This window comes from Schistocerca piceifrons, chromosome 1 (assembly GCF_021461385.2).
Source record: "Schistocerca piceifrons isolate TAMUIC-IGC-003096 chromosome 1, iqSchPice1.1, whole genome shotgun sequence".
Lineage (NCBI taxonomy): Eukaryota > Metazoa > Arthropoda > Insecta > Orthoptera > Acrididae > Schistocerca > Schistocerca piceifrons.
The window spans coordinates 1,003,581,952-1,003,654,040 of record NC_060138.1 but is presented as its reverse complement, the minus strand read 5'-3'; the positions used below and the strand labels follow the sequence as shown (position 1 = coordinate 1,003,654,040).

General features: G+C 43.6%; 1 protein-coding gene across 2 annotated transcripts; it reads right to left on the bottom strand.

The window, feature by feature from the left end:
- Positions 1-47,188: 47,188 nt before the first annotated feature.
- LOC124795707 (mucin-19-like) lies at positions 47,189-58,084 on the bottom strand. 2 transcript variants are annotated; one of them, XM_047259820.1, is made up of 2 exons: positions 57,925-58,084; positions 47,189-48,200 (listed from the first exon to the last, which is right to left on the bottom strand). In XM_047259820.1, exons 1-2 carry the CDS (start codon positions 57,967-57,969, stop codon positions 47,322-47,324), a joined length of 924 nt encoding a protein of 307 aa, XP_047115776.1. In that variant the 5' UTR covers positions 57,970-58,084; the 3' UTR covers positions 47,189-47,321. The 2 variants fall into 2 exon arrangements, with proteins under 2 accessions (XP_047115776.1, XP_047115842.1); XM_047259886.1 differs by having other exon boundaries at positions 47,189-48,152; positions 57,925-58,081.
- Positions 58,085-72,089: the final 14,005 nt, after the last annotated feature.

Here is a 72,089-nt window from a genome sequence, read left to right as displayed (position 1 = left end):
ATAAAATAATAATGTGTTAAGTTTCAGTATAGTACCTTTAACAGTTTTCGAAATTTGGATGTTTTACGAAAAATCATCAGCGTAACAGGTAGGAGCTAGAAACTTCAAAATTTATATTCGGATTCCTTTTTTATTGTAATTTAATGGAAACAGCATGCTGGATCTTAAAAAATGTAATATTTTGGTTGAAATTCATGATTTTCAGTTTTTGTGTCCTAAAAGTACAGAAGCAAGATAGAGTAAGTAAGTGATTAGATAAAGCTAGGGTGTTTAGATTTAGGTAGAATGGAGATACGCTATAATAACAAAGATGTGAGAAGTTTCCAAAAAGTAGCTATAAAACTATAGCTGTAGCGTCTCTCCAAAGGGCAAGTTCCAAGCTCATCTATTGCGTGCAGTGCAACTAAAATAATTCTCTCGCCAAAAGTATTTAACCTAGCCACATCAGAATTTTATTACAGATACTTACCTGTGTGCTGATTGCACAGTTAAATTGAGAGCTTCATTGGCCTTCAGCGAATGAAGCAATTAATTATTTAGTAACTTGAAGTGGAGTTCTGCTAGCCCCAGCAGCTAGTCAGGGAGGCAAATGTCGGCTGCGCCTTAGGCGGTCCGCACCGCAGCTATATAAATAAGAGCACTGCGAGCGAAGTCAGGCCCCAGTTCTCTTCTAGATTTGTATCAGTGCGCACTCCGTGTCGGAAGCCGCATCGCGTCTGTGCAGTTGCAAGGAACAGCCTTGAATGCCATATTATGTAACTCCGTATACACGTAACAATGAGTTCGCATTGTGGTAAAGAGTTAATTGCGGAATGACTTCAGTGATTTATTCTCAGTTTGCGTATGTCATATTTTCAAGTGTCGCCGCAGGACAGACCTTTTACCATTAGTAGCGCGGCGTTTTATGAGTGTTAACATCAAATTTTGGCGAGCATTCACTTTAAACATTTACATGGATAACGATTATTGAACTGTTTCGTTATCTGGGGGTAATAGGATCCGCGCGATAGACTCTGAACAGCTCTGATAGTACAATTGCTGATAGTAGCATTTCTTGGGTAAAAATTTTGTCTGAAACTTTACACTTTATCGTTTTCAGAATATAGTGAAAATTATTATAGTAAATTGCATTTTCTATGAATCCCAGACATCATCCTAAATCCTCAGCATAATGAACTTCAATGATTAATAACTTTGAAACTTCCTGGCAGATTAAAACTGTGTGCCCGACCGAGACTCGAAATCGGGACCTTTGCCTTTCGCGGGCAAGTGCTCTACCAACTGAGCTACCGAAGCACGACTCACGCCCGGTACCCACAGCTTTACTTCTGCCAGTATCTTGTCTCCTACCTTCCAAACTTTACAGAAGCTCTCCTGCTCTTCGCAGATACCATAGGTGCAATCACAACGGAGGGGTATCTGTTGAGAGGCCAATGGTTCCTGAAGAGGGCCAGCAGCCTTTTCAGTAGTTGCAGGGGAAACAGTCTGTATAAATGTCTGATCTGGCCTTGTAACATTAACCAAAATGACCTTGCTATGCTGGTACTGCGAACGGTTGAAAACAATGGGAAACTACAGCTGTAATTTTTCTCGAGGGCATGCAACTTTAGTGTATGGATAATGGTGATAGCATCCTCTACGGTAAGATATTCCGAAGGTAAAATAGTTCCACATTCATATCTCTGGGTGGAGAATACTCTGGAGGACGTCGTTATCAGGACAAAGAAAACTGGTCTTCTATGGATCGGAGTGTGGAATGTCCGATTCCTTAATCGGGCAGGTAGGTTAGAAAATTTAAGAAAGGAAATGGATAATTAAAATTATATATAGGGGGAATAACTGAAGTTCGGTGGCAGGATGAGCAAGACTTCTGGTCGGGTGAATACAGGGCTATAAATACACAATCAAATAGGATTAATGCAGGAGTTGGTTTAATAATTAATAAAAAATAGGAGTGCGGGTAAGCTACTAAAAGCCGCATAGTGAACGAATTTTTACATGCGAACTAGCTCTGCAGGTGACGAAGGGATTGAAGAAATACATAGTGCGATAAAAGAAATTATTCGGATAGTTAAGTGAGACGAAAATTTAATAGTCATGGGGGACTGGAATTCTATAGCAGGAAAAGGAAGAGAAGGAAAAGTAGTAGATGAATATGGACTGGGAGTAAGGAGTGAAAGAGGAGGCCGCCTGGAAAAATTTTGCGCAGAGCATAACCTAATGATAGCTAACAATTGGTTTACGAATCATGAACGAAGGTTGTATACGTGGAAGAGGCCTGGAGACACTGGAAGGTTTCAGATAGATCATATAATGGTTAGAAAGAGACTTAGGAACCAGCTTTCAAATTGCAAGACATTTCCAGAGGCAGATGTGAGATGTGGATTCTGACCATAATTTATTGGTTACGAAGTGTAGGTTGGAACTGAAGGAACTGCAAAAAAGTTGTAATTTAAGGATATGACACCTGGATAAGCTGAAAGAACCAGAGGCTGTACCGAGCGAGATGGCGCAGTGGTTAGCACACTGGACTCGCATTCGGGAGGACGACGGTTCAATCCCGTCTCCAGCCATCCTGATTTAGGTTTTCCGTGATTTCCCTAAATCGTTTCAGGCAAATGCCAGGATGGTTCCTTTGAAAGGGCACGGCCGATTTCCTTCCCAATCCTTCCCTAACCCGAGCTTGCCCTCCGTCTCTAATGACCTCGTTGTCGACGGGACGTTAAACACTAACCACCACCACCACCAGAGGCTGTAGAGAGTTTCAGAGAGAGCGTTAGGGAACGATTGAGGAGAACACAAGAAAGAAATACAGTAGAAAAAGAATGGGTAGCTCTGAGAGACGAAATAGTGAAGGCAGTAGGGGATCACGTAGGTAAGAAACGAGGGCTAGAAGAAATCCCTGGGAAACACAAGAGATATTGAAATTAATTGATGAAAGGAGAAAATACAAAAATGCAGTAAAGGAAGCAGGCATAAAGGAATACAAACGTCTCAAAAATGAAATCGATAGGAAATGCAAAATGGCTAAACAGGAATAGCCAGAGGAAAAATGTACGGTTTTAGAGACATATATCAGTAGGAGAGAATAGATACTGCCTACAGGAAAATGAAAGAGACCTTTGAAGAAAAGAGGACCACCTTTAGGAACATCAAGAGCTCAGGTAGAAAACCTGTCCTAAGCAAAGAAGGGAAAGAAGAAAGATGGAAAGAATATATAGAGGGTCTATACAAGGGTGATGTACTTGAAAGCAATGCTATTGAAATGAAAGAGGACACAGATGAAGATGAAATGGGAGATACGATACTGCTAGAAGAATTTTACGAAAGACCTTAATCGAAACAAGGCTCTGGGAGTAGACAACATTCCATTAGAACTACTGATAGCCTGAATAGAAACAGCAATTACAAAACTGTACCATCTGGTGAGGAAGATGAATGAAACAGGTGAAATACCCTTAGACTTCAAGAAAAATATAATGATTCCAATCCCAAAGAAAGCACGTGTTGACAGGTGTGAAAATTCCCAAAATATTAGTTTATGAACTTACGGCTATAAAATACTAACACGAATTCTGTACAGACGAATGAAAAAAATTGGTAGAAGCCGACCTCGGAGAAGATCAGTTTGGATTCCGTAGAAATGTTGGAACTCACGAGGTAATACTGACCTTACGACTTGTCTTAGAAGTTAGAAGGCAAACCTACATTTTTAGCATTTGTGGGCTTGGAGATGACTTTTGACAGTGTTGACTGGAATACACTCTTTCAAATTCTGAAGGTGGCAGGGGTAAAATGAGGGGGTGGAAGGCTGTTTTCAATTTGTACAAAACCCAGATGGCAGTTATAAGGGCCGAGGGCATTAAAGGGGTGCAGTGGTTGAGAAGGCAGTGAGAAGTGTTGTAGCCTATATTTTTCAGTCTGTATACTGAGCAACCAGTAAAGGAAACCAAAGAAGAATTTGGAATAAGAATTAAATTCCATGGAGAAGAAATAAAACCTTTGAGGTTTGCCGATGACGTTGTAATTTTGTCAGAAATAGCAAAGGACCAGGAAAAGCAGTTGAATGCAATGGACAGTGTCTTGAAAGGACATTATAAGATGAACATCAACAAAAGTAAAACGATGGTAATGGAATGTAGTCGAAGTACACTCCTGGAAATGGAAAAAAGAACACATTGATACCGGTGTGTCAGACCCACCATACTTGCTCCGGACACTGCGAGAGGGCTGTACAAGCAATGATCACACGCACGGCACAGCGGACACACCAGGAACCGCGGTGTTGGCCGTCGAATGGCGCTACCTGCGCAGCATTTGTGCACCGCCGCCGTCAGTGTCAGCCAGTTTGCCGTGGCATACGGAGCTCCATCGCAGTCTTTAACACTGGTAGCATGCCGCGACAGCGTGGACGTGAACCGTATGTGCAGTTGACGGACTTCGAGCGAGGGCGTATAGTGGGCATGCGGGAGGCCGGGTGGACGTACCGCCGAATTGCTCAACACGTGGGGCGTGAGGTCTCCACAGTACATCGATGTTGTCGCCAGTGGTCGGCGGAAGGTGCACGTGCCCGTCGACCTGGGACCGGACCGCAGCGACGCACGGATGCACGCCAAGACCGTAGGATCCTACGCAGTGCCGTAGGGGACCGCACTGCCACTTCCCAGGAAATTAGGGACACTGTTGCTCCTGGGGTATCGGCGAGCACCATTCGCAACCGTCTCCATGAAGCTGGGCTACGGTCCCGCACACCGTTAGGCCGTCTTCCACTCACGCCCCAACATCGTGCAGCCCGCCTCCAGTGGTGTCGCGACAGGCGTGAATGGAGGGACGAATGGAGACGTGTCGTCTTCAGCGATGAGAGTCGCTTCTGCCTTGGTGCCAATGATGGTCGTATGCGTGTTTGGCGCCGTGCAGGTGAGCGCCACAATCAAGACTGCATACGACCGAGGCACACAGGGCCAACACCCGGCATCATGGTGTGGGGAGCGATCTCCTACACTGGCCGTACACCACTGGTGATTGTCGAGGGGACACTGAATAGTGCACGGTACATCCAAACCGTCATCGAACCCATCGTTCTACCATTCCTAGACCGGCAAGGGAACTTGCTGTTCCAACAGGACAATGCACGTCCGCATGTATCCCGTGCCACCCAACGTGCTCTAGAAGGTGTAAGTCAACTACCCTGGCCAGCAAGATCTCCGGATCTGTCCCCCATTGAGCATCTTTGGGACTGGATGAAGCGTCGTCTCACGCGGTCTGCACGTCCAGCACGAACGCTGGTCCAACTGAGGCGCCAGGTGGAAATGGCATGGCAAGCCGTTCCACAGGACTACATCCAGCATCTCTACGATCGTCTCCATGGGAGAATAGCAGCCTGCATTGCTGCGAAAGGTGGATATACACTGTACTAGTGCCGACATTGTGCATGCTCTGTTGCCTGTGTCTATGTGCCTGTGGTTCTGTCAGTGTGATCATGTGATGTATCTGACCCCAGGAATGTGTCAATAAAGTTTCCCCTTCCTGGGACAATGAATTCATGGTGTTCTTATTTCAATTTCCAGGAGTGTAAATTAGGTGATGCTGAGGGAATTAGGTTAGGAAGTGAGCCACTCGAAGTAGTAGATGGGTTTTGCTATTCGGGGAGCAAAATAACTGATGATGGTCGAAGCAGAGAGTATATAAAATGTAGACTGGCTATGGCAAGGAAAGCGTTTCTAAAGAAGAGAACTTTGTTAACATCGAGTATAGTTTTAAGTGTCAGGAAGTTTTTTCTGAAAGTATATGCATTCAGTGTAGCCATGAATGGAAGTGAAACGTGGACGATACATAATTTAGAGAAGAAGAGAACAGATGCTTTCTAAATGTGGTCCTACAAAAGAATGTTAAACATTAGATAGTTAGATCACGTAACTAATGAGGATGTACTGAATAGAATTGGGGAAAAGAGGAATGTGTGGCACAACTTGACTAGAAGTAGGGACTGGTTGGTAGGACACTTTCTGAGGCATCAAAGGATCACCAGATTAGTATTGCAAGGAAGCGTGGAGGGCAAAAATCGTAGAGGGAGACCAAGACATGAATACACTAAAACGATTCAGAAGAATGTAGGTTGCAGTAATTACTCGGAGATGAAGAAGCTTGCACAGGATAGAGTAGCATGGAGAGTTCCATCAACTAGTCCCTGAACTGAAGACCATAACAGCAACAGTATAATAATGAGTTTTTTGTGTCATCAGTTCTGACTCGTAAATTTAGACAACATTCTCTATGGAGCGCAGTGACCTGGTGCTATATTTAGGTTAAAATCAATGGTGGAGATCGCAATGATATTTGTTTGTTTACCGGTTTCGGGTTATGTTAAAGCCATCCTCAAGAATCTTTGGCCTTAACGGCTGCTGCAGGCAGCCTCTCGGTTTTCTTGTGATACCACCATCGTACCTACAGTATGCAATCGTGGCATTATTAGTTAACTGAAGAGCCGCCAGCACCAGTTACAATTTCAGTAGTACCAAATTGAGGAGCAAATCTCCAAGGTCATGTAACGTATCAATACAAGAAATTAGAACATAAAAGTAATAACAGATAAAAATAAAATGTTTATGAGCGCAAAAAAAGTCAAGCCATAAGACTAAGTAAACCCAATCAACAATATAACATAAGAATCAGCTTAATTTTTCGAGGAACTCCTTAACGGAATAGAAGGAGTGACCCATGAGGAAGCTCATCAGTTTCGATTTGAAAGCGCTTGGATTGCTGCTAAGATTTTTTAATTCTTGTGGTAGCTTGTTCAAAAAGGATACAGTAGTATACTGCATACCTTTCTGCACAGGAGTTAAGGAAGTACGATCCAAATGCAGGTTGGATTTCTGCCGATTATTAACTGAGTGAAAGCTGCTTATTCTTGGAAATAAGCTGATATTGTCAACAAGAAACGACAGTAAAGAATATATACATTGAGAGGCCAATGTCAAAATACCCAAACTCGTTACTACAGGTTGACAAGAGGTTTGTGAACTTGCACAACTTACTGCCATAACCACCAGTTTCTGAGCCAAAAATATCCTTTTACAATGGGTAGAATTACCCCAAAATATAATACCATACGGCATAAGCGAATGAAAATAAGCAAAGTAGACTAATTTTCGTGTCGAACAATCACATATTTCAGACACCGTTCGAATAGTAAAAATGGCAGTATTAAGTCCTTGAACAAGACGCTGAACGTGGGCTTTCCACGACAGTTTACTATCTATCTGAACACCTAGAAATTTGAACTGTTCAGTTTCGCTAAACACATGCCCATTCTGTGAAATTAAATCGTCGGGTTTTGTTGAATTGTGTGTCAGAAACTCTAAAAACTGAGTCTTACTATGATATAGCGTTACTTTATTTTCTACAAACCATGAACTTATGTCGTGAACTGCAGGTTTTGTAACCAAGCCAATGTTGGACACAATATCCTTTACTACCAAGTTAATGGTATATAACGTCCCCTTAGAAAAATTATACATGACTGTGCTTAAATTGACACACAATATTTTTTAGCGCAACGCAATCTGACTTTCAATCATCCCTACCAAAGAATGGCCCTGACTAACATTAACCTATACCTTTCACAAATCACTTACCTCACAAAAATCTTCGTTACTCGAACTACTGCAATACAGCGAGCGCCACTACTGCCAGCTAAATAAAAGATTCAAACTACTGAAGGCACCAACTACTGATACGCATAGTTAGCAAATGAAAGATTTTGATAGAGAACAAACAATCTATTTACCTTAAAAGTGTTCAAAAGTCATGATATATATAGCAGTTCATGACATCCATTCTTACAAATTTACTGTTTGTGATGGACACACGTCCAGATCATCCGCTCTCAAAATTCCACCATCTCACTTCCCCACATCCACCACTGCTGGCGGCTCACCTCCAACTGCACAACGCAACGTGCTGTTAACATCCAGCTGCCCAACACTACAATGGCAGACAACAATGCAACCTAGCCACAGACTGCACACAGCACAGCCGGTGATTTTCATACAGAGCGCTACATGGCGTTACCAATAAAAAACCTGTACAGCCTACTTACATAGCCCCCATGCTCCCCAGAAAAAATGTTGCAAATTGTCAATACATATTTGTTAAAAATTTTTTCACAGTTACAATAACAAAGAAATCAAATACACACACTTATTGATACAATGTTGGTCAAAAGCTAAAATTTTCTCACAGTCCATAAAGACAGTCCTGATCGTTCATCACAGTAAAATAGCAGTGTTTTTCTCAAAGTCTGAACAGTAAAAGAAAATGCACACGGAAGTAGTGGATTTCCATACAGTCTTGAAGAAGTAGTGTTGTCCTTCCAACTGAAAGACAGTGCTGACTCTTGACATGCAGGGGGATAACACAAGGGGAAAGGGCAGGGTTTGTTTTCAGTGTAACATTTGGTACTGCAGTCCAACCCAAAACTTCATTCCATAGATTTTTCGTCTTAGTTCAACATTTGTTTCCACCAAACAAATCCAATCCAAGCATGCTCTCTGTATTTATATGTTCACATATTTCTTACCTCATTATTTATTTTCCATTATCTTACCTCATCATTTATTTCCAAGAAAATCCTTCCTAAACCTGTTGTCCCTAAACCCTACATTTTTGTTCATATCCTCTTTCAAAATACTTTTTTGGCCAAACCATTTTCTTATAACTTCTCAATGCATTTCTTCCAATTCATCACAACTCGTTCTCTTATATAGTCTACCCCCTCTTAAGCTAACTTAAATCTACTGAGCTCAGATGCTAAACTAAGGGACGAGGCAATGCAGCAGCACAAAACAATTAATACAAACAGCAATGAAAAAAATGGAAATTGTAAAAGCAAGCAGCAGTAAATGTAATAACTTATATCTAAACATGACAAAGCTCAAGCAGAAAAATAGTACACTCCAGACAATAATGCAGATAAGGGAAATGTATATTCACATCTTAATGTCTATGTAGATACGGTGGTGCACCACAACTTATTCTACGAGAAACATTACCAAGTAGTTGAAAAGAAAATTCTGTATGCAATTCCTGTGAAGGGAAATGTCGTTTTGTGCTCCTTCGTTATTTTTTAAGTACATCATAAAGTTATTATTTACTGGATCTGTAGGCATAAAATATTTATATTAGTACATCTATAAAATTTTATTTTAACCAATGCCACAGTGCAGCTAGAAACTAGATATTAAACAAAATGAACGATCTCTCAATTAGAAAGACAATACATGTAAAATGTTTCTCATCATTTCATTAGGCATTTTAGTAAATATCATAAATTAAGAGCCCCACAGTGTAATCATATATTTTCAAGTTTGAGCGTGTCATATTTGCGATGCTTTCTACAAAGGAATGTCAATAGTGAGGATAATGGCCTCTTGTTTTTATCCACCTAATGGCTCTCTTTTATCAGATGACTATCTCTGAGCTGGGTGCCCAAAACGCATTACGTAAAAGTGACCTACCTTCCTTACCAAAATATTTACGACATCAGTTTCCGCTACAGTGACAGTCTCATATAAAAAATTTCACAGGTCAAGAATTTGCGTTACAAATGTGTAGAAACAAAATCCTATTAATATAACAGAGTCCAAAAAATTTTCGTCGGCATTGTAATACATTCACACATTTACATACATTACATAACTCTTAAAGTACGATTATTGGTTTCCAGCAACCTTTTTCACAAGCCAGAGTCCCTAACCACTACTCATTATTTCTTACCTTATTACACATATACATATTCGTCGACACTTCTTCAATATTTCATCGTAACTGATATGTAGCATAATCAAATTCCCCATATAGCATCAGCTTATTGATCATAAACATACCTGCCAGGAAGCTTCATATCAGCGCACACTCCGCTGCAGAGTGAAAATCTCATTCTGGAAACATCCCCCAGGCTGTGGCTAAGCCATGTCTCCGCAATATCCTTTCTTTCAGGAGTGCTAGTTCTGCAAGGTTCGCAGGAGAGCTTCAGTAAAGTTTGGAAGGTAGGAGACGAGGTACTGGCAGAAGTAAAGCTGTGAGTACCGGGCGTGAGTCGTGCTTCGGTAGCTCAGATGGTAGAGCACTTGTCCGCGAAAGGCAAAGGTCCCGAGTTCGAGTCTCGGTCGGGCACACAGTTTTAACCTGCCAGGAAGTTTCATACCAGCGCACACTCCGCTGCAGAGTGAAAATCTCATTCTGGAAACATCCCCCAGGCTGTGGCTAAGCCATGTCTCCGCAATATCCTTTCTTTCAGGAGTGCTAGTTCTGCAAGATTCGCAGGAGAGTTTTTGTAAAATTTGGAAGGTAGGAGACGAGGTACTGGCAGAAGTAAAGCTGTGGGTACCGGGCGTGAGTCGTGCTTCGGTAGCTCAGATGGTAGAGCACTTGCCCGCGAAAGGCAAAGCTCCTGAGTTCGAGTCTCGGTCGGGCACACAGTTTTAATCTGCCAGGAAGTTTCATATCAGCGCACACTCCGCTGCAGAGTGAAAATCTCATTCTGGAAACATCCCCCAGGCTGTGGCTAAGCCATGTCTCCACAATATCCTTTCTTTCAGGAGTGCTAGTTCTGCAAGGTTCGCAGAAGAGCTTCAGTAAAGTTTGGAAGGTAGGAGACGAGGTACCGACAGAAGTAAAGCTGTGAGTACCGGGCGTTGAGTCGTGCTTCGGTAGCTCAGATGGTAGAGCACTTGCCCGCGAAAGGCAAAGGTCCCGAGTTCGAGTCTCGGTCGGACACACAGTTTTAATCTGCCAGGAAGTTTCAACGTTTGTTTTATTTAAAAACTGCTTTATCTAATCGTACTGGTGATGTTGCTATTTAGATTTAAATTGCTTGAATGTTAAATTTTGGTGTTTGAAATTATATTTATTATTACGATTTTATCTCAAATGCGGACGCATTTGTTTTCAGAACGCCCTCGTATAATTCTTTTTTTTTTTTTTCATATTACATTCTCCTCACCTAACTTAACATACACTCATGTTTAGAGAAAACAGAAGACTTTAAACGACTAGAGATAGGACATCCATATTCACAGGAGATACACATTAGTATGCTCTACAGAAATGACTAGAATTTCAGTCACCTTGATTCCGCATGTGACCTTTTGCCTCGGAGGCACAGGATCCGCCATGAGCCCTGATAACTTGTTCCATGAATGACGGCATCGACGCTCATATGGTGCGATTGGAGTCCTGTGGTACAGCCATCCATGCTGCATTCGTCTGTTTCCAAAGTTCATCTATAGTGGTTGGCACTGGGTCACAGCGCTGCGCCGTCGTTTCACCATATCCCAGACATTTTCGACTGGTGACAAGTCTGGCGCTCTGGGGGGGCCAGGGCTAAAGACTGACATCCTGTGAGTCCAAGAGGTCACATGACCGTGCAGCAACATGTGGTCGTGCACTATCTTGGCCAGCCAGTGTGGCCGTGCGGTTCTAGGCGCTTCAGTCTGGAACCGCGTGACCGCTACGGTTGCGGGTTCGAGTCCTGCCTCGGGCATGGATGTGTGTGATGTCCTTAGGTTAGTTAGGTTTAATTAGTTCTAAGTTCTAGGCGACTGACGACCTCAGAAGTTAAGTCGCATAGTGCTCAGAGCCATTTGAACCTTTTTTTGCACTATCTTGCTGAAAAATGGCTTCTGGGATGTTGTGAAGGCCTATACTTGGCGCTGTATGTGTTGTGCAAATGCAGTCCCTGTCATGTCGCTCCCACCTGACTGTAGTGAACCAAAATGCGGCCATCATTTTCAAACAAACAGAAAATGGATTGTGATTCTTGAGTTTCTCCCGGCGTATTTGATAATCAAAATATCCACGGGTGTGCTGCCGGTCTATAGTGTCCAACGGGCACAATATTCCGGCGATCATACATGTCGCCATCATCAGGTGAACTGACGGACTGAGCTCCTGTGAACGTGCCGGCACGGAGATCCGTACGCTATGGCTGCTCAGAGGGAACTGGGTTCGGTCGCGGCGGCGGCCGATTTAAATACCCTCCGCCCGCGGCGCGCTCCCTCCGCCGTCCGCGCCCCGCGCCATGGTCGTGTAAGGATCCTTACACATCTAAACTCCATACACCCCAACATCAAATTCACTATGGAGACTGAAACGGAGGGTAAATTACCTTTCCTTGACGTCTTGGTCAATAGAAGGGCTGATGGCACCCTAGGTCATGGGGTGTATCGGAAGACAACGCACACTGATCTGTATTTGCACGCAGACAGCTGCCACCACCCTTCACAGAGGAATGGGGTACTTAAAACTCTAGTACATAGGGCGCGCACTATCGCTGACGCAGAGAGTCTACTCCAGGAATTGGAACATCTGAGAACTGTATTTCGAAAAAATGGGTACTCAGAGTGGCAGATTCAACGTGCTCTCCGCCCAACCACTGCAGCACAACCTGTTGAGATGGATGAAGTCACGAGGGAGGAGGTAGGCACTGCATTTATTCCATACACAGGCGCACTCTCGGGGAAAATCGCCCGCATTCTGAAGAAACACCGGGTCGGAACTGTGTTTTGTCCTCCAAATAAAACTCGTGCACTGGTGGGGAGCGCCAAAGATGACCTCGGTTTGAGGAAGGCGGGCGTGTACCAGATTCCGTGTCAATGTGGCAAGTCGTATATTGGTCAGACGATGCGTACCGTCGAGGATCGATGCCGTGAACACCAGAGGCACACTCGACTGATGTATCCGAGCAAGTCGGCGGTCGCTGAACATTGTTTGTCGGAAAATCACCCCCATGGAGTATGACCGCACGAGGATTCTGGTACAGACGTCGAGATACTGGGACAGCGTTGTTAGAGAGGCCATCGAAATTCGCACCAATGACGACCTCATAAACCGTGACTGTGGCTATAATCTTAGCAAGGCTTGGGAACCAGCGATTGGGTTAATCAAGAGTAAATCGAGCAAACGTATAGTTGTGACGACCACGGCGGACAGAGCCATCACACCGACGTCATCTCAGACGCCGTCGCAATCTGTCCCACCGTGCGACCGTGGCGCGGGGCGCGGACGGCGGAAGGAGCGCGCCGCGGGCGGAGGGTATTTAAATCGGCCGCCGGCGCGATCGAACCCAGTTCCCTCTGAGCAGCCATAGCGTACGGATCTCCGTGCCGGCACGTTCACAGGAGCTCAGTCCGTCAGTTCACCTGATGATGGCGACATGTATGATCGCCGAAATATTGTGCCCGTTGGACACTATAGACCGGCAGCACACCCGTGGATATTTTGATTAGAAAATGGATTCGTCCGAAAACATTATCTGATGCCATTCCTGTCCACGGTAATGACTTTCCATACACCTTCGCCGCCTAGCAAGTATCTGTACATTCGTCAAAGGTAAGAGGGGAAGTGAACGTCGTGCTGTAATAAGCGGTGACGGACTGTCACCTCTGATAGTGTACGATGTGTTATAATTTTCCACTGTCGCTCCAGACCACAGGAGGGCGCAGATCTGTCTTTCAATGCCATTCGGATGAGCGCCTTCCTTGAACCATTCTGCACACACCCGTTGCACTGCAGAAACACTTCGGCTCTCACGAGCAGCAATTTCCCGGATGGATGCATCACTTTCTCTCATACCAATAATGCGCCCTCCTTGAAACTCACTGATTTGACAATGCGGTTCGCGCATACGTCTGCGAGGCATCCTGCACGTCTGCTCAAGTCACACTGATCCGTTACCTTCGGTTTATAGCGACAACGTTAGCCGCAGGCACATTTTGCTGGTAGGTAGTGATGCGCTGCAATATCGATGTTGATCTTGAAGCGGCGGGCCGAAATGGTTTAAATGCTAAACATTTCTCCAGAACCTACTAATGTGCATGTTCTGTGAATATGAACGTCTTATCTCTAGTCGTTCAAGGTTTTCTGTTTTTTCTGAACGTGAGGGTACAAGGCCTTTTACTTTTGTGATAAGCTTTCCAGTCAGTCCAGAAAAACAGTTGACAGTAATTTATTGTTGAAAAGGACGGTACCTCCTTGGCGTCATGGAGGCCCGGCAGGAGCAACAGCGGGCAGTTGATATAGCGCTGTGGACCACGCTGTGGACCACCTCAGCCGACCGCGGCGCTCTCACGCCTAACTCGAAATGAAACAATTTCAACAAGAATCAAATCATTGTAGATTAAATATGTGACATAGTAGTCGAATGAGACCATATTCGTAACTGCGCCAGCGACAGGAGAACGAATGCTAACGTCAACAATTTTGTGACATTACAAGGTTCCATTAAATTTCGGTTACACGATAAATCACAGTGATTTAAAGATTTTCGTTTCAAACAATTACCTATGGAGTACAATTTCGAATAACTAAAATTGTAGTCGTCGTACAAGAGTTGTTGTGAGGTAGACAAGTGAAAAACTGTGTTATATTGGCGGAAGACACAGAAGACGCAAGAAACGTACCACAGAGACTACCTATAGCAGGCTCGTCCAAACTGTGCCCCTGGGGCGCCAGTGCCCGCGATCGCCCGCGGCCAGCACCCCGGGCGAATTCGTATGTTGTCGCAGTGGCCGAACCGTGTTGCCTAGCTGGCCGTGCAGACCGACCGCCGAGCCTCGCCATGCCGCTATACGCTAATATTCCAATAGATAAAAATTTATCTTGCGACCACACATCGCTGACCTTTTCAGCGGAACTGGGGGAAAACGCATCTAAAATCAATCATTTTTGTTAGTTTTTTGAGTTTCAATGAATGAAACAATTAATTGTTAAAGTGATAAAAGTGTTTTAAAAACAGGATTGTACAAAATTAATTGTATGTTGCTTTTTGGCTTGGTACGAGCAGGAAACAGGTGGGCAAAGTTTGTGCGCAAGTTACAAATGATCGCTGAGAGCTGGGAAAGCAGGGAAACCCTTTGCTGCTGGGAATCTCATCATGGATTGCCTGGTTGACTCGACAGCTTGTATTTGTCCACCAGACTTCACGGAAAAATTTGAAAAAAATAGCTCTTTCGCCTCAAACTGTTGCTCACAGAGTCGAAGATATGGTCTCAGATATGGAGCAGCAATTAATGGAGAGAGCGGCAAACTTCATTTCACTTTCTATCGCTCTTGACGAATCCGCGGACGTTGTGGACGTATCTCAGCTCGTCATATTCATTCGAGGTGTCGGCGACAATCTGCGTGTCACCGAATAATTTCTCGATCTTATATCATTAAAAGACACAACCACGGGTTTAGATATTTTTCTAACAGTGGAAAACGTGTTAGAGTCAATGGGTTTAAAATGGGAACGCCTGACTAGTGTAACAAGGGTCGGAGCCCCTGCGCTACGAGGGATACGCACTAAATTTCTGAGTTACGTGAGGTCAAAAATGGACGAAGTTGGCTGTTCCTTATTCGCAGCAGCTCATTGTCTGATACACCAGGAGGCACTTTGTGCGAACATTGTCAACATAAAAAAATATTAGGGACACAGTTCTTCGAACGGTTAATTATCTTCGCTCGCATGGACTCACACATCGCCAATTTAAAGAATTTCTGGCTGAGATCGAAGAGGAATACCCGGACATCCCCTACCACACCGAAGTAAGATGGCTGAGCACAGGAAAGGTGCTTCATCGGTTTTTCTCCTTGAAAGGCGAAATAAATAACTTTTTGGAAATGAAAGGACGTCCAGAAGAATTACTTTGTGATCCTAAGCGGGTGGTGAATTTGCCTTTTTTGGGTGACCGTACTGGTCATTTAAATACTTTGAACATTTCACTCCAACGCGAAATTCGCTATGTCGTTGATTTAGTGCAGACAATTCAAGCATTTAAAAAAAAAAAAAAAACTTATTTTGTGGGAAAAACAATTGCGCGAAAGAATTGTGGACCATTTCCTACACTAGAAAGCGTTAAAGAAGATGTAAAGTTTTCAGATTATGTTGTAATCATTTGCGAATTACAAGAACGGTTTGAAAACAGATTTTTGGAGATACGTGAGCTTCAGTCGGGCTTAAATATATTTGTTCGCCCGTTTTCCCTTCGGCAAAGGACGTCTGACAAGTGCTTCAACTAGAGCTGATTGACCTGCAGTGCGATATCCGCCTGAAGGACCGCTTTCTCATGTGTAAAACTTTGGATTACTTTTACAGGTGTCTTCCGCGAGAGAAATATCCTCTTTTGCACAAGCACGCGTCCTAAGTTCTCTCAATGTTTGGTTACACGTATATGTGTGAGAGCTTTTTCTCTCTTTTAAAGCTTGCTAAAACTAAGAACCGTTCATTACTTGGCGATAAAAATTTGACTAATTTTTTCAGGTTATCAGTCTCAGGGAATATTGTACCAAACATTGACAAAACCGTTTCCTCGAAAAAGAAAAAAGTGTAAAATGTTAATTGTCTTCTTTAACGACGTTGACTGTAAGAATTAAAGAGCTTTATAATCTTAATTCTATTTTTTAATAAGTTTTCAAACTTGGTCGATTAAATTTTTTACGTACAAAACAGCAAACTAAGGATCAGATTTCTAAACTCTGAAAAGGGATACAAAGAGATGTAGCCCGAAGTATAACAAAACTATTTACTTGTAACTGCTAACAGTAAGAATGAGACTCTGTATCTCTTACATAAAGTTATTTCTAAAATAGAATATTTATGACTCTAGTTCATTTAAGAAACTGATATATTTTTCAGAAGACGTCTATTGTACATATGACGAGTGTGCGTGTGCAGTACTAATAGAATGAACCTGTGGGTCAGAAAACAACTAACATGTTCTTCGATTCTTGTTTTGGATATTGTTGTCTAAAGCTTTGCGTAGTAGTTCTGCCACACGAACACTAGTTGTTACCTAAACGGCAAATGGTTTGCTTGTTTTACCGCTCATCGGCTTCTTTTACAGAGGCGCGCTTCCTCTGTTATTTTGTTTGAGTTGGATGTGACCGCGGGACAGGCCACCGCAGAGCAGTGGTGTGCGGTCTCACTCGCTCCGCAGCTCTCTCTCTCTCTCTCTCGCTGCTATGGCGACACTAGCGACACACGGTCGTGGACGGGGCGCTGAACTACTCTGCCTGCAGCCCGCAGGTGCGGGCGCGCCCACCGGGCGCAGTTCTTGGCTGAGCCTTACCTATAGGATGCATGTTCGTCCTGCTTTGGAGTATTGCTGCACATTGTGAGATCCATACCAGATAAAACTGACAGAGGACATCGGTAAAACTGAAAGAGAGGCAGTTCGTTTACTTTTAGGGTGTTTCAAAGAGAATATACGTACTGATTTTAAGACTTTGTAGCATTTATTACACTGAACTTATAATTGTAAATAATATGTCAAATGAAAGAGAAACCCGATTTTTCATGTACGTGTTGAATTTGAGCACTGTTGACTAGTCGATAGGCGAATTCTCCCAAACCTTGACCACTGTGTCTGGAGTAATTGTTGCAACAATGTTGTTTTTATAGTCGGGTAAATCAGGTGGTAGCGAAGGCACATACACATGATCCTACATGAATCTACAACGGCAAAAACCGCATGACGTGAGATCATGCCTGAACATGGAGATCACCCAAAGGAAACTTTGTCATCCTGTAAGAGGTCCATGACTAAGGAATTTATTGCTAGCGCACTCGAGCAGATGTAATTTCGTTGGATTGCTCACGCGCTGCCTCCGATATGTAAGCTATAAGAGAATCTCAGACCAGAGAGCAGCGTAAGCTGCAGTAAAAGCAGTGTCAGTAGCAGTAGGAGTAAGTAGTAGCTAACAGTCTGGTGTACCGAGTTGCCTGGGCCAGTCGTGGGGAGCGATGGCGGTGGCTGAGCGATGTAGTATAGGGTAAAAGCAGCCTCGCGCATATGTACTATTGTTATATCAAGTCCCATGTAAATGTTTTTAAAAAAATCTCTTAATAATAATCTTTCTTATAAAAATTAACTTTTGACAATCATTCATCTCAGTTTAAAGAATTTACTAATTTCTCCAATCCATGGTCATCCCGATTATTGTAAAGAAAAATCAGTTGTTTCTTTTTATACATGACAAGTCTATCGGCCAGCATTGCACTGGGCTGTGCCAGAAAAAAAAATATTATAGGAGCAGATATATATATGCGTTATCCGGCGACTTCATTGAGGTAAGAATTTTCAGTTTATTCAGTATGATCTTTCAGGGCCATGACGCAGCACTGCTGACGTCCAAATTTACCGGTTTACATTCACAGTCAGTTAATTATTGAAAGGTTGTATATGAGTCTCAATTTTATTGAGAGATTAGTTACATTGTATTATTGATAGGTTACGGAATTTATTTGTGATAGGTTACGCTAAATTTGAATGTTATATATTTATTTTTTACTGTTGGGAGGTTATTATATTTTTTACTGTGGGGAGGTTACAATCCTGCCGCCTGCTGTCAGTCCTGTGGTATGATAAAATGTCGTGTAGCCATTTGCGTACTGAGTTACGCCAGTGAGGCGGCGACCGTCTTGCACCAAATAATGTTATTTGGTTCAGCTTCTCCCAATTGAGTTAACAGCCACAGTTCTAGCGCATCAAGATAAGAAACAGCAGTTTTAGTTGCTTCAGCTTTAAGAGAGGTCCTTGATCATTCCGCCGGGGTGTGGCACCAAAAAAAAAATCAGTTTAGGGGAATATTCTTGCAACTGTACCACCTCGTAGGGATCTGCTTACCACCAGATGTGTATTGACATTTCCACGGAGGTGAAATGTCGATTCATCAATGAAGACGACGCGATCCAGAAAATCTTCATCGTCATGTAGCAGCACTTCATTTGAAAAATTGGCACATACACCATAATCTGTAGGCTTTAGAGCTTGTAACAACTGCCAACGATAAGGACATTCTTGTAAGTGTCTCCTTAAGCTCCCGCATCGACGTCATTGAAATTGTAAATTCACAGCTAGCCTTCTGAAATGATATCATGGGGCTACAAGTGAAAGACTGTCACTTGTTTGCACGTTATTCAGTCACTCTCGTTCGTTCCTCATTTTTGCAATTGTGCACAGATACACAAACAAAACTGTCGGAGCTGCTCTTTGATTTGATCTATTACTTATAATTGAAAGTTGATGGTAATAAATGCTACAAAGCCGTATATTCACTTTTAAACATCCTGTATTATTGCGAAATAGGGCAGAGAATGTCACTGACATGGTCCGTTAGATGGAGTGTCAATCACTAAAAAAAATTGTTGTTAGTTGCGGTGAGTTCTTTTCACGAAATTCGCATCACCACTATTCTGCACGAATGCCAAAGTATTTTGAAGAGTCCCTCCTATACAGTCAGAAATGACCACCGCAATAAAATCAGAGAAATCCGAGCTCACACAGAAAAATTTAGGTGTTCATTTTTTTCCGCTTGTTACACTACAGGCCATTAAAATTGCTACACCAACAAGAAATGCAGATGATAAACGGATATTCATTGGACAAATATATACTAGAACTGACATGTGATTACATTTTCACGCAAACTGGGTACATAGATCCTGAGAAATCAGTACTCTGAACAAACACCTCTGGCCGTAATAACGGCCTTGATACACCTGGGCATCGAGTCAAACAGAGCTTGGATGGCGTGTACAGGTACAGCTGCCCATGCAGCTTCAACACGATACCACAGTTCATCAAGAGTAATCAGTGGCGTATTGTGAAGAGCCAGTTCCTCGGCCACCATTGACCAGACGTTTTCAATTGGTGAGAGATCTGGAGAATGTCGTCGTACTGTTCGTGCAGATGGTTGTTGTCTTGCAAACGTCCCCATGTGTTGACTCAGGGACCGAGACGTGGCTGCACGAGCCATTACAGCTATGCGGATAAGATGCCTGTTATCTCGACTGCTAGTGATACGAGGCCGTTGGGATCCAGCACGGCGTTCCGTATTTCCCTCCTGAACCCACCAATTCCACATTCTGCTAACAGTCATTAGATCTCGACCAACGCGAGCAGCAATGTCGCAATACGATAAACCGCAATAGCGATAGGCCACAATCCGACCACTATCAAAGTCGGGAAACGTGATAGTACGCATTTCTCCTCCTTACACGAGGCATCACAACACAACGTTTCACCAGGCAACGCCGGTCGACTGCTGTTTGTGTATGAGAAATCGGTTGGAAACTTTCCTCATGTCAGCACGTTGTAGGTGTCACCACCGGCGCCAACCTTGTGTGAATGCTCTGAAAAGCTAATCATTTGCATTTCACAGCATCTTCTTCATGTCCGTTTGATTTCGCGTCTGTAGCACTTCATCTTCGTGGTGTAGCAATTTTAATGGCCAGTAGTGTATCTGAGAGTGGAACGACAGAGAAAAACTGAAAGTCCTAATGTGGACCCCGTGCCAAACAAGTGTGAACTGCAGAGCAAGTCATGCAGATTTAGGAGTTGATCAAGATTTTTTTCCAGCATTTCCAAAGCCGAGAGAAGAAATTTGAAATGTGGGTTCATTCACGATTGAAGAGTATATGAAGCATAGGTTTTCCAACTTGCGCTCAGAATCAATAGCGTCCGCCTTGCTATACGGCCTTTACGCGCTGGCCAGCTGGATAGTATATGAGCTCGTTTCGTTAATATTAATACCTGGCAGGAATTTCCCGGTAATACCGTACAGTGCAGCGAAAATTTAATGATGCTACGTAGGAAGGATTTCTGCCAGATTTCGAGGCAAAAATAACCGTGTAGTATGTTGCGTCGGAATTACACATAAAACAAATTCTGAAAGAGCTGAGCGTGGGCCTGCAGTGCAACGACACACAACTCGGGCGTGTGAGAGTCCTCTGCAAATCTCCAGAGCTAAATCGGATCGGCGGAGGCGGCACAGCTGCCGGCCCTGCTCTGAATAAAAGATGCGTGGCTGCGGAGGTGCCCGCCCACGGCGCACGCTGCTGCTGACGAACGCAAAGCCTCCCCAGCATCGGCTCCGCCCCTATTGAAAGGCTGACGGCTTCCCCGGCAGCGCGCCTGCCGAGTGGGTTGCCGACTGCCCGGACGCTGCACTGTCCAAACACTCTGCAACACGTCAGAACGTACGGTGACCTCCAGCTACAGCTAAAGACTTTGATATTACCCGAGTAATACGTGTGTATTACACATATCTCATAAACATTCGAATTTCATAGCAACACAGAAATACAGATGAACTAAATCTTTACTCACTACCCGCTTCGAACACGTATCGTCATCAGATATCATAAAATTATTTTCGTCAGTTTGTAAGACAATGTTCTGACTATGGCGTCTGAACTAAAACAAAAATCCGGCCTGTCTCACTGAAACTGGATGTTGTTTTATTTTTGATGCGATGGCAAGAATGTTGCCCTACAGGCTAATATAAATAATTCTGATTAAATTACTTGATTAATTTACTTGACGTCCATAGGTTGTTTGAATCTTGTTGTTAAGGCTTACTTCATCAGCAGCTCTTGATGATTTTGTAACACGACGTTTTTCAAGTATTTATGAGTTGCACGAAAAGAACGTACAACAGTATTATTTCCAAAAAAGTAGATTATTTTAAATATATACGCAGCTATGCCTTCGTTTCTAATTTGAAATGGACCCTCCGGATAAGGACAGTGGTTGGGATTTAACTTTCCTCTCGTGATTTCCAGTTAATCTGAAAAGTTTTAGCACGATTCGTATAGAATACATATTCGGTAACCTTAATAAACAAAGTTAACGCTTGTCTTTTGGTCTGATTGTGATTACACTTCTTCTTGATTTGAGTTAATCCAGCCATTCTTACGACAAAACTAAGCACATATTCTGTTTCATTCACATACTTCTTCTGACACAAAAATGACTATTCCTCGTTACATTATCAAACGTTCCACCGTTTTTCCTAGTCTGTTGGTAAACTATGTTTTGATGAAAACCTCGTGGATTTCTAGGTAGTTTTGAAGAAAAAGGTTTCCACAATTGTTGGAGAGTGATAAGTATGATACAACTTGTATTGTATCGTATTTTATGGAACCGGAGACCTAGAAACGAAGGAGAGGCTTCGTCCCCGCCGTAGCCCGCAGTGGTACACAACCCCACAACAAGCCACAGCAGTCCACTCACCCCACCAACGCCCCACACCGAAACCAGGGTTACTGTGCAGTTCGCCCCCAGTGCCCCCCCCCCCCCCACCCCGGAAACGTCACACCACACCAGACGAGTGTAACAGGTAACCCAATGTTTGCGTTGTACTAGTTTTTACCATTTATAATGTGATACTTAAGTTCTTCTTTAAACTTCGCAAAAAATTCCTACTTTCAATGATCTACTTCCGTAGAGTTATGGGCTCCATCCGAAGTTTGGCAAAGTCTCTCTGAATTATATGGGAATATTTGATAATAACAGCCAAAGGCCTTGCCGCCGTGGTAACACCGGTTCCTATCAGACCACCCAAGCCATGCCGAACGCTGTTGGCAAGAGGGTTGCACTCAGCCTATGTGAGCCAATTGAGGAGCTACTTAACTGATGATTAGCAACTCCTATCACGAAAACACAATGGCCGGGAGAGCTGTGTGCTGACCACATCCGACTCCATATCCACATGCCGTGAAGCCTATCGGTTAAGGATGACACGACGGCCAATCGGCACCGTTAGGCCGTCCGAGGCCTGTTCGGACGGAATTTACTTCTTTTTGTTCTATCTGATAACAATGAAAACCCATTGTCGACATAGACTTTTCTCACTTATTTCAGTCTACTTCTGATACTTCTGTTATCTTAACTATCTCGTTTTTACCTATCATAGTGTTCTTACTTCTACTGGTTTGTGTAACAAGCAGTGATGTTTATCAAGTAATTGTTGCAAGTTACTGTTCTTACAGACTAACAACACAGGGGTGCGTAGTTGCAATTATTGTTTCCTGTTCTCGCGATTAAGCACTCACTAGTAACACTTTCTCATAAAAATGTATTGCAGATTAAGTCAATTTTTATCACCTAAAATCAGGTCATCCATGACCATACATTTTTATAATTTCAGTTACAACTTGGGTAACAGCAAATAAGGAGTTTAAAAAACATATTACACGTGCAACACTTGACAGTTACTGAGCATAGCTCATCACAGTGACCATACAACGGGTCTCTTGGCAAATTCCCAAGTACAGTTTCCATATACAGGTGTAGTATTTTATCCTGATCATTTCACCACAATCAAATGCTTCCAATGGCGTTTTAACTTTTCTAAATGATTTAAGAATGCTAAATAGGTCTGCCTTTACACCGCAGTTCGTATTCATAACAGTTAACAACTGGGTACGATTAGCGGACTGTTTCTCACTTTTTCAGAACAACTGGTTAGTATTACAGGGCTCTTTCTCACTTTTTCAGTACAGAGGTGCTCCCATGTGTCACGGAGTCTCGAAGCGACGTGGTGTTAAAGCGCAGTATTTTTGGAGTCCACAAACGATCAATAAATGAACATTTTCTCCCACTAATCATACCAGACATGCTACATTTGTCAGATTTGTAGCTGAAACATGGGAAAAATGAAGTTGGACTGCTGAGAAGCCGGATCCGTGGCCCCTATATGGAACACACAAGGCCCATGGCGCGTGTGCTGGAATCCGTCATGTGCACTTGCTGCTCCGCGGTGGTGGTGCTGGGAGGAGCTGGATGTCTCAACCGACACAGTTGTCACTAAGCTCTGCTGTCGTCTCCGTCTTTGAGCGGCGGTACACGTTAAAACAGGGTTCCACGTCCTGCTTAAGGGAAATCCATTGACTACTAATGACTACTAACCTCTGTTGCCTTCTTACAGACACAGCCCCCGTACCGAGATGTGGAAGCAACTGTCTGCAAATACTCATATTTCGTCTAGCACCCGTAGGTTAAACAGTACTCGGCGATCGTCCATTCCTCCGGTTGTTAAAGCCTTCCAGTGCTCACCACCAGTAGCGCTGCATGTGCACTCTGGTATATTGGAAGGGGGGAGGGATGAGGGGGGGGGGGATGAGAGGACCGATGTGGCTTCCCAGCAGTTCTGCTTCGCATCTGAAAATGGCAGCCAGATAAAGCGCCGAACTCTTAAGGAAACTGTTTTACTTTGCTCTACACAACATGTAGAACAATTAACCAATCACAGTCCGTATCGAAAACGCTGTGGCATCCCAAGCAGTGCTGTTAATGGGGGTGTTTCCCGTACCGCGCTGCGGTTGTATGGTAATAAATCAAACACTCAATGCGATCACTGATTAATGTCTTTGTCTCATCCTCTGCGTCATAGGAATGTTGGTAGCACTGGTCACACCGTGTATTAAATTTAAATTAATTTATAACGCATACACATATTCAGCATACAATGTCTGTTAGCTCGGGTAAATAAGTATGGCGTGTAAATGAGGATACCCAACGGCGAAATTAAATTTCATAAATTGTCACTTTGTATCAAGCCATTCCACATATCAAACAGTGGACTGCTGAAGACTTAATTGCTCTCGCTAATTAAACCTGTGTTTCGAGTGCATGCACTGGTTTCAGAAGCAGAATATACTTGAAAAGCATAGTAAATTCACATAAATCTAAAAAAAAATATTCAAAATAATTCTATATTCAAGTGTCAACCGATGCGAAATATTTTGTCTAGGACAACAATTTATTCAAGTGTGCAACATGAATAAATTAAGAAAGAAAACCGTCTAAATCAAATAGGTTCACAGACTAAATTGTACATATATCGACTAAATTCTATGTTGCAAGGACAAAAAGTGATTTGTGATTTGTTCCTGTGCATGTTACTGATTCCATTGAGACGGTACCACGGGGTCCCGAGTTCGAATCCCGGCCGAGTTGGGGATTTTCTCTTCCCTTGGACTGGGTGTTTCTGTTGTCCTCAACATTTCATCATCATTCGTGACAGTGGCTTGATTGCACAGTGTACAAATTGGATTGTGTAAAAGATGGGACCTAGTACGGGCGCTGATGACCGCCCAGTTGGGCGCCCCACAAACTAAACATCATCATCATAGGCATTAAGAGGGTACAGAGCGGTACAATCAGCGTTGATCCATCCCACATATCTCATATAGTTTTATTATTATTTTCCAGTACAAAGAATTATCAGCATTTGGAAATTGTAACGTATATTAGTCAGCGGTCTACAATGAACATGCAGTACAAATACCGAAATAGCAATCGATCGATCTGACAAGAATGGCTTGAAATATAAGGATCGATCAAAAAGATTTCTTCCGAAGGCCGTACAGTCCAGTATCGTTATGTCAATCATGCAATATCACCGTGAGCGTTGAGGCAATCATCCCAAGGACGTACAAGCTTGAAGATACCGGTTTAGTAAAACACCGTGTCCTGTTGCGTGAAGAAGTCTGTAATTGCCTGCTGCACGCCCTCGTCCGACAGAATAGTCGACTGTTCAAGGTTTTCTCAAGGGGAGCCGGAGGTGCCTATGCTACCCATGTTAAAATCACTAAGTTTGAGGAACATTTATGAGTAAACTACCAAATGGAAAAATTTGAATTTTTTTTACATGTAGAGTGGTTTAGTATTGCAGTTATGACAGAGGGATTTTGGAGTATCTTTTGAGGTTTCCTTCCAATTATTTTTTTTATTAATGACCCAATTTTTTTACAAATATTTGATTTATAATTAAACTGAAATGAAACTACTGAACGTATTGCCAAACGGTTGTGTTACAATGTAAGTTTGACCACTAGGAGTGCTGTATAAAAATTTCATCTCTCTAGCTTGAGTGGATTTTGAGAAAATGTTCCTTATATTCGAAAAATTCTAATTTACGGGAAATGGCTACCAAAGTTTCTCAATACATTCCTGCACTATAGGATGGGTTATCAGTGTCTTCATCCTCCAAAAGCTTCCTCTTCTGTCTTCTTTTCTGGCCTGTTGTTCCATCATACTTCATATGCCTTTCTCTTCTTTCTGCTCCTCTTATCCTTTCTCTGTCAATATTTCTTAGTGCTCGTACAGTGTTCACCCCAGCTGTAAATCCTAATGCCTTCAGAACTTTACACTTCACACTGTTCCCTTGGTTGTAGGTTGCTATTGCATCATAAATGCCAAAGTGCAGTGTTTTTATGCTTACAAACACCCTTTTAGGAATCATTTTCCAAATCAAATTGTTTATGCTCTCATTAGGATTCTGCGTCTTTCCGTGTAGACATTTGTGTAACAATTCTGGCTGTGCTAAGTCATGAAAAATTGGTTTTATTGCATTTATCACAGCTGATGGCAAACCATGTTTGTGATCATAGTCCTTTTTTGCATTATATTTGCACCAGGAATCTTTTGGGCACAGGCTGTGTTGAGGGTATTCATTGGAAGAGGCAGTATGAAGGAACAATTCCCACACTGCTTTTCGCATGTCACTAACATTACTAGTATTTTGCCTTATAGCATACCCATAGTATCTCTGTAGACGTTCAATCACCTCATCAGTAAGCCTGCCTCTCCCTCCTATTGTCTTTCCATCACTGAGCTTACTTGAACCCAAAGTTTGTTTGAGCCTTCGAAGCCGTGCACCCATACGCTTTTGCACATGCCCAATGCACTCCAACTTTTCAACTACAAATTCCATATGGTTTCAGTTCCTCTATAGTCTTGAAACCTTTGGAGTCACCATCCCCAAGGTAGTATTTGTACCTAACGTTGTATCTGGGAACTGAACGTTCAAAAATTTGTTTCACTCCATCCACTTCCATTGCTCCACTTGATCCACTAAAATTTGCCTCACTGCTTCCACTGTGCTCTCCTTTGATTTTATTTTTGCACCTATAATGTTTTGATAATATTGCAACATCTATCACTTTTGTACTATCACCACAAGTAGCAGTTACAACCCCATTCAGGGATTTATGACCCCTCTTTTTCCAGGAACCATCTAATGCCACTACCAAATCCCTAGAACCACCGTTCATTTCTACAGATTATTCCTCCACTGCTTCCTTCATGGTTTTCAAAGCCACATCTTCAACAGAGGATCCTACCTGTTCACAGTAGCACCCAAATTTGCTTGGAGGCGATGGCAAGTTCATAATACCACAAAACAGTTTACCTGCAGCAGACCCTTTTCCAATGGATCGAAGAACATACACAAGTCGAACATTCACATCAAACACTCTAGATCGTCCATTTTCACCAAAGAGACTGGCATGTGAATTGTAGAAAGTCACTTGATACTTGCAACATGCACAGATTATCTTCATCTCACAAGCTAAACCAAAGTGCTTTGTTATCTCTAGTCCCACTCCTACACTTGAACACATTTTGCACAGAACACTTTCTTTCAGCACAGAAGATAATAATCCAATATTGAGTACTTCGTTAATATCATCACTGTCACTAACATATTCACGAAATATGTCACTTCCACCAGTCAGCTTCTTGCTAGAAGATGTCACAGGGCTATGGCCGGCCATGTGTTGCTTAGCAGAAGAACGCACTGTTTCAGTAATTGTAGTATCGCAACTTGGTATTAGTGTTAATTTTCTTTTCCCTACGTTCTTCCACTTCTTATATACACGGTTACTAAAACGTGGCATCGTAACCAGAACAACGCTTTACACAAGAAGTATAATACTACCAACAACAGGCGCAACACTGAACTAATTCGAAACGGTAAACAGCAAAGAGACGATTTTCCGCGCTCTTAGCGCTTCATTTGTCACAGAAAACAATGTAGCCAACCCTTGCACACCCGCTGTATGCGTAACATAAGGCGCTGTATGCGTAACAGGCCGAGAAAATCCCAAGCAGTTCGCCAGGAAGTCACGAGTGGGTGTTAGATGCATTCGGCGGCCGCCCATTTCCTCTGCAGGCGTGGGGGAAAATGGTAATAATTCCACTTCCAGGGCGAGTAGAACAATAATTCAAAATTTACATTAAAGAGGAATGTTCCAATTAATTTTCAGTAGCAAAAAAAATTGTAATTTTTTGGATTTGACCACCTCCGGCTCCCCTTAAGGGACCGAATGCGTAATAATCGCATGGAGAGAGATGAGAACTATAGGACGGGTTCTGGAGTCTCTTGACTTCTCGAGTCTCTTGAGTTGGCATAACGTCTGCGTTACGATATTTAAGATATGAGTACCTGCGTTATCATGAAGCAGCAGCAACCCTTGTCGCAATTTTCACGGAAGTGTCACATTATTGCAAACATACTGCCCCATACATTGCCTTCATTCTCCGATGGACGTCTGCCGGTATTTACCCTTCTGCAGCCAGAAAAAGAATAACAGCACGTTGCCCGTGTTTGACGCATTTAGTAATAACATTGCCATAGTTCACGTTTCCGCATTTACCACACACATGTCGGAAAGACGAACTCCACATTAACCCCTTGCATACATGCCGGAGCTTATATCCGCGCATCGAAATTGCGTTATGTTGCATATATGCTTCAGCAACACCCTCAAACGGAAACTTTTTTATCGCCCTTGTTTTTCAGTCTTCTGACTGGTTTGATGCTGCCCGCTGAGCGGTGCTTGCATCCTACGTCCCCAATTATTTGCTAGGTGTATTCCAATCTCTCTCTACAGCTTTTACCCCTCTACAGCTCCCTCTAAACCCAAGAAAATTATTCCGTGTCGTCTTACCAGACGTCCTACCACCACGTCCCTTCTTCGTTTTAGTGTTTTCAATACATACCTCTCCTCGACGATCCTTCACAGCTCCACAGAACCTCCCTATCCTTGCCTTATCAGTCCACGTCATTTTCAACATTCGTCTCCAGCACCATATCTCAAATGTTTCGATTCTCTTCTGTTCTGGTTTTCCCATAGTCCATGTCTCACTAGCATACAATGCTGTGCTCCAAACATACATTTTCAGAAATTTCTTCTTCAAATTAATGCCTATGTTTGATACTAGCAGCCTTCCCTTGGCCATGAATGCCCTTTTTGCCACTTCTAGTCTTCATTTTTTGTCCTCCTTGCTCCGTCCGTCATGGGTTATTTTGCTGCCTAGATAGCTGAATTACTTCAACTACTACGTGATCGCCAGTCCTGTTATTAAGTTTCTTCTTTTTTTTTTATTTCTGATACTTCTCATCACTTTCGTCTATCTTCGATTTACCCTCAACCTATATTCTGTTCTCTTTAGGCTGTTCATTCTATTCACCAGGTCCTGTAATTATTTCTCACTTTCACTGGGGATAGCAATATCATCACTGAACATTATCACTGACATCCTTTCACCCTGAATTTTCATTCCATCCTTGAACCGTTCTTTTATTTCCATCAGTGCTTCTTCGATGTGTAGATTGAACACTAGAGATGAAAGGCCACATCCCTGTCTTACACCTTTCTTAATCCGAGTGTTCACCTTTGTGCGATCGATAGATCGCTCCACAGTCTCTACTAGAACATCTTTGCCTTGGGAGGGCGTGGTTCGCGCGGCGATCGAAGAAACGATGCCAGTGACCATGAGACGGGAAGGTGAGATAGTTCGCTCGAGATGAGGCGGCCGAGTGGAACCTGGAGGCGAGGCAAGTAGTGTGCCGGCAGTTGATGGTTGGTACATGTTCGAAAGTTAACAGTCACAGGCCCTGAGAGTGGCAGCGATACCAGGATGAGACACTCGGGCGGGTTCCTGAATTGCTAATCGTTATGACCTCGATTGGGGCCGACTGCAAACCTTTGGAGGCGTGGGGCGCCAAGCGAGGGAAGAAGCGTGTTGTGTTCTTCAGCGACCGTCCGGAACTGGAGGCAGATGGCGGACCGCCGCTTTGTAGAAATTGTATGTCAGCTCCATGCTGTCCTTCCTCGGTCACTGTACAGACATGACTGCTAAACTTCCGATTTCTTTTTTGGATGCGAGTGAGCCAAGTATCGGCAGCAGCTAGAGCTACAATTGCCATTTCCTGTACCAGTACTGTGGCTATTTAGTTAGGTAGTCTTCTACTTGTTTGTTCGGGGTTCACGCCCGGTTCCAGAACAGATTTCTGGCTATTGATTGTACTTCTGTCACTAAGCAGGAAATTGTGTGTGCATTCCGATAAAGCTACTGAATTTGTTTCTTTACTTAATGCTCCAATCTGAGTGTTACTTGCTTTAAAATATCGGATTTGTAGCGGCGCGCATTCATAGACTGGAAAGCCAAAGAAACTGGTACACCTGCCTAATAGCCGGCCGGTGTGGCCGAGCGGTTCTAGGCGCTACAGTCTGGAACCGCGTGACCGCTACGGTCGCAGGTTCGAATCCTTCCACGGGAATGGATGTGTGTGATGTCCTTAGGTTAGTTAGGTTTAAGTAGTTCTAAGTTCTAGGGAACTGATGATCTCAGAAGTTAAGTCCCATAGTGCTCAGAGCCATTTTGAACACACCTGCCTAATATCAGGTAGCGCCCCGGCGAGCACGCAGAAGTGCCATAACACTACATGGCATGGACTCGACTAATGCCTGAAGTCGTTCTGGACGGTATTAACACCATGAATCCTGCAGCGCTGTCCATAAATCCGTAAGAGTACGAGAGGGTGGAGATCTCTGAACAGCACCTTGCAAGGCATCCCAGATATGCTCAGTAATGTTCTTGTCTGGGGAGTTTGGTGGCCAGCGGAAGTGTTTAAACTCAGAATAGTGTTCCTAGAGCCACTCTGTAGCAATTGTGGACGTGTGGGGTGTCGCATTGGCCTGCGCCCAAATCCGTCGTAATGCACAATGAACATGAATGGATGCAAGTTCAGAATGGTTCAAATGGCTCTGAGCACTATGGGACTCAACTACTTAAACCTAACTAACCTAAGGACATCACACACACCCATGCCCGATGCAGGATTCGAACCCGCGACCGTAGCAGCAGCGCGGCTCCGGACTGGAACGCCTAGAACCGCACGGCCACCGCGGCCGGCCAATGGATGCAAGTGATCAGACATTATGCTTACGTACGTGTCACCTATCAGAGTCATATCTAGACGTATCAAGGCTCCTAAATCACTCCAACTGCACACACCCCACACCATTACAGAGCCTCTATCGGCTTGAACAGTTCCCTGCTGACATGTCCCCGCTCACATGCAGGGTCCATAGATTCATGGGGAGTTCTCCATACCCGTACACGTCCATCCGCTCGATACAATTTGAAAAGAGACTCATCCGACCAGACAACATGTTTCCAGTCATCAACAGTCCAATGTCGGTGATTACGGGCCCAGGCGAGGCGTAAAGTTTTAGGTCGTGCAGTCATTTAGGGTACACGAGTGGATCTTCACCTCCGAAAGTCCATGTCGATAATGTTTCGTTGAATGGTTCGTACGCCGATCCACTTCATGTCCCAGCATTGAAGTCCGCAGCAATTTGCGGAAGGGTTGAACGATTCTCTTCAGTCGTCGTTGGTCCCGTTCTTGCAGGACCTTGCAACGATGTCGGAGATTTGATGTTTTTTCGGATTTCTGATATTCACGGTACACTCGTGAAATGGTTGTACAGGAAAATCCCCACTTCATCGCTACTTCGGATATGCTGTGTCCCATCGTTCGAGCGCCAACTATAGCACCACATTCAAACTCACTTAAATCTTGATAACCTGCCATTGTAGCAACTGTAACTGATCTGACAACTGCGCCGGACTCGTGTTTTATATAGGCATTGCCGACCGCAGTGCCATCTCCTGCCTGTTTACATATCTCTGTATTTAGATGCATATGCCCGTATCAGTTTCTTTGGCGCTTCAGTGTATATTAAGTGGGTTTATTTCATGTGTCATGTCCTGCATGTAGTATTACTAGAGTGCACAATTTCGTTTATTGTTCTACTGGGTTTTTATGTTAACAAATTTTAGTGGTCTTTTTTTTATTATTTCTAAGAGTCTCTCCCGATGAGTATTTTATTTTGTCTTTGTTACTAATGTCTTATACGTGGCTGAAATGTTCTGTCTATTGTTAGTCAGGTGTTATTTAGAGAATTGAACGCGTTAGGTAGGGGTTTAGTGTTCCGCTCCGCGTGACGGTTACTTGTTTACCCCTCGCCCACCTGGAGTGAGTTTGGTGCAATTTGTGGTTGGCGGTAGAACGTCCTGGTCGATAACAGTATCAGGAAGTTCTTTCAGATATTGGTTGCTCTACAAGACCCGTTGATTTGACTCCGTTGAGTTACTGAAAAATTATTTACTGTCGTGTGACGGCATTCAAATGGTTCAAATGGCTCTAAGCACTACGGGACTTAACATATGACATCATCAGTCCCCTAGACTTAGGACATCGTAAATCTAACTAACCTAAGGACATCACAATCCAAATCCATGCCCAAGGCAGGATTCGAACCTGCGACCGCAGCAGCAGCATGCTTCCGGACTGAAGCGCCTAGAACCGCTCGGCCACAGCGGCCGGCGTGACGGCATTCGCTCTATAATAGAGAATTAGCTCAATTTCTATACTAAAGTCGGTACTTCTCTGTTAATTAGGCTACCATTTGTGTTTCTTTTGGTGGGACGTGGGTGAAATCTGCCTGGTTCATAGAGCAGGCGCAGTGTAAGAAAGCAGCGGTAAGTCCGCGTCCGACAGAATAGCTAGCCGTGTGCAGGTGGCCCTGCGCCACTTACTCTCTCCGAGCCCACTGCGCCTTGCCAAAACAAGGTTGTATAGCATGTCGATGTATTTATTTGTCTCTTAACCATTGAACGCCTATTGCAATTCTCCTTTCAATTTTTTTATTTCTGGCTCATGTAAATTTTTGAACTGGTAACCGGCTAATTTGCCAACAGATTATTTACTTAAATGTGTTTCTGAGAGTGTGGCTCGGCCAACTGAATGGTTATTAATCTTACTCCGTGCATGCACTGTTGGTTTTTAACTGGCCAAAAGAACAGGAAATTTTAGATTTGTTAATTTTATGAAGGTTCTCACTGACTTTTTGCATCAATCGGGACGCAATAGTTAACACCAGTTTCGTCTGTTTATTTCTCTTGCGTGCCTTGCGCACCTCCGCTGTACTGATACAGTATTTTTCTTATATGTCGCTTATTTACGGGGTATATTTCTATTTTTGAGTGTAAATCTTAACGCTTCTTTCGAGAAAGCATTTTAGCTCTTTTATTACATTGCTACCTTTTTATTATTCTACTTAATCTGTTTGGTATTAATGAGTTTGGTACAGTTCTATGATTGTAAATTATTCTGTTTCATGGTAGTCAATGCACCTGGAGGTGTTTTTCCAATACTGTGTGATAAATGTAACTTGGTGTGTTCTCCTGAAACAAAAAGAAAGTTCAGTATTCCTTTGGTCCTGTTCTTCTACCACAGACAGCATGATGCGAGTATTGCATACCACCGAGCACATCGTTCTTCATCTTCCAGTCTGATTTTTCCCTCTTGGCTCCCGTATACAGGGTGTTACAAAAAGGTACGGCAAAACTTTCAGGAAACATTCCTCACACACAAATAAGAAAATATGTTATGTGGACATGTGTCCGGAAACGCTTACTTTCCATGTTAGAGCTCATTTTATTACTTCTCTTCAAATAACATTAATCATGGAATGGAAACACACAGCAACAGAACGTACCAGCGTGACTTCAAACACTTTGTTACAGGAAATGTTCAAAATGTCCTCCGTTAGCGAGGATACATGCATCCACCCTCCGTCGCATAGAATCCCTGATGCGCTGATGCAGCCCTGGAGAATGGCGTATTGTATCACAGCCGTCCACAATACGAGCACGAAGAGTCTCTACATTTGGTACCGGGATTGCGTAGACAAGAGCTTTCAAATGCCCCCATAAATGAAAGTCAAGAGGGTTGAGTTCAGGAGAGCGTGGAGGCCATGGAATAGGTCCGCCTCTACCAATCCATCGGTCACCGAATCTGTTGTTGAGAAGCGTACGAACACTTCGACTGAAATGTGCAGGAGCCCCATTGTGCATGAACCACATGTTGTGTCGTACTTGTAAAGGCACATGTTCTAGCAGCACAGGTAGAGTATCCCGTATGAAATCATGATAACGTGCTCCATTGAGCGTAGCTGGAAGAACAAACTAAAATGAGCTCTAACATGCAAATTAAGCGTTTCCGGACACATGTCCACATAACATCTTTTCTTTATTTGTGTGTGAGGAATGTTTCCTGAAAGTTTGGCCGTACCTTTTTGTAACACCCTGTATACTGTACATCACCCGCCCTTCCCTATACCTTATCCCTATTTTCCTCAGAATTTGTCCATCTTACACCATTTGACATGGTCGAACGCTTTTTCCACGTCGACAAATTCTATAAACGAGCCTTGAATTTCATTTGGCCTTGCTTCCATTATCAACGGCAACGGCTGAATTGCCTGTCTGGCGCCTTTACCTTTCCTAAACCCAAACTGATCGTCATCTAACGCAGTCTCAATTTTCTTTCCCATTCTTATGGATACTTTTCTTGTCAGCAGTTTGGCGGCGTGAGCTGTGAAACTGATTGTGGGATAATTCTCGCCCTTGTCAGCTCTTGCTGTCTTCGGAATTGTGGGTACGATATTTTTCCAAAAGTCAGACGGTATATAGGCAGATTCATATATTTCACACACTTCTACCAATGGTTTTAGAGATTCTGATGGAATGTTATCTATCCGTTCTGCCTTATTTGATCTTAAGTGTTCCAAAGTTCTTTTAATTCTGATTCTAACACTAGATCCGCTATCTATAGACTCCCGTTTCTTCTTCTACCACGTCATCATACAAGTCTCCCCCTTGTACAGGCCTTCAACGTATTCTTTCCATCCATACGCACTCTCCTCTCCATTTAACAGTGGAATCCCCATTGCACTCCTAATGTCACCACCCCTGCTTTCAATTTGACGAAAGGTTGTTTTGACTTTTCTATACACCGAGTTAGTCCTTCCGACAATCACGTCTTTTTCGATTTCTTCACGTTTTTCATGCAGTCAAATCTTCTTAGGTTCCCGCACTTCATATTTAATTCGTTCCTAAGTAACTTGTATTTCTCTATTCCTGAGTTCCCTTGAACTTTTTTTGTAATTCTTTCTTTCGTCGATCAACTGAAGTATTTCCTCGGTTACCCACTACTCCTTCGTCACGTTGTTTGCACCTGTGTTTTTCTTTCCAATTCCTGTGATCGTCCTTTTAGAGTTGTCCATTCCTCTCAACTGAACTATCTACTGGGCTATTCCTTATCGCAGTAGCAATAGCCTCAGAGAACTTTAGGTGTATCTCGTCATTCCTTAGTACTTCTGTGTCCCACTTCTTTGCGCTTTATTTCATCCTGACATGACTCTTAAAAGTCAGCCTAGTCTTCATCACTACTGAATTGTGAACTGAGTCTATATCTGCTCCTAGGTACAATCCTGATAGCTCAAAACTAGGGTAGGGACAGCTGTAAGTAAAAAAACATGGAAGGTTGACCCACATATTTCGTCATTTGTTGTGTCATGGAATACATTTTATTATTCAACAACAATATTATCATTACAATTTTTTTTAAATTTATTAAAAGGATCACCACCCTCACAATCGAAATTTGAACAGGCGTAATTCATGAAAAACAAATTTTAATGATTATTCCATTAAGTACAACGCTTCAAACCGGAAGTGTAAAGGTCACACCAACTTGGCGTGGCTGCAAGCAGTTTCAAAAACAATTTTATCAACAAATGAATTACAATGACAGCCATTAAATGTACCAACAAATTGCAAGCTTAGATAACCGTTACATAATTGGATAACAATCATCCAAATACAGGAAGGATCACAAGTCACGGCAATGATTGTAGCTGTTGGAAGGCAGCTTAACAATGTATAAGCCTTAATTTAAAAAATTCCTTAAGCAATCCCCCATAACAGGCAAACTGGGAAGATGTAAAATTTAAACATAAATCCCAACTTGTACACTCCAGCCAAACATTGAAAATGACCCCTCCAATAAAAAAACTACAATTGCCCAAAATACAAGATAAGATGGGAGTACATACAATTTAAACCTAACTCCCACAACTGCTGCAACCCAGCAGAAACGTTGACAATGACCTTTAATAAATATACAGTGGGCCAAAATTTTTGCTGCTCCTATCTAAAGATAGTATCTTGCATGGTCGTGTTATTAACAGTCTCCTTTGGTCTCTTCCTTCTTCTTTAAACCCATGTAAGTAAGGTATATCTTAAGACGAATGTGGTAAACGGTATCAGTTTATCGTATGCCACTTTGATCGATTTTTACATAATCCTTATAAAATCCAGTCTTTTCGTCCCATTACAAATGTGCTTACTTGAGGACGCCGGTATTATGCCTCCCCTTGCAGCTTCACATTAGGAGACAATAGTCCAGATTCCAATGACGTCTGCAGCTACGCTTGCGTGCCTGCTCTCTTCCCCTGGCACAATTACGAGCTCTTGTCCAATCACGAGCCCCCCTGCCGGGCGCCGGCAATCTGGTCACGTCAGTGGCGGCGGCAGGTCCCGGGCGAGCGACAATTGAGCCGCTGTCTGCCCTTCTGTCAACAACAGCTCCATCGGGTCGGAAAGGCCCATCGCATTTCGCCACGACCGTCCCGCCGTCGGAATGTCTCTCGAAAATGGCAGACGTCTTGGCCGGAGAAGAGGCGCAGGTTGCCTCAGGAGAAGGGCCACCGTTTGTATGAGAGAATTTCTCTGCGCCGCTGGACTTTCCCGCTAGATGGCAGCGCTATTACATCGTATTTCGTTCACAGAAGTAATCATAACAATAGTAGTATCAGTAGTAACCATTGTACATCCAATTGATGATAAATACCTCTTGTACATAAAATGCCTGACAAAAAAGTGAAGCACCCAGAAGACGTGGTCGAATTTCAGTGCATCTTCGTACACCTACATAACGTTGGCCAATATATAAATGATTAGCGTTAAAATACTCTGTCACAGAACTGCCACCAGAGTCCATTGGCATTGTTCGTATAAAAGTAGCGTGATAAGCGTCATATTGTTAAGTGATCACTGTGAAGGATCCGGAGATGCTGCATACACGTGTGATACGGCGTTATCAGCATCTGGTAGTTTCAAATGGGCGTCATTGTGGGTCCCCATTTGTGTAGGTAGTCGAATCGAGCATATCCAGATTTGTGGGCCATTCGGATGTTGCAATGGCCTGATGTTAGACTACATGGAAAACTTAAGGCAGGCGCAGACTTTATCAAGGCTCCTGTGGACCACGTCTGACCACCGCAATGGAAGGCAGCCGTATTGTGCAACAAGCAGGTCGTAACCGCTTCACATCTGCGCCTAATATCCGAGAACAAGTGACGGTGTCGCCGTGGTTACTCCCTTGTCGAACTTGTGGACCAGTTTGTTTATGGAGGACTTGATGGAAAAGGCGCTGGAATCTGCCGTCTTAAAGCCCACACCACTTTGTAGGCATGTTTGCTACACAGTTGTAGTGTGGCCCCATGGTGAAGATAAAATACAAGATTTTCAAACCATATGAACTCCATTCATGCGTAAATCCAGTTTACAACGGAAGTTGAAAATGACATATGCCTTCCATTTTTGGATGTTTTGGTTCGGCGCGGAGATGATGGCGCTTTGGGACAAACAATATATCGGAAACTGACACATACAATTTTATATCTACTTGCAAACATCTGCCACCAGACTTCGCAGACGACGAGAGTTCTCAGAACTTTGGTTCATAGCGCACACATTATTGCTGACGAGAGCAGTCTGCAGTTCGAGGCCCTACACGTAAAGAACCAACTTGCAGCCAACGGATCTTCTCCACTGCAGATACTTAAGAAGCCACGAATGGTCATAAGCAATGCAGAAGAAGACACAGAAACATTTAAATTCATGGCTTTTTTACTATATGAGGGTAGCCTATCATCAGAACTAGGACGGATCCTCAGCAAGCACAAAGTAAGAGCGAATTTTCGTCCTTCACCGACGACAGCAGCACTCTTAGGTTCCGTTAAAGATGATTTGATTGTCTGTCTTACAAGATCCGCTACGAATGTGGCCTAACATATTTGGGCAGTCGATTCGTAAAATCGATGGAAGATATACAGAACACCGGAGGGACACCAACTCTTAAAGCCAAATAAACCGGCCGTGACAGAACACTGTATTGATATTGGTCACTATGTTGTAAGAAAGCGTCGAAATTGTAATATGCACCTCACCTATCTGTGTGGGATTCGATGGTGAAAGAGCCAACTGAAATTCGCTCGGTGGCTAATTTCATTAATAGAGATAGCGGTTTCAGCGTGATTAAGCCATGGAATCAGGCATTTTCTCAGAGTGATACATCAATATCAAAGCGTGGCTCGAATGTTCAGCCACAAATGTGATTCATGCACATTGTACTTCTCTGCCGCCGATGAACGTCTCTGGCACCAGTGTATCCGTGGCCGCATTGCACAGTGGCGCGGTCCGTTTGTTTAAAACGTCCGAGCGACTACTCGAGCCTCAGTCTTTCGGCTCAATCAGAAGATGGTGAACGATATAAGGCCGAAATATTAGAGGAAGAAGAAGCTTAATTTATGCAGCAGCACACTCGAAATTTAATGGAGAAGTGATTGCTGCGCAAAAATATGAAGGTAATGATTGTTTACTATGGATTTCACATTTGTGATTTACAAAACATATCGGTGAGACCTGCGCCTTTATGCTACATAACACGTTATTTTACCATTTTGGTATAACATTATTTAAGTACCCCTCTTAGAGAGATTATTTCATCGTGTTTTCATGAATACTGTGTATCTTCACACTGTTAACAACACTGATTCATTGCAGTACGATGTTCGTCTAAGATATACCTACAATGTATTCATCGTATTCAGTGTATATAGAATATGATAGGATGTGCTTGCATTCTTTGGAGTTCTTACATACACATATGTTGACTGACTTTCTCCGTTTAATTGAGATTAGCCCTCCAGCCATTACTTTCATACTTGTGATGCCAACTCTACGTTGTTTAGTGTCGAGGTGTATGATGTATGATTATGTGAATATCTTGTAGCTTTGAGGACTTTCAGATCACCTAAGGGAAAGGTGAATTGCTTCGCCATCTGATGTAATTACTCTTGGAAGTACCTACACATTTATTATCCTGTTTACTTGATCGTTTCTGTACATCGCATTTCTCATATTTCTTGATCGTCTTCCTGTGTTGATGGTCGATTTGAAAGGAATGTATGAAGAGTAAAGAATAACTCGTACATTTGATGATTGAAATGCAATTCTTCAACTTGCTGACAGCAATAACAGGTTACCTCACTAAAATATTACAAGCGTCTGCTTTTGGAATCGTACTGTGTTCCCGAAGCATGGACTGTTGATAAATAGAGTCGCATTGTGAACAGCGATGAATCACAGTTCTGTACCACCCCTGATAACCATCATAGACGAATATGGCGGGAGAGGTCCCATTCTTCCAATGTTTTGGAGAGGCACATATATGCCATTCCTGGTGATAGTGTGGGGAGCCATAGACTACGAATTCAGGTCACGGCTGACAGTGATGAAGGGAGTGACGGCACAACGATACGTCAGGAACATCCTCATGTGTTAACTTATTATGATACTATTTTTCAAAAGGACAGTGGTTGTCGATACGTGGCACGTGGCGCTACGAATTTGTGCGTGGTGTTGACATACTCTCGTGGCTAGCAAGATCTCAAAATCTGACCTCGATAGAAAAAGTGTGTAACGAGCTCGGAAGTCTTCTCCGACCCTTTGCTAGTATCCAGGATGACTATTACGACGATTGTGATCCAGGTTGCCTCAGGAGAGGATACGGCGCCTGTTTGACTACCTTCCCAGCCGAGTCAATGCTTGCACCCCGGACAGAGGAGGTGGAACATTATACTGACAATGCGGCTGAGATCGCCAAGTCCATTGTAAATTTTATTCAGTTTTGTATCACTGAAATAACAACCAGTGTAGTTTCATTTCATTTCCTCCTCCCTCTGTGAGTGCTTTACTTTCTTTTGTTGGTTCGTGTATTTCCTTTCTAATGTCTTCAGCGAAACGCACCCATGTACGTTTTGTAATGGAGTGTTCCTATCTTCCATCAGAACATCGCCTCGACCTTTTTGTGTCTCCAGGAAATAACTTCCTTGGTCCAACTAACATTCATTCAACTGAGTAGACATCCGTCAACTCCGTTTCATTCCTATTGTGATCACAATTAGGTTTTCCTCCCCAGCCTATTGCCTGATAATCTTGTTTTCCAGTTTCTCATACTGAATTACAGCACGGACCTCTAAACTACTCACTCAACAGCCCTGAGTTCCTGAATATCTTTCTCATTAAAAATACACATCACTGGCTTCAGTTAAGCCTATTGTCACACACTAACTGTAAGCTTCCAGACTCCTCAGAAGCTTCGTTCTGAGAACCAAATTTTCACTCATCAGTGTATTTTATTTATTTATTTTTTCTGTCTGTGGTGTCACCGCCAGACACCACACTTGCTAGGTGGTAGCCTTTAAATCGGCCGCGGTCCGTTAGTATACGTCGGACCCGCGTGTCGCCACTATCAGTGATTGCAGACCGAGCGCCGCCACACGGCTGGTCGAGTCTAGAGAGACTCCCTAGCACTCGCCCAAGTTGTACAGCCGACTTTGCTAGCGATGGTTCAGTGCCTACATACGCTCTCATTTGCCGAGACGACAGTTTAGCATAGCCTTCAGCTACGTCATTTGCTACGACCTAGCAAGGCGCCATATTCAGTTACTATTCTGAACAGATAATATTGTGAATCATGTACCGTCAAGAGCGACGTTCATCATTAATGGATTAAAGTTAAGTATCAAACTAATTATGTCCGCTTTCTGAATTCTAATTCCTTGTCATGTTCCAGACCTCACGTCAGTATAGTTCTTCCCTCCTCACGCCTGCCTGCGTGAGCTAAAACGCGTGCATTTCGGCCTCCTATAGTAACACTGTGTTGGCTCTTCTGCCAACACTACACTGTCAGTCCAGTCATAGTTTCAAATACCATAAATACAAAAACACATCATCTGGTTACGCGACTTCACTGTTAAAATGTATTTTATTTTCCATATATTGGTTTCAAATTACGTTATTCCTCTCATAACAAATTTTCATGCCTACTTTCAAAGTCACTATGTTTTAACAAGAATGCACAGTCTCGCGTCGGTGACCGAATAAAAAGTTTTTGTGTTTCCAACCGCGTCAAGACACTAAAATTACACGAGCTTTGGGCAAGCGCTACTTAGCCATTGTCAAGTGGCATGACTGCCAGTACCCGCATATACGCTACCTGCCTGCTGTGACGTCACTCGTCCTCGCGTGAGGCCCACGAGAAAGGCAGGCCGCGGCGCGTACGTCACGAAGATAGTCCTAAACTCGCTCGCTCGCTCAGCTCAGCAGACAAAATGCGTTTCTAAACCTGTTAACTCGCAGCTGGATGTGAAAGTACTAACGAGAATTGCGGAATCTGCTATTATGAAATCTTATTGATTAACAGTATTACAGCAAAATTTAATTTAAGATCAATACTCGGTATAAATGGTATAACGACTTGTTTATAGCATTTAGTCTCTCCTTCTTAACAGTACTCATTACATGCTGGAAATGGTGCCTTATGCAACTGATAATCATTTTAGCATTTTTATTGTACGCCAGCACAGCCATAACAAATTATAAGTAGGCCCATGGACTTCCCATCATTATAGGACTAATAGGAGTAAAATTCCATGACAGCGAATTCCAGTAGAAGGTTCAGTTTTGGTTTGTACGGAGACGCCTAGTTACGATTTAACAGGTGTAGAAACGTAGTTTGTCTGCTGATTTGAGCGAGCGAGCGAGCGCAGGAATACCCTCGTGGGCCTCGTCCTCGCGGCATCGCCATGTATGGACATACGTTGCAGCGGCTTTCCATGTGCCCGTTTTAACATCGCCATCACTGGAGCCCACGTTGTGCTGAGCTGAGAGCCATCACCTCTAAATGATGTTATAGCTGATTTCAATCACTTCTTTAATTACACAATCCTAGAAGGCGTTAGTACGAGCCACGACATTGGTTTCGTCGAATATGATCCGGTGACCGCTTTATAAAGCATGCTCAGCTAAAGCAGATTTCTCGGGAAACGTAGACGATAAAACCTCCCACGCTCCTTCCAGCTTTGCTCTGCAGTACGTACTGTTTTTCCTAAGTCATCCTAGAAACGAACTACCGCGAACTAGAATGGGAAGTTCAGCCACGTTTCGCAGCAACAGCGCTGAGCGGATCACAGACTCTCAACCGCACCGTCATCAACCTGACGGCGAGAGATATAGACACGAGTGCTGTTCCGCTCTTAAGGACTCAGCTTTCCACCTCCGCCACGGGACGTCTCCGTCTGTGAAATAATAAGTGGTGTTTTAACAGGCAATCAGCAAGCTCCCAAGTGACAAAGCGGACGAAATATAGAGTGAAATGGGCCATATGCTCACGAAAGCAAAGCTAACAGCACCCAGTATGACCATGGATGGGCAAATGGTCTACACGCACTACGCAATGCTGGCACCACTTTAGTCCTTTCTGCTGACAAAGGGAACGCAGCCGTAATTATGGAACACACGGAATACGACACAAAGAGCTGTGAGCTACTGGATGAACCACGCTACCCTATATCGAGAATAATGAGAAAATCATCTGAGCTTCTCAAACGCTTTTCGATGGAGGACAGTGTGGTTAAGGAACTTCTCCCTCAGAAACCTAGACCACGGACTGCTTATGTTTCTCCGAAGCTCCACAAGAATGGGACGCCACTCTACCTCATCGTATTCACCATTGCTTCACCAACCTACAATAAGACGAACTGCTAAGGCAATCTCCTCGCTACACATGTAGGACACTGTAAACATCATATTAAAAATCCAGCCGATTTCTTCAACAGAATATGCCTATCAGAGACTCATTAGACCTAGTTTCGCAGTTCTTTGTACTTGACGTGGTCCATCTAATTAGACACACTCATACATCTTCTTATTTTCTGTATAGTCGCCAGAACTACGAACGGACGGACGGCGTTGCGATGTGAAACCTTTAGTAGCAGATGTTGCAAACCTCTTCTTGGAGAATTCTGAAGACATTGCATTAGAGACGGTCTTGTTGTTTCTTTCGATATGTTGACGACACGTTCGTCATTAGGCCCCCAAAGAAGTGAGAAACTTGACAAGTTGTTGGAACATCTCAGCATTGCTGGGGGAAGAGGAGGAGGAGAGGAAGAAGGTGGAGGAGAAGATCAACGTTTAACATCCCGTCGACAACGAAATCATTAGAGACCGAGCAAAATCTCGGATTATAGAAAGATGAAGAAGGAAATCGGCAGGCCCTTTCAAACGCACCATTTGCCTTAAGCGATTTGGGGAAATCATGAAAAACCTAAATCAGGGTAGCCGAACGCGGGTTTGAACCGTCGTCTTCCCGAAAGCGAGTCCAGTGGGCTAACCACTGCACCATCTCGCTCGGTCCATCGAAATAGCATTAATAACAACATAAAGTTCACCATGTAGGTAGAAAAAAGGCAATGCATTGCCCTTTCACGACGTTCTCGTCCGCCGCAAACGAAATGGATGTCTAAGCTACAGCATCCATAGAAAACCTATTCACACCAATGTGTACTTCCACGCCATCAGTCATCATCTTAAGGCGAAAAAGCGCAATGATGTCAGACGCTGGTGACCTGCCTCACGAGCTGAGCCACCTACGCATTGTCTTCAAGAAGAAACGCTAAACGTCCATCAAATAAATAAAGTGATTTCAAGTAAGATTCACAATAAGACTGCAGACGAGGAGCAGGAAAAAAAACTTGCTTTCTTGCCATTTTCTGGTTCCGTGTCGAGTAAGATAAGGCGCTTGCTGAAAAAAACACAAGCTCAAATCGATCATGGCCTCCGAAAAAACTCGAACAATTACTGAGCCAGTTAAGGACGCAGCAGGACTCAGAACTCCTGGGCTCTACAAGATACCTTGCGAGTGTGGCCATTCTGAAGTGGGACAAACAGTATGCATTGTACATCAGTGCCGGAAGAAGCTTACACCACCCCGCGAAATCTGCTTGAGCTGAGCTTCCTTTGGGAAGGACTTGATCAATTTTGGCGAAACTTGTGTCGTGGCTCTCACTAATGGCATCTGGGATAGAGTAATCAGTGAAGCTATTGAAATAAAATTGAATGATAACACCCTCAGTAGAAACAGTTACCAGTAGCTCAGCGCAGCGAGGGTTCTTGTGATCTTGAGATCAACCGGGCACATTGAATTCCGAGTCGACGTGTGTCCATTTATGGCATTGCCGCGTTTCCCAGTGACGTCACAAACGGCAGATAAGGTGAGTAAGGGAGTACCAGCAGGCCACTGGCACTCATGTCACCGAGCAATGGCTAAGGAGTGCTTGGCAGAAAGCTTACACAATTTCAGTCACTTGACGCAGCTGGAAACGCGAGAACATTTTATCTGCTCTATTTAGTTCTTCCATTCAGTGAAGAGCGCTGGCATTAGAGGCAAATGCTACAGTGTAATCTGCAGAAGGAATTTCAGCCACTGAGTAATACCAGAAGATTCCTGAAGAATATTCCTGTAGTAGGATCGAAATATCGGTTTTGGAGAAGTTTGGAGAGAAATATGACGCTAATCAGTTAGCTTTGACCATCAAAAGTAGGTGCTTCAGGTATTTTCTATTATCGCTCATTCCACGTGTTCTCAAAATGCTTCAAATGGCTCTGATCACAATGGGACTTAACATCGGAGGTCATCAGTCCCCTAGAACGTAGAACTACTTAAACCTAACTAACCAAATGACATCACACACATCCATATCCGAGGCAGGATTCGAACCTGCGACTGAAGCGGTCGCGCGGTTCCCGACTGAAGCGCCTAGAACCGCTCGGCCATTCCGGCCGGCCCACGTGTTCTCACTTCAGATACACGAATATTTTTCTAGAGTTGTTGAGAATAATTTTGTTGGTACGAAATTTCTTCGTGTAATTCCTCTTCCAGTTCCGAATGACTTCGTTAGGTGTAATGGCATCCGTAGTGTTAACGCATGTATTATTTAGTGCACTAACAAATTGTAAGAAAATACTTGTTTTCAATACGTTAGAATGGAATATTTAAACATAACCATTCTCTTAAAAAATGTTTCTTCCTGTAGCTGTTGTTCAAACTATCATTAACACACGAGTAATAAAGTGCCAAAACTTTTTTTTAAATACTGAGAACTTCCACTAACAACACTAATTTTCTACCGTCTTCCCATTTCACACAGCAGACATCAGTCCATTTTCTAGCAGCTGAGTTCGTCATTCATTTCGTCCACAGTGTCTCGTCTGAAATGCATCTCGATCGAAAAAAATAGGCCTTAGAATTTTCGAGGAAGAGGATTGCCACCGATTGCTACGGCACGTCTTGAGATAGCATACGTAGATTATAACATTAAGGGGTCTCAAAACCTTAAACGCAACTGACCTCCAGGCTCCACCTCTACTTTTACCTCAGTCCCCTGTCGCACAACGGATGCAACCAGCATTTCGCATACAGCATATGCAACTACTCCTAGCCCGACCAGGTTCCCAACGTGGAATAAACCAAACTAAGCCAGTATAAGGCTGTTTCTGCTGCAACACCCACACCCCATCGACAATATATTTTCATTAAAGTTTCTGAAACACTACTTATTCGAGGGTTGGAACTTAAATAGTGGCAACTATTTATTCACAACCGATACAAAAGAGTTACATGTTTGAACCTGTTACTGTCCTTCAAAGTAGTTACTACCGTTGTGTAGAACCCGTTGCCAGCGATGTAGTATACCGTTAGCAGAGCCTGTTCTATTGATGGTGCGAATGGAGCGGTCTACTGCCTGTCGAATCTCTGGAACAGTTCTGAAGCGAATGCCACGAAGTGGTTCCTTCATCTTCGGAATCAAATCAAAGTCACAAGGACTTAACTCCGAGGTCTATGGTGGATGGTACAGTACTTCCCAGTTCCATCGACCGAACAGAGCAGCCACAGCTTGCGCTGTATGCGCCCGCGCATTGTCGTGTAAACTGATGGGTGGGTTGCGCAGAAAGTGTCGCCGCTTCTTTCGCAAAGCTGGCCGTAGGTGATGCTCCAAAAATGAACGGTTATACCGTTCATTGACGGTATAGCGTGGAGGTCCGCAATGCGTTAGGATAACACCACCACAGTCCCACACGAGAATCATCATAATTTTAGATCGCTCCATTCGCAACGTGAACAGAACAGGCTCTGCTAACGGTATACTACGCCTTCCACATCGCTGGCAATGGGTCCCATACAACGCTGGTGACTACTTTGAAGGACAGTAACAGGTGCAAACTTGTAACTCTTTTGTATCGGTTGTGAATAATAGTTGCCACTATTTAAGTTCCAACCCTCGCATGTTACACTGTTTGCACTCAACGGATAGGCCGACAACTGTTGCTGAAGAGGGAAAACGAACGCCAATGGAACAATGTAATTAATACGCAACTTCTGACCAATACTGTGCACCACCATACTCAAACCTGCCGACTTACTTACGACTATCAGTGAAGTCTTGCGCGTCCGCCGTTCACAAGTGCCAAGGAGAAGCGTCCCTTTTCGAGTGGTATCGTCCGAAGACTGGCTCGCGCAACATATGTTTGTGCCAGACATTCAGGAGCCCATACCTCACTCCAACCTACTTTAACGTTTAATTTCATTTTAAAGTGGCTGAAAAAGAAATTAATTTTTCCGTTTCACTTGTTGGGAGAACTACTCCATTTATCTATACGATATGTCTTGAATTTAAGAACTATTAATTTTTTTTTACTAACCGAAAAAATCTAGGTTGCAGATGTCAGATGACTCAAAAAGTCCAAACGCGTAAATAAAGCTTCTGCTGTCATTTTCAACCTGTAGTCCTCACTGAAAAAATATATCACTAAGGTTGTTGTGCCATACCTGTGCAGACGAAGGTGTAGATTTTATTAAAGAGTACATACGCAATTTGTATACAGGGTTTTGATTAGCTGGCTCAGTTTCTGACACGCAAGGCTAGCTAGACCTTTGACTCTCTCTCTAGGGAGTCAACAGTGATGCCCAGAGACCCCACCAGCAAAATCGCATTCCACCTGTCCACTGACAAAGGGCTATTATGTCTCTCCTACAGCCAGTCTGACTGGTCCACTTTCCACTCTGTCATCAGCACCTATATCATTTTTGAGCGCAACCACAGTATCTGAGATGAAGTTTGCTGTCTTCTTATATATGTGCTCCATTCCATTGTAGTCTGGAACTGCATGTACTATAATTATATGAAACAACAGAAAAGATTTCAATCTAGATTTATTCGCTTCAAAGTGCCTTAATGTGGTACAGACTCATAGATTTGAATTTTCGTTGGAACCCATTGGATGAACAGATGTGGAAAAGTGTGTCTGCAGGCTGCATCATGTCAAAGTTCATTTGCGTTTTCCCAGTAGTCCACCGAGTGCAGAGCCACTTGGCTTCGAACTCCCAGTGCTGCCAGACAGGAGACCTCCAACGGTTCCAGTGGCGCCGGACACTACGTCACTAACGATGTTGGACGAGCCCGAGCTTCCGGTGAGACCCGACGTCAGACCACCTGTAACATCGGACACGACCCCGGTCGCGTTGCTGGTTACTCCAGACACGACGCCAGTACCGTTGTCAGTTACTCCAGACACGACATCTGCCACCGACGAACCGTTCGCCAGGTTATTCAGGACGTCCTGTACAGTGTCAGTCACGTTGGAGTTGCCGGTGACGCCGGAGAGGATGCCGCCCACGTTGCCAGTCACTGAGCCCAGTGCGTCGCCCAGCACGCCGTCCAGGTTGCCCAGAATGCCCAGCAGGGCGTCGGCCAGGCACTGGGCCACCTCCCCAGAGAGGCCGCCCAGCACGCTGCCCGCGCCCTGGCCCAGCGCGGCTGAGCTGCTCGAGCCCTGCATCAGCGCTGCGGCGATCGCGTCCACCATGGCGTCCACCACCTGGTCGGCCACCTGCTCCGCGGCCTGCGCCCCCACCTTGCCCAGGTCTGCCAGGCACTTCATCAACGTCGACTCGAGCGAGTTGGCCTGCAGCAGCTGCTCGGCGAGCTGCTCGAAGACGTCGATCCCAACCTCTGCCACGTCTTCCGCGGCACCGATGATGTCGTGTCCGAGGACGTCCCCGGCGGTCAGGGCGCCGCCCACCACTGTGTTCACCACATCGGTGAAGGGGAAGAAGAGGGTCCGCTTAGGCTTGTCGCTGACAGATCGCGAGTCCACACCCTGCAGAGAGGTGTGCAAATGTCGGAATGAAAGGAGAGCACAGTCAGACTGGAAGAAATAAATATATGTTACAGTCACAAGGGTCGGAACGGTAATAGTGACGAATAATTATTTACAGTTTATACCAAATATATGTTTCAAAGTTTTAGTGTCCTTCAAGGTAGTCAGCAGCATTGTCTATAACCAACTGCCAGCAATGTGGAATCCTAGGATACCCTTAGCAGCGCCAGTGTGTTGTACGTCTAGTGGAGCGGTGTATTGCCTGACGAATCTCAGTAACGGTTCTAAAGCGAATGGCATGAAGTGCTGTCTTCAGTTTAGGATTCGAGTTACTAGGGCTGAAGTCTGGGGAATGTGGTGGGTGGGACAGCTTTTCCCAATCCCAAAGATGAAAAAAAAAAAAAAATCAGTCACAATTTGCATGTACTGGGTGATCAAAAAGTCAGTATAAATTTGAAAACTGAATAAATCACGGAATAATATAGATAGAGATGTACAAATTGACACGCATGCTTGGAATGACATGGGGTTTCATTAGAACCAAAAAAATTCCAAAGTTCAAAAAATGTCCGACAGATGGAGCTTCATCTGGCCAGAATAACAATAATTAGCATGACAAAATAAGACAAAGCAAAGATGATGTTCTTTACAGGAAATGCTCAATATGTCCACCATCATTCCTCAACAATAGCTGCAGTCGAGGAATAATGTTGTGAACAGCACTGTAAAGCAAGTCCGGACATATGGTGAGACATTGGCGTCGGATATTGTATTTCAGCATCCATAGAGATGTCGGTCGATCACGATACACTTGTGACTTCAGGTAACCCCAAAGACAATAAACGCACGGACTGAGGTCTGGGGACCTGGGACGCCAAGCATGACGAAAGTGGCGGCTGAGCACACGATCATCACCAAACGACGCGCGCAAGAGATCTTTCACGCGTCTATCAACATGTGGTGGAGCGCCATCCCGCATAAACATCGTACGTTCCAGCAGGTGTTTATCAGCCAGGCTGGGGATGATGCGATTCTGTAACATATCGGCGCAACTCTGACCCGCCACGGTAGCAATTACAAAACCAGAATCACGCATTTCCTCGAAGAAAAAACGCCCGATAACGGTTTGTTGTTGTTGTTGTGGTCTTCAGTCCTGAGACTGGTTTGATGCAGCTCTCCATGCTACTCTATCCTGTGCAAGCTTCTTCATCTCCCAGTACCTACTGCAACCTACATCCTTCTGAATCTGCTTAGTGTATTGATCTCTTGGTCTCTCTCTACGATTTTTACCCTCCACGCTGCCCTCCAATGCTAAATTTGTGATCCCTTGATGCCTCAAAACATGTCCTACCAACCGATCCCTTCTTCTAGTCAAGTTGTGCCACAAACTTCTCTTCTCCCCAATCCTATTCAATATCTCCTCATTAGTTACGTGATCTACCCACCTTATCTTCAGCATTCTTCTGTAGCACCGCATTTCGAAAGCTTCTATTCTCTTCTTGTCCAAACTGGTTATCGTCCATGTTTCACTTCCATACATGGCTACACTCCATACAAATACTTTCAGAAACGACTTCCTGACACTTAAATCTATACTCGATGTTAACAAATTTCTCTTCTTCAGAAACGATTTCCTTGCCATTGCCAGTCTACATTTTATATCCTCTCTACTTCGACCATCATCAGTTATTATACTCCCTCAATAGCAAAACTCCTTTACTACTTTAAGTGTCTCATTTCCTAATCTAATCCCCTCAGCATCACCCGATTTAATTTGACTACATTCCATTATCGTCGTTTTGCTTTTGTTGATGTTCATCTTATATCCTCCTTTCAAGACACTGTACATTCCGTTCAACTACTCTTCCAAGTCCTTTGCTGTCTCTGACAGAATTACAATGTCATCGGCGAATCTCAAAGTTTTTATTTCTTCTCCATGGATTTTAATACCTACTCCGAATTTTTCTTTTGTTTCCTTTACTGCTTGCTCAATATACAGATTGAATAACATCGGGGAGAGGCTACAACCCTGTCTCACTCCTTTCCCAACCACTGCTTCCCTTTCATGCCCCTCGACTCTTATAACTGCCACCTGGTTTCTGTGCAAATTGTAAATAGCCTTTCGCTCCCTGTATTTTACCCCTGCCACCTTTAGAATGTGAAAGAGAGTATTCCAGTCAACATTGTCAAAAGCTTTCTCTAAGTCTACAAATGCTAGAAACGTAGGTTTGCCTTTTCTTAATCTTTCTTCTAAGATAAGTCGTAAGGTTAGTATTGCCTCACGTGTTCCAACATTTCTACAGAATCCAAACTGATCTTCCCCGAGGTCCGCTTCTACCAGTTTTTCCATTCGTCTGTAAAGAATTCGCGTTAGTATTTTGCAGCTGTGACTTATTAAACTGATAGTTCGGTAATTTTCACATCTGTCAACACCTGCTTTCTTTGGGATTGGAATTATTATATTCTTCTTGAAGTCTGTGGGTATTTCGCCTGTCTCATACATCCTGCTCACCAGATGGTAGAGTTTTGTCATGACTGGCTCTCCCAAGGCCATCAGTAGTTCTAATGGAATGTTGTCTACTCCCGGGGCCTTGTTTCGACTTAGGTCTTTCAGTGCTCTGTCAAACTCTTCATGCAATATCGTATCTCCCATTTCATCTTCATCTACATCCTCTTCCATTTCCATAATATTGTCCTCAAGTACATCGCCCTTGTATAAACCCTCTATATACTCCTTCCACCTTTCTGCCTTCCCTTCTTTGCTTAGAACTGGGTTTCCATCTGAGCTCTTGATATTCATACAAGTGGTTCTCTTCTCTCCAAAGGTCTCTTTAATTTTCCTGTAGGCAGTATCTATCTTACCCCTAGTGAGACAAGCCTCTACATCCTTACATTTGTCCTCTAGCCATCCCTGCTTAGTCATTTTGCACTTCCTGTCGATCTCATTTTTGAGACGTTTGTATTCCTTTTTGCCTGCTTCATTTACTGCATTTTTATATTTTCTCCTTTCATCAATTAAATTCAATATTTCTTCTGTTACCCAAGGAGTTCTATTAGCCCTTGTCTTTTTACCTACTTGATCCTCTGCTGCCTTCACTACTTCATCCCTCAGAGCTACCCATTCTTCTTCTACTGTATTTCTTTCCCCCATTCCTGTCAATTGTTCCCTTATGCTCTCCCTGAAACTCTGTACAACCTCTGGTTCTTTCAGTTTATCCAGGTCCCATCTCCTTAAATTCCCGCCTTTTGGCAGTTTCTTCAGTTTCAATCTGCAGTTCATAATCAATAGATTGTGGTCAGAATCCACATCTGCCCCTGGAAATGTCTTACATTTTAAAACCTGGTTCCTAAATCTCTGTCTTACCATTATGTAATCTATCTGATACCTTTTAGTATCTCCAGGATTCTTCCAGGTATACAACCTTCTTTCATGATTCTTGAACCAAGTGTTAGCTATGATTAAGTTATGCTCTGTGCAAAATTCTACAAGGCGGCTTCCTTCATTTCTTCCCCCCAATCCATATTCACCTACTATGTTTCCTTCTCTCCCTTTTCCTACTGACGAATTCCAGTCACCCATGACTATTAAATTTTCGTCTCCCTTCACTACCTGAATAATTTCTTTTATCTCGTCATACATTTCATCAATTTCTTCATCTTTTGCAGAGCTAGTTGGCATATAAATTTGTACTAGTGTAGTAGGCATGGGCTTTGTGTCTATCTTGGCCACAATAATGCGTTCACTATGCTGTTTGTAGTAGCTAACCCGCACTCCTATTTTTTTATTCATTATTAAACCTACTCCTGCATTACCCCTATTTGATTTTGTATTTATAACCTGTAATCACCTGACCAAAAGTCTTGTTCCTCCTGCCACCGAACTTCACTAATTCCCACTATATCTAACTTTGATCTATCCATTTCCCTTTTTAAATTTTCTAACCTACCTGCCCGATTAAGGGATCTGACATTCCACGCTCCAATCCGTAGAATGCCAGTTTTCTTTCTCCTGATAACGACGTCCTCTTGAGTAGTCCCCGCCCGGAGATCCGAATGGGGGACTATTTTACCTCCGGAATATTTTACCCAAGAGGACGCCATCATCATTTAATCATACAGTAAAGCTGCATGTCCTCGGGAAAAATTACGGCTGTAGTTTCCCCTTGCTTTCAGCCGTTCGCAGTACCAGCACAGCAAGGCCGTTTTGGTTAATGTTACAAGGCCAGATCAGTCAATCATCCAGACTGTTGCCCCTGCAACTACTGAAAAGGCTGCTGCCCCTCTTCAGGAACAACACGTTTGTCTCGCCTCTCAACAGATACCCCTCCGTTGTGGTTGCACCTACGGTACGGCCATCTGTATCGCTGAGGCACGCAAGCCTCCCCACCAACGGCAAGGTCCATGGTTCATGGGGGGAAGCCGATAACGGTAGATGTGGTAAATCCAACCCATACCGTGACATTTTCGTCATGCAGTGGAGTTTCCACGACAGTTCTAGGATATTCGGTAGCCCAAATCCTGCAGTTGTGGGCGTTGACAGACCCTCTGAGCGTGAAACGACCTTCGTCCGTCCACAACACGTTACTCAACCAATCATCATTTTCCACCATCTTTTGAAACGCCCACACCGCAAATTCACTCCGCTTCACTAAATCGCCAGGTAACAGTTCATGATGCCGGTGGATTTTTTACGGATAGCATCGGAGGGTACGCCCCAGTGCCAACCAAACAGTAGTGTATAGAATGCCGGTGCGACGTGCGACTGCACGAGCGCTGACTTCCCCGTGCATAGACGAACCCGCTGCAGTCTCCATTTCTTCCTGAACTGTCTCAGCAGCATTACGCCTTGTGTTCGGTCGGCCACTACGGGGTCTGTCGTCTAAGCAACCCGCGGCTTCGAACTTCGAAATCATTCTCGCCACAGCTGCATTTGTCAACGGACCTTTACCCGTTCGAATCCCCTTCCTATGGCGATAGGATCGTAATGCTGAACCAGCACATTCCCCATTCTGATAATACAGCTTCACTAAAAGCGCCTTTTCAGGTAACGTCAACATGCTGCGACTGCTGGCGCATCTGATTCTCTCTCTCATTACAGCTCCTTTTATACACGATTGTCATGCGCAGTCAATGACGTTTTGCTGTCCAGCGCAATCTATCGGACATTTTGTGAACTTTTTTTTTGTTCGAATAAAACCCCATGTCATTCCAAGCATGTGTGTCAATTTGTACCTCTCTATCTACTTTATTCCGTGGTTTATTAAGTTTTCAAATTTATACGGACTTTTTGATGACCCGGTATATTCAAACATTGTCCTGCAAAATTATATCTAAATGATTATTCTACAGTTCACAATTTAGTGCCAGGCAGAGGGTTCATGGAACCATTGATGGGTTCTGCAGAAAATGTCGCCGTTTCTTTCTCTAAGCTGTTCATTTTTGGAACGCAGCCTGCAACCAGAGGAACGAAAGAGAAATTCGCTTCAGAAGTGTTGCAGTGATTGATCGGGCAATACACTGCTCCACTAGGGTATTTTGCAGCTTTCACATCACGAGCAATGGGCTAGACACGACGCTGGCAAATACTTTGAAGGACAGTAAAACTTTGAAACATGTATCTGTTTTGTCTAAGTTGTAAATAAATAGTTGTCATTATTCAACTTTCAAACCTTGTACCTTTTGAATATTCTAACTCTTCTTAATTTCTGTGCTTGCAAAGAAAAATTAGACGAAATTTCCACCTTACGCAACCACAATTCGCTGGTGCTGCCCTCTAACCTACAACCGTCCCTGCGCTTTATGTGCTATATTCACCGTTTTTCTTATGATTACTCTGTTTTCTCTAACACTATCAGCTCTTTTGCGTCGGTAACGTCACATATTCATTATGGTGAACGAGAACACAACTGGCACAATTTCTGTGGTAGTCGAGAGATATCTCTGAATGTTTCGGTAGGGGCCTGTGACTTCCGGTGGCTGATTACATGATATTAATGTAATTATGATTTATTCCTCTTTGTTACCAGAACTGTCTTTGTTTCCTGAAAAAGCATGTAACACAATGACCAACACCTAGTAATATCAAAGGATCCGGCTATTCGCGGACGCCATTTACAGATACAAAACTGTTTTTTTGTTGTTTCCGTCGCCGTGGGAACAGCAGGGCACAGCGTCTCCTTGTGCCGCTTTTGCACTGCATTCAGTGGGGCCAAGCGCGCGATGCATATTGGCCAATTCTTCAGCAGTAAACCTATCCTAGTACTGAATACAAGGTTCATGACCAAGAGTAAGGTAGGACGTACTGTTGTCAACAGTATGTAACGTGAGGGAATAGAACAAGTTTATTACCAAACAACCCACACAGCGCACACGCTCCACATTTGCGCTGGTGTGCAGTGATTTTCAATGCATTAGCAATACGAGGGGCAAGAAATAAAGCGAAATATAATTACTCTATATCGAGTCATCCGAGACCGCATGTCCCTCAAACTAAAATATACGAAAACTGTCCCTGAACAATTTCCGAAAGTTTTTCGGTTGATGTTCTGGTTCACCCAGTGTATTATACAGTTTTTCACAGAATAATGTGTTGTTTCGTCAACTTGGTTCAAATGGTTCAAATGGCTCTGAGCACTATGGGACTTAACTTCTGAGGTCAGCAGTCCCCTAGAACTTAGAACTACTTAAACCTAACTAACCTAAGGACATCACACACATCCATGCCCGAGGCAGGATTCGAACCTGCGACCGTAGCGGTCTCGCGGTTCCAGACCGTAGCGCGTATAACCACTCGGCCACTGCGGCCGACGTCAACTTGGTACTATATGTACTACAATAGGGTTTTTTGCTCGCTATCACTGTTTTAACTTTTTAAAAGTAAAATACTTAGCATGCATATGCAACAGTTAAATGAAAGTAAGATAACCGCTAGCTTTCCATACTGAAGAGCAGTAAAAACACTGAAAATAAATATAATAGCATAAAAAGTGGAGAAAAAGATATAGGTATAGGAGAAGAATCATTCAGACATGGTGTGCACTTGATGACAGTTACCACTGGTAGTAAATTATGTACAATGTAATGCGTCATAAAATGGGTATAAGAAGAAACTAACATGTCATAATGTCGTGTTGATTACACGATATATCATAATTAATAGCTGAAATTGACACAGGTGAAAGTTTAGAATAATAGCAGCAAATTCGTTCCGGTAAAAAATAGGTCTGCAAACGACTTGTTTGCAAAATGTTTTTGAGTGTGTGGTTACGAGCCGTCACTGACTTCAGTACAAAATATTATCCTAGTTAGGAAAAATGTATTTGAAATGTTAACCTTTCACTTAGGTCTCCACCTAATTTGTCGTGAATTTAAGCCACGGCCTACCTTACCAAGAAATGCAACACCACCGTAGCACGTAACATACACAGTGTACACTCGTACCTGTTAACAGAGGTGATCCACGTGTTGTCGACACGTTCGGGTCCAGTACTACACTCGCCTGCGGAGAGAGGTACGGATTCTTTCATATAACCCCGGATTTGTCGCGTAAATCTTGACAAGGTTGTACAACTGGCTGCTCCAGTTCTCCAATCGTATCGTCAGAAGCGCTGACACTTCGCATCTGAGATGAAGCACCGCGCGGTTTGAGGCCACATGCCACGCGGAATTAGCAGAGCGGTCTGGGGCGCTGCAGTCATGGATTGTGCGGCTGATCCCGGCATGGTTCGAGTCCGCTCTCGGGCATGGGTGTGTGTGTTGTGCTTAGCGTAAGTTAGTTTAAGTAGTGTGTAAGTCTAGGGATCGATCATCTCAGCAGTTTGATCCCTTAGGAATTGATACACATTTGAACATTTGGGATAAAGCCAGACACAATAACCCAGAGGACTGAAGTCTGGTGATCTCGGATATCCATCTTGAACAACATCGGCGGTAGATGTCGTGTTACATCAGCAACAAAATCTGCCTGGAACCATCATGCCACCCTCCTCTACGATGGGTCATGACTAAAATTTGACAATAAGTTAAGAATTTAATCGAAAAGTTTACATATCAAATAAATCTATACCAACTCAGTATTTCATACTGAAGTCAGTCACGCTTCGTACCCACCAATATGAAATTATCTCGCATACGTCTCATTCGTGAACTCATATGTACTGAAAGCTTTCTGCTTCTGTTATCGGTACACTTTCACCAGTGTCGTTTTTAGCTGGTGCATCCTGTGTATGTTGATATTTAAAGCTGTGGTTCCACAGTGGCTGTAAATTTTTGTCAAAATTAATGCATTGGTACAACATGCCTACATGTATCTTGACGTAGCTCATTTAGTTCATTTCTCAACCCGTTTATAATACATGTAGTTCACGCTAATACAGTCGGTAAATGTTGATATTATTTCTCGACGCACAAGTTCATCAGTGCGCTAATGTTTCCATTAAAGCATAAGAGGAAGTCTGCTACAGAGATTGTGTATTGGGTGGCAGATAAAGGAGTACCTTTGATGGCGGACGCGCTGGATAGAGAATGAGATGTTCTCTGGTGTGACTAAGAATAGCATACGACTTTGAGATGATATGATAGAGACAGAACACATTTCGAAAAACGTAGCATGATTATACTTCTTAATTTCTGCAAGTGCTAGCTATGTAATTATTGTAGTGTAAAAACACCATTTTGTTCAATAATATCTGCGTTTTGGATCCAAGCCAAACTATCGGTCCTGTCCGTCGTATGTTCAGAATCTTCATTACTACTTGTAACTCTCCACCAAAATGAGTACTTATCAGTACAGAAATTTTCGTCACGCCCTCTGTTATGTTAGCTGTACTTAACAATGTCTCAAATGACGGAACAGAACTGTAACGTATGTTAATCAATTTTTAACTTTGACAAAAATTTACATGTATAGGGGGAACTGTAATTTATACATACCTGAATATGGAACCTTGCCTTGTGAAATATGCAAGTTGATGAATAAACTAATTCAAAATATTAAACGCTGACATGTATCAGTATTTTTTCGTCGTCTTCTGGCTGGCTGGATACGAACTGCCACAGCTCCCGGTCGTGAGAATCTACGGAAACTGTTCGAAGAACTGTGAACACACGAGATGGTGTTGAATGTCTAAGAATGTCGGAGATTTCCTGCTCAGTAAAGTAGGGCAGGTGGTAATCTGTGGCAGATCAGAAGACAAAGTAGCTGCAGGCACAAGTGTTTCGGGGCACATCATATACGTTGAAGAATATGGGGCTACGCAGCACACGATCCTTACATGCACCCATTTGACGAAAAGACATCGCTAATTACGATAGCATTAGGCACAGGATCATTGAAACTGGCCCGTGGAATATTGGAATAGTGTCGTCTGACTGGATGAATTACGTTTCTATTACACTAGATCAAGGGTCGTGTCCGGATACGCCGTCACCCAGGCAAATGACTGATCTGAATATGCACAGCCCCACGGGCGCAGGCCAGTTGGTGAAGTATTATGATATAGAGGACATTCACTTGGACTTCAGTTGGGCCTGTGGTAGTAATCGAAGGCAGGACGTCCGCTGTGGCCTACATGTAAATTATGACGTACTATCTGCAGGAGAGAGAGAGAGAGAGAGAGAGAGAGAGAGAGAGAGAGAGAGAGAGAGAGAGAATGCTCTTTCAGCTTTTGATGATAACGTAAAGGGGTAATGGAAAATATGTTACGTAAAAGAAGCTGTGCCAACAGATATATGTACAACGTAAAAGTAGATTTAAAATTCATCGGGGACTCACCGACGACAAGGCGCAGAATAACAGGAGAGCCGCTGCGGTGTTCATGGCGGAGGCTTCAGGCGTTCTGTGGGGACTGGAGGTGGCTACCAAGAGGTGGTCGGCGGTCTTATAAGCCACAGAGTGCCCCGCGCGTTGACACAGGTGCAGAAAATCTGTAAAAATAGGCACAATCAGTACACAGCGAGTGCGTCAGGCCGCTGTCGCAATGACTTATTTAAGAGCACATGTCCAGTGACGTAACTGGCGTCACCTCATCCGGCCAAGTGTATTTCGGGGTGGCGGAAATGCGGACTCAGTGACAATTGTCTGCTGCATACTTTCCGCACTTGTGTCACTCTACAACAGCTGTATCAACCCAGATGAACATCACATGTAAGATAAAGCATGTAGTTGCAAGGCACTGCATATTAAGCCAAGAAAATTAAAGTACATATTCACCTTCCACATTGGCTACATATTATGGCTGTGTTTATAAATACAACAAAAGTTGAAATGTTTGTATATCATGAGATATGGCGGTTTTGTTTAAAATCTGTGCCACTTTGAGAGTCTTCGGATGCCTGAACATATGTTACTCTAAGGCTACCAGAGGATATATTAGTAGTAATCAGAAAGGAACTCGAAGGCACAGATTGTGTGTTGTGTGGCAGGTTAGTGAGTAGATTCGATGGCGGACGTGCTGAATAGAGAATGAATTCAATCTGAGATGCTCCTTGGTGTGACTGAAAATAGAGAACGGCTTTGAGAAGATATCATAGAGAGAGGAAACATTTCGAAAAAGGTAGCATGAACATAGTTCTTAATTGCTGTAAGCGCTAACCGTGTAATTATTGTAGCGTAAAAATTCTATTTTGTGCAACAGTATCTATATTTTGGACCAAGGCAAAGTATCGGTCCTATCATCGGTTGTGTGTTCGGAATCTTCATTACTGTCTGTAACGCTCCATTTTTAATTCAAAGTTTGTCATAAGAAAAGAAAAAATGAATTTGTCGCTTAAATACCGTTTATCTGAAACACTCCCCATTTTGTACGAGAATGCCACAAAGAAGTTATAGCTTCATGTTAATTTGTTTCAATTTTGTGTTTTCTAAGAGCTACCAATACCACTTCAATTTAAAATAAACTTTACAGTCATTTGCTAATATGTGAATAAATTTATTCTTACAGCTTGAATGCGAGTTGTAATACTACTGCACTGCCACGCCTTGCACAATTGTGTGGAAAAATAGCTGCGTTTTTGGAAAGATAACACCACAATTCTCATTTGGCAAAGCAGTCTAAAACAAATGATAAGCTAATTAGTCGCAGAGTGATTTATTTCAGGTACATGCAGTTCAGCACTTCATATTCCTGCAGGAAAACAATACAGTGCTGAAGAGATTTATCCGTTGTAGGTGACAAACAACTGTAGTGCCTAAACAAAATTCGTGAGTTGGAACTTGGAAACTGTACTCATTTGCAGAAGTTTCATATAATTCAGTATATTCGTCTGATAAGAGGGCACTGCTTGTGTTGCGATTGTTTGATGAGGAATATATTTTGTTTACTGTTGATAGCCATATTTTGTTCAAATGGTTCAAATGGCTCTGAGCACTATGGGACTTAACAGCTATGGTCATCAGTCCCCTAGAACTTAGAACCACTTAAACCTAACTAACCTAAGGACAGCACACAACACCCAGTCATCACGAGGCAGAGAAAATCCCTGACCCCGCCGGGAATCGAACCCGGGAACCCGGGCGTGGGAAGCGAGAACGCTACCGCACGACCACGAGTTGCGGACGGCTATAATTTGTATCCAGTTTCAGTTACAGATAGTCAGAATCAGTTAAGAGGAAATGGAATCACACACAACGACAGTAATTTACGCAGGTAATGTTCGTGTTCAGAAATACGGTAAAAAAGGCTGTTCTAGATCAGAGAACATGGCGACTCCGTAATCGGAATTTATAGTATTTGTTTCCACATGGCGAGTAATATAGTAAGACAGTGTATTCTTGTAGAAACATAAAAGTTCATCTTATTGCTAGTGTGTACAAACTATATAGTAGCCTAATAGTAACAAAAACCGTAACAGAAAAGTTCATACTACTGCTAAAGTGTACAAACTATAGTGACGGGAGAAAAATCACAACACCAAGAAGAGGTTGTGCGACATAAACGAAAATTGGTAGGCATGTTTATACATATGAAAGATGATGTCAAATGGTTCAAATGGCTCTGAGCAATATGGGACTTAACATCTGATGTCATCAGTCCCCAAGAACTTAGAACTACTTAAACCTAACTAACCTGAGGACATCACACACATCCGTGCCCGAGGCAGGATTCAAACCTGCGACCGTAGCGGTCGCGCGGTTTCAGACTGTAGCGCCTAGAACCGCTCGGCCACCCCGGCCGGCAAAAGATGATGTCATTCAAATGTCGCGCCAATCACATAAGAGCGGAGATAGTAGCCTCAGTATAAGGATACAAATCAAGTTTGCTTTAAATACAAGCTGTAACGGTTGTGACAGCTACCTTTGAGTCTGGGCGTGTTTAGTTGATCTTCGTCAAGAATGCCTTTAAGGCGACAAAGACAGCATTATCATCACCTCACTGAGTTTCAACGTGTAATAGGTCTATGAGAAGCTGGATATTTCTTCTGCGATACTATAGTAACACTTGACAGGAATGTAGCCACTGTATGTGATTATTAGCAGCGGTGGTAACTAGAATGTACGGTCTCAAGAAGACCACGCTCCGGATGGTCACATGGCGCTACCGTGTTCGGCGTATGGCTCTGGCGCATCGTACTGCGTCTGCAGGAATAATTTGAGCAGCAGTTGGTACCACAGTGACACAATGAACAGTTACCAATCGATTACTTGAAGGACAGCTCCGTGCCAGGTACCATGTAGCATGCGTTCTGCTGACCCCAGTCAGCAGCCATATGCGACTAGTGATGAGTCGTTCAAATGAACGCTTCACTCCAGTGAAGTGTGAACTAACCACTCAATTTCAATGAACTGGTACTTCAAACTCTTCACAGATAGCACACTTCACACTTTTTTCTAGTTCACTCACTCTCCTCCCCTCTCCCTCTCCCACCACATCAGCGCTACGTCACTCATCCTCCCTTCACGTCAGTCCTCCCTCTACGACCTGTCGACGAATCGCTCGGTGTTTGTGGGGAACGACAAGTTTACGAGGGGTTGTGGAGGTGATGGGCAAGGGGAAGGCAGCGTCAGCTGCTTCCTGCAGTGCTGACATTATTACCCATGACTGTTCGTGCAGTTAAACTTCGCGTCTACGGGTAGCCTACCGTTGGCAGCGCTTGAAGACAAATGAATATTAAAGATACAAAAGAAGAGGCTGGCTGTGTGAGCATGAAAATAAAAGGTTTGTTAATAACACTGAAAGATGTGACAGTTTTCGTTGGAGGGTTATTATTCTCAACAAAAATAAAATCTACAGGAAAACTTCTGAATAATTACTTAACGTAGGTATATAGACTTTCTGACAGTCGTAAACATACTCATTCTATTTTGGATTAAATTTTAAAAGGAACATAAAATTGGACTGCATTTCGGTGGTAGTCCTACTTTTCAGTCCATGAATACAACAAATAAAGTTTCATTTGGCAGATAAAGACTTTTTTGGGCGCTTCATGAGAAAATGTCGAGCAAGATTAAATGTAATACCTTCTTTATATGGGACCTGGCTTCTCTATTTAGCTTTCCTTTGCCCCCTTAGACTATGCTCTATTCAACTCAGACGCTGTAAGAGCGTAAAACGTTGCGTGCACGTTACTGCATAGTTCGACCATCTGTTGGTAAAATTATGAAGTATTACGAAGCTTTATTGTACGAGCGAGGCGAAGCGAGCGTAGCCGCGGTTGAGCAGCGAACTGTGCAACTTCGCCAGGCTTCCGTGCTTCATGAATGAACTACTTCATTTGAACGCTTCACGGCAAAGCGTGAAATGAATGAAGTAGTTCACGGGAATGAACGAGTTCGACCCATCTCTATATGCGACTTCTGTGGTGTCGGACGAAAGCTCATTGGAGGGCAGGTGGACGTCTGTTGTGTTTTCTGGTGGAAGCTGATTCTATCTCGATGCCAGTGATGTGTTGATTAGAAGGAGGCCAATTAAGGGCCTGAAACCTACCCGTATGCGTGCTAGACACACTGGACTTACACCTGGTAACATGATCTACGGTGCGATTTCGTATGACAGCAGAAGCACTCGCGTGGTTGTCCCACGCACTATGACGGAAAATTTGCACGTTAGTATGGTGATTGGGCCTGTTGTTCTGCAATGAATCAATAGCATTTCAGGGGGTGAGTTCCAACAGGTAAAAGCTCGCCCACGTACGGCTCTTGTAACCCATCATGCTCTAAAGATTGTCTTCTTGTCTTGGCGGGCTCGATGATCAGATCTGTTTCCAATTGAGCACATGTGGGGCATCATCATCGGACGTTAACTCCACCGTCATCCACAACCATCTTTCACCGTCTCTGTATTGAGCGACCAAGTGCAACAGGCATGGAAGTCCATCCTACAAACTGGCATCTGGCACCTGTACAACACAGTACATGCACGTTTGCATGCTTACATTCACCATTCCGGCCGCTACACTGATTATTAATATACCAGCATTTCACATTTGCAATGGCTTATCTTTCACTTACATTAATCTGTTATGTCCCAATGTTAATAACTTAAATACGGCAAATATATTTCTGAAATTTCATACCTCTAGATCAATTATTTTTTGGTGTTGCGATTTTTTCCTTTAATGAACATAGTAATGATAATAAGCAACATTCTTAAGTAAGAGATTTTGTCACTCATAGTTTCAAGTAGCAGCAGACTAGCTTCATCTGTCAGCGGTCCTGCTTACGATACTATCTTATCGGTAGTTTCTGATTCAGCAGTTCGATGAAAAGTCATGCTCTGCAAATGCATTTACAACGAAAGACTATTTACACGCCTTAATTTGTTAATTTATTTTTCATGTGATACTAATAACAGAAGAGTTTCCGCACCGCACAGCGTCGTAATTGAGAAAGAAATATTATGTAACAGCCTAGTATAAAAGGTTTTAGCTTACTTGATGTTTTAGAGAATGTATTGTCTTTTAAGCGTTGTTTGGTTCCGCTGAACGTTACTGTTGGCCTATAGTAATATGTAGTTAGGTAGTGATTCGTGGTCGATGTTACACTGAATATTCGTTTCTGTGTTGGTGGCAGTCTATACAATACATTTGCATTTTCTCTAGCATGTTTATGTTTTGGGAGATGAGCATTGCTAGCATTTTCCTGTACTATTGTTGATTCTTAGGTCTGTTGTGGAGTTGCTTGTTGTTTCAGCAATTATTTGTGTACAGTAATTATTGAGTGCTTGTGTTGGGATATTTGTGAGTGTCACTCATTGTGGAGTCTATCGCAAGTAAAATAACAAGAACCACTAAACCCAAATCAGGTGAGAGAGGGCTAGGGGAAGCTGCTGCCAATGAGTTATTAAATGTAGAAACGATGACTGAACAAAGACCTTCTCAGATTAGTGGTTCAAGTGAAGTAGGAGTGCCTATGGTAGAAAAATATGATCAGTCACCTTTTAATACTTAGAGATGAACATGAGAATACAATACAGATTCCATACTGGAATTCTGTAGGACGTGAAGTGTCACAACATTCCAGTTCAGTGTCTGAGGGTTCAGTGCAAACTGACACACCTTCTCCATTTTTCAGTAGTAATGCAGACGTTGGCACGAAGGACCCACTGTAACTTATGTAGACTGATGTAACCTCTTCCTCTTCAGTTAGTAATCATCCACATGGGAATATGGATATTATATTAACTAATCTGACTGAGTTGGGTAAAGAAATGAAGGAAAGCGATAAACAACATATTGAAGAAATGAAAGAATGTAATAAAGAGCTCACGGAGGTAAAAAAAGTAGTAAAACGTAGGAAGAAAATATCAAAATACAGGAAGAGAATATTGTTAAAAGCTTAGAAGAGAATAACACTAGGTGTCTATAAGTGAACAACGAAAACTTCACGGATTATATTTTGGCAACTTTGATGAAATGTCAGTGCAGATTAGCAGAAAAATGTGCGAAGAACTCAAATCCGAGATGAGCAGAGTACAGTCCAGATTTGAACATATATATTGCTCGAAAAAAAATTAGACCGTCTCGAAAGAAGACGTCGACTTTTATCCGATGACGGCGTATACCACATGGGAGATAAGGGATGTGCGTTTAATAAGGAATGCTCACAGCCAGAAGGTTCAGTGTGGAGCAAGCGTGTGAAGCAAGAAGGCAACCATGCACGGAATGCTCTCGTGCTCCCTGCAGCCAACTGAACGAGTTTGAAGGGAGTGAAATTGTGGTCTTCCGTTTGGCAGCATGGTCCTTTCGGTGAACTGAAAAGCAGGTTGGACATGCTGTCAATTGTACAGCAGTGGTGTCGACAGTGGTCACGTGAACATTCTCTCATTCGTAGACGAGCACAGATGCCCACCAGGATCGTCGTACTGTTAGGGCAGCAGTGACAGATCATACAGCTACCGCAGCGCTGATACGAAGGTTTGTGAGCCCATACATATCAGCCGTTGTGAACTGGTTATTAGCAGCGACACTACGGGCATGTACACCTCCAGCCCATCTTCCACTCAAGCCACAGCTTCGACGTGACAAGCTCGACTGGTGCCGCAAGAGGATCACTTGGAAGATAGAATAGCGCGTTGTGATCTTCAGTGCTGATAGCAGATTCTGCCTGCAGGCAAGGGACGGTCGTACGCGCGTACGTCGTAGACCAGGTGGGTGAGCGGACGATTTGGATGGGATTCGGTTAATGAAAAGGGGACATACAATTCAAGGTTTATTTCCCCAAAACAATTAATTAATTGTAATAAATTACACTGTGGTTTTCAGGTTACAGTGACACAAACAAATCAAGCTGCTTACAATACGAGGTAATAAAAATGTTATATGCCACAGGTGAATAGCTAAACTTCAAAACTGTTTACAATTTGATACATTAACAAATAATCATTGTGCATTAAACTACATACTTTCACCTAATAAGTTAAATTTTATAATGTGAAGCATAAATGTATAATTTACAATTAAATTTTCTGTCGAAGTTACTCCTTCCTACACCTTCTTTAAAAGAGTGATAAAATTTCATAAAGGTATCTCAATTAAAAATGCCCTAAAACCCTTAACACTACAACACGTACATGACTAGCTCAAATAATAAATATCAACAGCGCTGACCACATTCAAACTCTAGCCAACATGGGCCGCTTGCCGGTCAAAACATGTTACGACTGCGGCAGCGTGCAAACTTACATAGGTAATAAAAGAACACAGGCCACCTAGCAGTCTTACCAAAATCAGTTTACGCGAAGGAGGAAGAAGGGGGGAGGGAGGGGGGGGGACATAAAAAATAACATACGCAAGTGCACTTGCCAAACCTACTACTAAAAATACAGTATAAAAGGATCTCAATTAATGACAAATCCGGGATAGGCCCGGCAAAATTGCACCTGAGCGCTAGTAGCCAAAATAAGGTTGACAGATACCAAGGTCTGACATCATCTTAGGGCTAACTGGCACAACAAATAAATAAGAGTAAAAGAACAAGCAAATTGCAATGCCCAAGAATTTAAATAGGATTAAGCACACACGAGGTTAAAATCATTTGCTAGCACCTTGGACATCGTCTTAGGCTTAATTGACACTACAAATAAATAAAGGTAAAAGAACAAACAAATGACAATGCCCAGCAATTTAAATAAAAATAAGTAAGCACAGGGTTAAAAGCAATTGCTAGCAACTTAACAAGCAAACATAAAAATATCAGACTGCTGCCACATCACAAAACGGAACAGGCGCGCGCGCAGTCCCCAGCAAGCCAGAAAACCAATAACACACACACCAGCAACCGAGCCAGCCTGACCACAGTAATTTCAAATCAGAATCAGGGCGCGTGAGCACACCGGGTCCACGCAAAACACCCACTGCCAAATAATTCCCACCAACAGATGCGGCTGCCCCCCGGGCGGGAAAACGGGGGCGACGACCGGGTACACACCAGCAGAAAACTCGACACCTAGACTCCGGCCAAAACGGAATCACGCAGGAAATATAAACAACAGCTGAAGTAAGGTGAAACGAACCCCGCCACGCAGGCCGGACAGAGCAAACACACAGAAAGCCTGCCCTGCAGTCCTTACAACTCGCGGTAGCGGAAACCCAAGCGATATCGTGGCACCCTTTTCAGAGGCGGAGAATATCGAGCGATGGCGTGCGGGGATCCATCAGTTGTCCCCTACAGCACGTCACCAACACGCCACGCCGCCCAACGGCCAAATCAACGAGGCCCGCCAACAACGAGACCACACCTCCGTGCCGGGGCGGAAGGCAAAATACCACCAGCTCGGTGTGAATTCAACTGCCGAGCCGAGCGCATGCGGCCCCTCCGCGGAAAACGCTCCAGAGGGCAGCAGCCGCCTCAGCGCCTGCGCAGGCCGAACCAGACGGAAACAGAAATACAAGTCGCTCTCGAGAGTGCCGGATACGCAACGCGCCAGAGAAATGGCACAGTGGGTATTGTCTCGTTGAGTACAATCGTCCAATGCACGCGGCCCTATCCCGTGCCTTATGGTCTGGGTCGTGATGAGCTGCAACTCTCGTTCACCTTTGGTGTTTCTGGAGGGAACGCTAACCACCATTCAGTACGTGCAGAATGTTGTTAGACTCGTTCTTTTGTCGTTCTTGCAGTAGGAAGGTTATGTGTTATTCCAACAAGATAATGCTCGCCCACTCATTGACTGTGAGACTCAACGTGCTCTTCAAGACGTGCAGCAACTTCGCTGGCGAGCACAATCTCAGGGCATCTCCAATAGAGTATGTGTGCAATATAATTGGATAAGAAGAGACGCATGTGATTCGTCAGTCAATAACCGTTACAGAACTACATGAACAGGTCGATCAGACGCGTCATAACGTATCCCATCTGAACGATCGAGTGGATGGCGGAATCAGGGCCTGCATTGCTGCCTCTGGAGGCTACACCATGTAATATTATGAGTGTTTCAGCATGGGGAGATACCTGGTACCTCAGATCCCCTTGCGATATTAATCTGTAAAATTAAACTTTTCATGTACTCCATATTCAGTGTTGCAACAATAAATCTAGAGTGAATTGGGAAGCTCTAAAAGGGAGTACTAATTTCTTTCTAGCAGTGTAGATAGTGTTGAAACTTCATTGCTGAAAGGACAAGAGAGTCAGTATAATACATGTAAACGAGAATTAGAAGCATTTAAATTACAGTCTGGAACCCATCCACTAAAGATTCATCAACATTTAATTCAGTTACAAAACAAACAGAAGGACTGACTGCAAGTATGACACAACTGCTCACCAATTCTGATAAAAATTCTGACTCTCATCCAGTCCAGTTTATTGATACTGAAGGATTTCAATCGTTGACACATTTCAAACTAGGTGAAATGAACATTAATTTGCAACAAAAGCAGGGGGTTAAGCAAATTCATGAACATTTCCCTCACTTGGAAAATAAAATCGTTCGGGTTGATTATGATAGTGGGCATGACAGTTTTCATTTTGGAAATTCTGATGAGAACGCTAACTCATTGCATGTGGGAGAGCTTACTCAAGAACATAACGCTTCTCGGGGACAAGATAGCTGGGATGCAACTTGCGGTGTGAGAGAAAATTCGTGCACCCATAAGAATGATGGGCTTCATTACAAACATTTTCTCAATGTTAGGAAGTTTAAAATATTCCAAAGTCTTGGTAACAAGATAAACCTAAAGGAGTGACTACAGCAATTTGATAATTCTCTTCCGCTAACGTGACCAAATGGTAATAAATTAGAATTTATGTGCAGCTATCTCGAGGGTGAAGCAGCTTGAGACTGTCAAACTCATCGTGATTTCTGTCATGCATTTTTGTCAGCTTATTGGTTACAGATGACACAACACCACAACAAATACAACATTATTATGCGTAAAAAATTTGAACGGTCCGACTTCTTGAGTCCTGCACTTTATTTCGAATACACTAGTATTACCGGGGCTAATTACTCACTATGGGGTAAAATGTAATTTTATGAGAAGTAAAAACGAAAGGGATCTGTCACGTTTCGGTCATAAAATTAAATTATTTTTAAAAATAGTCACCTCTTATACACTCCTGGAAATGGAAAAAAGAACACATTGACACCGGTGTGTCAGACCCACCATACTTGCTCCGAACACTGCGAGAGGGCTGTACAAGCAATGATCACACGCACGGCACAGCGGACACACCAGGAACCGCGGTGTTGGCCGTCGAATGGCGCTAGCTGCGCAGCATTTGTGCACCGCCGCCGTCAGTGTCAGCCAGTTTGCCGTGGCATACGGAGCTCCATCGCAGTCTTTAACACTGGTAGCATGCCGCGACAGCGTGGACGTGAACCGTATGTGCAGTTGACGGACTTTGAGCGAGGGCGTATAGTGGGCATGCGGGAGGCCAGGTGGACGTACCGCCGAATTGCTCAACACGTGGGGCGTGAGGTCTCCACAGTACATCGATGTTGTCGCCAGTGGTCGGCGGAAGGTGCACGTGCCCATCGACCTGGGACCGGACCGCAGCGACGAACGGATGCACGCCAAGACCGTAGGATCCTACGCAGTGCCGTAGGGGACCGCACCGCCACTTCCCAGCAAATTAGGGACACTGTTGCTCCTGGGGTATCGGCGAGGACCATTCGCAACCGTCTCCATGAAGCTGGGCTACGGTCCCGCACACCGTTAGGCCGTCTTCCGCTCACGCCCCAACATCGTGCAGCCCGCCTCCAGTGGTGTCGCGACAGGCGTGAATGGAGGGACGAATGGAGACGTGTCGTCTTCAGCGATGAGAGTCGCTTCTGGCTTGGTGCCAATGATGGTCGTATGCGTGTTTGGCGCCGTGCAGGTGAGCGCCACAATCAGGACTGCATACGACCGAGGCACACAGGGCCAACACCCGGCATCATGGTGTGGGGAGCGATCTCCTACACTGGCCGTACACCACTGGTGATCGTCGAGGGGACACTGAATAGTGCACGGTACATCCAAACCGTCATCGAACCCATCGTTCTACCATTCCTAGACCGGCAAGGGAACTTGCTGTTCCAACAGGACAATGCACGTCCGCATGTATCCCGTGCCACCCAACGTGCTCTAGAAGGTGTAAGTCAACTACCCTGGCCAGCAAGATCTCCGGATCTGTCCCCCATTGAGCATGTTTGGGACTGGATGAAGCGTCGTCTCACGCGGTCTGCACGTCCAGCACGAACGCTGGTCCAACTGAGGCGCCAGGTGGAAATGACATGGCAAGCCGTTCCACAGGACTACATCCAGCATCTCTACGATCGTCTCCATGGGAGAATAGCAGCCTGCATTGCTGCGAAAGGTGGATATACACTGTACTAGTGCCGACATTGTGCATGCTCTGTTGCCTGTGTCTATGTGCCTGTGGTTCTGTCAGTGTGATCATGTGATGTATCTGACCCCAGGAATGTGTCAATAAAGTTTCCCCTTCCTGGGACAATGAATTCACGGTGTTCTTATTTCAATTTCCAGGAGTGTATATGCCAGTTCTGCCCCACATGTCCAACAGAACAGACACCACTGTTATTTTGATAAATCGGTTGTAAGTATCAACAGTTCGATTCAGGTACGGACATCAGCCACGATTGGCCATTGAAATAGTTCAGTGGAGAAAGCTGAAAATTTGTGCCAGAAGGAGACTCAGACCCAGATTAACGGTTTACGTGAGCAGTCGCCTTAACCGCCTCGGTTATCCGAGCACACTCTCCATCCGACCCAAATTCTCAACTTATGGCACACTCAAAGTATCGGCCCTGTCTATTTACCTCATTTGCTCGCAGCATTTCCTGTATTCCCATAAGATGCTGGGACCCTGTCGTGCATCCAAACCGAAGACATAATGGCAGTCAAGCTTACACAACAGACACCAAAGCTTTTTTGGATACAGGGGAAGTAAGCATAAATATTCCGAGGGAGGTTGATAATTATTGGACCTCTATCACATAAAAATATAAAAAACACATTTGTTTCTGTTCTGTCTGACATATCTGGCAGATTAGATCCCACATGTGTGTAGTATATCTATAAGCTTGCTTGCTATGATATCTTTAGTGCGGATGCACTATAGCGTCCTAACATCTTTCAGGAATACAGGAAATGGTGCGAGAAAATGAGGTGTGTGGGAAGCGATGCTACTTCGGAGTGTGTGATAAGTCGATATTTGGGAGCGTGCTCGAATCTGAAATGGTGAAGGTGATCGCTCACGTAAAACGGGAAAGTTCGTCCGCATTGCCATGTTGAGCTGTCGGACGATATACAATCCCATACTGGTATTGAGACAACAACAAAGACCATCTTTGCAATTTTTTGGCAGTTCGTACAGGAATCGGCTGCATCGTATGAAACAGATTGCAATGGCTTGTGATCCGTTACTGAGTAGAATTTTCTGCCATAAAAAGGTGGTGAAATACACCATACACCATAGCCAATGCCTCTTTCTCTATTTGTGAATAGTTACACTGAGCTTCGGGCAATACTTTTGATGCGAAAACGATGAGTCTGTCTTTATCACCAAATCTGTGCGAAAGCACTGCACCGATTCCGTAAGAGGAACCGGGAACTTGCATCACTACTAGTTGGTCGTGATCAAATTGCACCAAACGTCGATCACTGAGCAATGCATCTTTAAGTTTTTGAAAACCTTCTTGGCACTCATCTGTCCAAACAAAGAGGACGTTCTTGAGACGCAAGCGATGCGATGAAGCTACGATTTGTGCAACATTCAGTATGAGCCGAATATAACAGCTCATTTTCCGTAATATTGACTGCAATTCTGTGACATTGCGAGACACTGGCAGATCACGTATGGCTAACAAATGTGACTGAAGAGATGTACACCTTGACTGTTATGACATGACCAAGATACTGCAACTCAGATTTTTAAAAAATTCACCCTTATCCAGTCTACACTTTAATCCTGCAACAGGTAACACACGAAAGAAAGCACGCAAATTTGCAATGTGTTCTACAGTTGTACGACCTGCTACGACAATATCGTCCAAATAGTTTGAACAGTTTGGTACTTGAGCAGTCAGCTGTTCCAAATAACGTCAGCTGTTCTAAATACCGTTGGTAAATGGCTGGTGCGGAAGCACTGCCAAAAGGCAAACGGAAATATTTAAACAAGCTCAAATGAGTGTTCACAAGACACTCTTTTTGAGATTCTTCATCTAGTGGTATTTGAAGATATGCGTCGTGCATATCAGTTTCTGAATAGTAACGACCACTGCCTAATTTGTACATGAGATCCTCAGGGCATGACAGTAGATAAGTATCAATCACAGTTTGTGGGTTGGCTGTAGACTTAAAGTCAACACAGAGGCGAATGCGATCTAAAGGTTTGGGGAGCAAAGCCATTAGACTTGCCCATTGACTAGCTTGTATGGGCGCAATAGCTCTGCTATCTTGCATTTCCTTACGTTCAGCAGCGACCTTGTCCCATAATGCAATAGGAACAGTTCTGGTCTAGCAAAATTTCTGCTGAGCATTGTCTTCCATAGTAATATCTGCAACAAAATCGTTAGCCTTGCCTAAACCTTCAGAAAAAAGTTCAAGGAATTCTTTCAGCAAGCTCGCTACACTGTCCTTAGCATTGAATGCAGTCAATGACAACACATCGTCCAGAATTTTTAAGCCAAACAATAAAACGATTCAAGGCCAGATATGTGCGTGATTGTAGCACAGTGAAAGTCACAGTCCGTGTATGCAAGCGATACAGAGAAGACAAAGTACACATTTCCGAGAACGAGAAGGTCGTGTCCATTATAAGCGACCAGGAGCGCGCTAGACAGGTGTGGGGAGCCAAACAGTTCGTGTGTGTTACGATTGAGCAATGTAACAGAGGCACCCATGTCCAACTGAAATTTCACACATTTTCCACTAATATGCAAATGAACAAAACGTTTGTTGGACTGGCATAGCACTGACGAAACTCTTTGTTTGCTAGCTTTGCTAATTTTGCTAATTCCTGCAGCAGGCTTTAAGATACTGCATTGATTAAATGGACCT

Excerpts from the sequence above, each read along its gene's own strand:
- LOC124795707 (XM_047259820.1), bottom strand. The coding sequence starts at position 57,969 with ATGAACACCGCAGCGGCTCTCCTGTTATTCTGCGCCTTGTCGTCG. Across the intron at positions 48,201-57,924 it reads TATTCTGCGCCTTGTCGTCG|TCTGACTGTGCTCTCCTTTC; the intron begins GTGAGTCCCCGA and ends TATTTCTTCCAG.